The following is a 72,089-nucleotide window of genomic DNA, read 5'->3' on the forward strand; positions in this document are numbered from 1 at the left end:
CAAAATAAAATTCCAAAAAATATGTCTTGCAAAAAATAATATAAATATCTTTATTTTCCATTGTTGATAAAACAAAAATAATAAAAATGTTTTCTTTTAAGAAAAAAAATCCGAAAATATTTTGATTCCTCTTTCAAAATTGAAAAGAAAATTCAAAATTCAAAAAATATTTTTTAGAAGCATTTCTTTTATCAAAAGTAAAATTCCAAAAATATTTTTTTCTTTAGAATAAAAAAAAGAGACAAATGGAAATTCGAAAAAAAAACTTCCTTTTACTTTTGAAATTCTCAAAGTTCAAATCAAAAGAAAAGGAATTTTTACGAGTTTTTCTTTCAAAAAGAAATCAATCAAAAAAATATATATACTTCCTTTGAGCAGTTCTTTCACAGTTCCAATAAAAAAAATATTAGTTCATTTACTTATTCACAAGGCCCGAACTACGCGGGTTTGATTCTCACCGGATATGAGATACGTAGGCAACCCTCATCGGGTCCAACCCCCCTTTTTGCTAAAAAAGCCAAAAACAAATAAAAAAGAAATATGTCAAGATTTTTAATTTTGTCATAAATAAGTCGGGTGATGTCCAACTTCCTCTTTTACAAAAAAAAAAATAGCAAAAATATATATGTCAAATTTCTAAGAAGTCGGGTGACGCTGTTTTATCAAGACATAGCCGAATGTTCCCGAAGGGGACGCTGGAAGGCTAACTTTGCATAAACAGCCACTTTTGGGTCATGTTTAGGATTTTTGGTCTAGTTGACCCACACAGCCCTATAAATCTTCGTCCCCGAGGCGCTGAAGGGCCGTGTTTGCAACACCAGGTTTCTATTATAATTTTAAAAGAGAAAAAAAACAAAGAGTCGGCGGTCAGGTGAATACCGTTTGAATTTTGTCATAATAAGCCGAGCCAGCTTCGGCCGCGTCTTAAACCGTTCTTGCCGAAATAGCCTTAGAGTATCTTTCAGTTGTCGAAAGGTTATTTTCGTAAAAGAATGGACAAGTTGGTGAAGTGTCATAAAATAATCCTCCCCAGCCTCAAAATTCATGTGAGAATTGGAAGGGGTCACATTTGCAAAAATAGTCATTTGGTTGCATTTGATAAACGGGGAAAGGAAGCTGGCCGTTTGTTTTTGAGTTTGTAAATCTTTTGATTAGAATATGCGGGTTGTTTGATTTTCAAGTTTGTAGGTCATCTTTAAACCTTTGAAACCCAGTTTGTTTTAATATAAAAATTAAAAAAAAATGTTGAGTATTGTTTATCTTTATTGGTCCGAACTACGCAAGGTCTGATTCATGCGGGGTCATGATACGTAGGCAATCTCCATAAGATTCGACCACCACTGAAAAAGAAAAAAAAAGGGAAGAAAGAAAAATAAAGGAAAGCGCAAGTGCATCGCATCTCTGATAGAATGGTTTAACTGCTTAGGTGCAATGCATCTCTAATATATGATTATCTGTCAAATGCCCTGACACTAACGTGATGGCTTCCCTTTGCTGTGTTCATATATAGAAAAGTGGTTGGTTGTGGTAACTCCTCCCTGCAAAGCAAATGACACAGAACCTCAGAACAGGGTGGGTCGGTACTGATGACCGACAACAATTGGTCGAACAGAACAACGGATTGGTAGAAGAAGTGAAAATGCTGAGACAACATGTGGCAGACATGTATCAAGCATGGATAACTGGGAAAGCACCACCCCCACCACCGCCAAGCTTTTCAAACTCTGGCATTACCCATCCCCCATACTCTCCATCCCAACCCACTTATGACAGTTTTCCTAGCTACCCGAGTAGCTCCATCACTCGCCCACGCTACTCCCCTCCCCGATGCTACTTCTCTCCACGAGGTTCCCAAAGATGGGCTTCACTTTCCAAATACCCAACTCCACAGAAGGCCTATCCACCCTCACAAGCCTATCGGAAGCCCCCTGGATCAGGTTTCCGGCCCAATCAAGCATTTAGGAACGAAAGGTTGTTGAAACGAGGAAAGGCTCTCACCCCTATCGGAGTATCTTATGCAAGTCCGTTTGAAAGGCTAAAGCATGCTGGCTTGATTGAGTCGCTCCCCGCATATACTCCAGATCCACATGCAAGAAACTTTGATCCGGCAGCGCAATGCGCGACCACTCCAATGTCATAGGGCACAACATTGAGAGTTGTCGTAATTTGAAAAGGGAAGTAGAGAAAATGATCCAAGAAGGGCGGATTGTGATCGATAACAGTAACATGGAGCACTCGAACCCTATCGAGAACTTGTTGACGGAGGTTGATGATATGGAAGCTGATAATGGTCTTGGCAATACTAATGCAAAGCTTAGTGGCTAAGATGCCAATTTTGATAAAATGGGTGGACGCTCCGTTCCTTGGTTAGCAAGAGAGAAGCTGTTGGTGGTTTATTTTGTTGTCATTTATGTTATCCGGATTATTCTTAGGGTTGTAATCCGAATATTGTCTTGTGTCAAACCTTCTTATCTTTCCATTTTTGTCGTATCAGTTTGTTTAAGTCTCGTTAATGTTGTGTTAAGATTTTATTCGGGTTGTTTTGTTTGTTTTTTTAACCATTTCGCCGGAAGTTTAATACAAAAGCTGGTCTTTTATTATTTCCAGTCATCTTTTTATTTAGTCCTTTGTCATTTTCGTTCAATGCCGATTTTAGGGACATGACATGCGCACACAGTTTGGGCCTAGTCTATAAAGTTAATCATAAAACCCTGGGAAGGTGATCAAAGCATTTAAAGGAAATAAGAACGGTTTGAGATTATTTGAAGCCCGAGTCATGTGGAACTGGGGCAAGTAAAACATAAAGAAAACCGTTAAATGCAAGATTCGCCAAATTGGCATGAGGGTCGTGCATGAGAGTGAGAGTGTCGCCCAGCAGTGCTTTAGAAAGGACAAATGAAAAGTAAGTGTTTAACATAATTGTCAAGGCCAGCACCGTCGGAAGAGACTATAAATCTATGTTCAATTGTGTTGTTTGCACTTGGCATGTTTTGAAGACTGGAATGACGAAGGCATTTTGTTCTGCTACCTAAACATTTTATCCTTCGTTACCCCTTTTGAGCCTTATTTTATTTTCTTTCATACCCCTCGTTCGGAATCAATAGCAACGACTAGGAAATACGAGCCTGGAAGGTAAAGAAAAAATCAACAAAAAAAAATAATAATAAAAAAAAACGAAAAATAAGAGAAAAATGATAAAAGAAAGTCAGAAGAAAACAGAGGAATTAGGAACTACGTTTGACCTGATTCCTCAAAGAGGATACGTAGGCGCTTCACGGCTCGGTCATAGGGTGCATAGTGTGCATAATGTGCATGGTATGCATGGTGTAAATAAATAAATAAAAAAAATAAAAAAAATTAATAAATAATCCCCAAGCAAGAAACTGGGGCAAGGGTTGCGCTTGTTATAAACAAATATGATTTCGAAGGTTGTAATTTTGAACCCCAAATTGATTTGTTTTTTAGCCTTTAATACCCTTTCTTTCTAGGCCTATCCAAGAAACCCACATTACGGTCCAAAGAAAGACCTTCTGACCAGTCTGCAAAAGATGCCAAATCAGACAAATGAGAGTCTTACCGGTGAACATAACACTCTGTTCCACAACAGAAAGGACTCTAATCTCCAGCAGAGAGAGTCATACCAGCAACACTCCAAATCCCCAGCGGGAAAGTGATATAAATGAGAGAGTCTTATCGGTGAAAATCTTCACAGGACACCATAAGGCGATGAAAGCTGAGAGAAAAACCAAAATGAGAGAGGCTTGATAGTGAAAACCCTTCGGGCACTACAAGCCGAATAAGATTGGGAATCAGATGGGAAATTGCCAATTGAAGGTCTTGAAAGATGATTGACGGCAGAGGATAGGCCACAGGTGCATGTCATGACCATTAGAGTCGGTATATGCGTTTGGTAGGTTTTTCTTTATTGTTTCTTTTGTTAAAGAGTCATCTTTTTCCGTTGTCTTTTATTCTGTTTCCTTTTATCTTTTCCTTTCATAAAAATTTCCCCAGTAGAGTCTGTTTGGTCAGAACCAGTGGGAAATGACTTCAAAATAGGCCATCAGCTTTCCAAGATAAGATCTGACTAGTACATACAAATGGTATAGTCAGCAAGGAACAAGCGCGAGGCCAGTATCAAGAAAGATATCTCCAGTAAAAGGAGATTGACAAAAGGATCAACGAGTGTCAAGAGGGATATCCTTGCCAAAATCAGAGGTTATTAAAACCTCAAGGCCAAGGCCCGTGGACAAAACAAGGAGAGCAATAAGCATGACTTGGAAAATTCATGCGAGACTAAAAGGTCGGGAAAATGCAAGTCTCCGAGCCATGCCACGAAAGAAGAGGGATATCCCCAGCAGAAAAGGATTATCCCCAGAAAATAATATCATCCCTTGTGGAATGCAGAGCAAGGAAGGAAAAAGGGAAAAGTCGTCCCAGTGGAGTATCACAACCAACTACCACGCTTTAAGCTAACAAATTTTGTTTTGAAACAGGTAAAAGAAATGGCATTGATGACAGAAATGCATGCCATAAGGGGGACTGTAAAACTGGGGCAGAAAATTTTCCTTTCATTTGAAAAATTTTCTGGAAGTCAGGTACCCATTTGAGGAAGAATAAAAAATAACACCAGTCTCAATAGAAGTGGTCTTTGAACCAGTGTTGCCCCATTATAATAAGTTTCCAATGGAGGAAATTGATACCCAGCAGACAGAACAAAGGGATGACATTTGTGCTCAGAAAAACAAAAGCCATTATCATCCCCAGGAGCTTCCAGAAGAATGAAGCATCGATTTGATGGGATAAAATTCCCCAGCAACGTTATCCTCAACGACGTTATCCCAAGAAGATAACACTTTTATCCCCAGCAGTGTTGAGAGAAAATAAATTCTGAAAAAAAAAGCCAAATTTGAAGGAGGGGAAGAAAGGAGACTCCCACAGTGGTATTATCCCCAGCAAGCAAGAACAAAGCAGCGCAAAGGAAGGAAAAAAAAAGAAGGAATTACGAAGGTAAGTTTCTCAAATCATTGATCTTTACATTTTTCTCCTAGGATAAAAAGTCCTAGTCTAATGAATTTACCTCCCGTCACAATCTTGGTCTGATGAAATTGTTCTCCCAAGATAAAATCTTAGTCGGATGAATCTTTCTCCTAAGATCACAACAAATGGACCTAGTTTGACGATTTATCTCCTAGAGTCAAAATCTTGGTCTGATGAAATTGTTCTCCCAAGATAAAATCTTAGTCGGATGAATCTTTCTCCTAAGATCACAACAAATGGACCTAGTCTGACGATTTATCTCCTAGAGTCAAAATCTTGGTCTGATGAAATTGTTCTCCCAAGATAAAATCTTAGTCGGATGAATCTTTCTCCTAAGATCACAACAAAATGGACCTAGTCTGACGATTTATCTCCTAGAGTCAAAATCTTGGTCTGATGAAATTGTTCTCCCAAGATAAAATCTTAGTCGGATGAATCTTTCTCCTAAGATCACAACAAAATGGACCTAGTCTGACGATTTATCTCCTAGAGTCAAAATCTTGGTCTGATGAAATTATTCTCCCAAGATAAAATCTTAGTCGGATGAATCTTTCTCCTAAGATCACAACAAATGGACCTAGTCTGACGATTTATCTCCTAGAGTCAAAATCTTGGTCTGATGAAATTTTTCTCCCAAGATAAAATCTTAGTCAGATGAATCTTTCTCCTAAGATAAGATATCAAATCCTAGTCTGATGAATTTTCTCCTAGGATAATAATAAAAAAAATGAAAAATTGAAGAAGAAATCAGGCGTCCACCTGGAGAATGAGGATGAAGAATTAAAGAAGAAATCAGGCGTCCACCTGGAGAACGAGGATGAAGAATTTAAGAAGAAGTCAGGCATCCACCTGGAGAACGAGGATGAAAAAATTGAAGAAGAAGTCAGGCATCCACCTGGAGAACGAGGATGAAAAAATTGAAGAAGAAGTCAGGCGTCCACCTGAAGAGAGGAATGGCGATTATTTTCAAAGTTGTTGTTGAAGTCAGGAGCCCGCCTGAAGAGAGGAAAGGCGTTTTAAAGAGTTGTTGAAATCTTGCCAACCTAAAGAAAGGAATGGCGATGTATGGTTTGAAGTCAGGAGCCCGCCTGAAGAGAGGAATGGCGATTATTTTCAAAGTTGTTGTCAGGAGCCCGCCTGAAGAGAGGAAAGGCATTTTAAAAAGTTGTTGAAATCTTGCCAACCTAAAGAAAGGAATGGCGATGTATGGTTTGAAGTCAGGAGCCCACCTGAAGAGAGGAATGGCGATTATTTTCAAAGTTGTTGTCAGGAGCCCGCCTGAAGAGAGGAAAGGCGTTTTTAAAAGTTGTTGAAATCTTGACAACCTAAAGAAAGGAATGGCGATGTATGGTTTGAAGTCAGGAGCCCGCCTGCAGAGAGGAATGGCGATTATTTTCAAAGTTGTTGTCAGGAGCCCGCCTGAAGAGAGGAAAGGCATTTTTAAAAAAGTTGTTGAAATCTTGCCAACCTAAAGAAAGGAATGGCGATGTATGGTTTGAAGTCAGGAGCCCGCCTGAAGAGAGGAATGGCGAATTATTTTCAAAGTTGTTGTTGAAGTCAGGAGCCCGCCTGAAGAGAGGAATGGCATTCATTTTTGTTGTTAAAGTTGGGAGCCCGCCCATAGAACAGAGGCATACATTTAAGTCTTTAATTTTCAAGCATTGAACTTGGGAGCCCGCCCAGATAACAGAGGCATACATTTCAAGTCTTTAATTTTCAAGTATTGAAGTTGGGAGCCCGCCCAGATAACAGAGGCATACATTTCAAGATCAAGTCAGAGAACAATATAACAGAGGGTTACAATAGGAATCCCCAGCAGGAAACAATAAAGTTCCCCGGCACCGGGAAGCAGAAGGTTGCAACAAGAGGTCACAACACAAACTCAAGTGCATGTGTCAAAAGAAGAAAAGCACCGGAAAAAATGCAAGCAGACAAGAAAGCAAGGCAACAAGAAAAATTGCAGTATAGATTAGCTTCTTGTTTTCTTTTAAGCACGGTGTAACAAGGAGATCAGTAAGCAGTAGTAATAGCATGCAACAACAGTAACATTGCAGTCCAACGGTAGTCCCAGCTACCAAAATTTCCCGAACTACATTGACCTGATTCCTGTTTAGCCCCGGATATGTAGGAAACCTTTGAAGCAAAGGTTCGGTCAAATCTTTTTCAAAAAAAAAAAAATGCTTCACACGGAGTACTCGGATGGGCAAAAATCGCTCGCTTTATCTTTGCACGAAAACCCTTCGTGTCTTCGGGCAAAGAGGGGCAACTGTAAGCACGTGATTTTTGCCCAATATGAGAATTACTCCCAAAAAATCCAAAAATAAAATGATTTTTCTTTGGTGTGCAATTTTGTGATATTTTGTGATATTTTGAATAATTATTTGTATTTGTCTGTGCGTGTTTATTTGATAAATTAATAAAAAATACAAAAATATGTCGCATTTTGCATGTAGGATTTAATTCTATAATTGTTAGTAATTAAATTTGTTTTACAAAAATTAAAAATTACAAAAATAGGCATCTTTTGCATTTTTAGCATTTAATGTCCAAATATACAATTTTATGCTTAATTATTACTTAATTGTGCGTTAATTGTTATTGGGAGTTAATTTGCGCTTTTATAACTTAATTTAGTTCTTAATAATAGTTTAAGTATTTTTATAATTTAGTTTTAGAAAAAATAAAAGAAGAAAAGAGAGCGAAAATATAAAGAAAGTCGGAATTAGGCCTCTTCTTCAATTTCAAGCCACAGGCCCAAAAATGGCCCAATCTTCCCTACGACCCAGTCCATTTCGAACTGGGTCGACCCAGTCCATAACCCAAAAGACCCAATACCCCTATCTTGCATTTCAAAGACACAAAACAAAACAAAAAAAAATAGAAAAAAACCAAAAACCCTAAAAAAGGGAAAAGTGGTCCGCCCCCTCCCCTCTCCAACTTTTGGTTTTCTTCTTCTCAAAACTTCCCAAACACCCCAACATCCATGGTTGCCATTCACTAGCCCCGTCAACCACCAGCTCCCCCCCTTCGTCGAACACCACCCAAACACCGTCCAAACACCATCTACGGCCATAACCAGTCGACGACCAAACGACCCAAACCATCACCCTCGTCCCCAGCTGCTCGTCGCAGCTGCTGCTGCGTCGTCACTATCCCGTCGCGCTTCATCTTCCTCACCATCGTCAAGCAGCAGCTGCTGCGTTATCCGAATGCAGTCACGTCCAAACAACCCTCCGACGCCGCTGTTTCTCCTCCTTCCTCCGAGCTGCGGCTTCATCGTCCAGTTCGAGCCTAGTTGCTGCGTCTTCGCGTTGAACAGCAGCAGCAAAGAAACCCAGTTGCTTCATCTTCACGTTCATCCGCACGTCCAAACGACCAGACGCTCCTGTTTCTGCTCGCTGCGCACATGGATGTTGTTGCTGCTGCTTCAACATCGACCAGCTATTGTTGCTCCTGTTTCTGCGTCTTCGACCACGACCAGCTGTTTCTGCTTCACGTGTTGCTTCTACTGGTTCATCTTCTTCGTCAAAGTTCAAGGGTCTTTGGTTGAGTCGAGGCCCGGTACGTCGAGTTTTGGTTAGGGTCGTCAAAACAGTCCCTACATAGGTTGAGGCTCGTCGAAATAGTCCGTACATATTTCGTTTCGATCCGGTTAGTAGTTTTTGAATTTTATTTTGTCCGTATTTTGTTTTGATATTTTTCGAATCTAAAATCGGCGAATGTTTGTTTTATTCATGTCTATGGTTAGATATTTGATTTTTTGGTTTTGTTCATGTTCATGTTGATTGTTAAATTAATTTTCAGATTTCAAAATAGAAGTTTAATTAGTTGTTTTCGTGTTTATTTCATGTTTGTATTATTGTTTAAGTAAGTATTTGTTAGTTTGATGTTTGTTAGATTCAAATTGAAGTTTAATCAACTATTTCTTCAATTTGTTTCATGTGTTTATGTATTGTTAGAAATTGTTAATATTGTTAAGTTCAAGTTTAAGTTCATAATTGTTTCTTCGTCGATCTTGTTATTTGTTTAAAGAATTTAGTTGTATTAAAGGAATATATTGTTTTAATCGTTTAATCCGTCATGTTTGTTGTCTTAAAATAGATTCATTCATGTTCATACTTTGTTTGGATGATCTTGAATCCGAATTTTGTATAGTTTGATTTCTTGTTTACCATTTATGATTATTGCTTGAATTGTTCTCATAATCTTGTTTAAAGTTTAATATAAGAATTGTTTGTTGTAATGTTGTTAGAGTTGATTTTAAGTTCAATATGATTGAATTTAGAAATCTTCATACTTTGTTTGTTGTTGTTGTTGAATCCGAAAATAGGATTGTTTGTTGCTAAAATATTGTTCAATCAAATTTTAGTTGTTCTTTGTTGTTCAATTCGTGTTCATGTGATTTGTTGTTGAAATGTTGTTAAAATCGTGTTCATGTGATATTGTTGTTATGATGTTCATCCATGTTCATATTGTTGTTTGAACATTGTTAGAAATTGATCATATTGTCTATATTTTGGTTAAGTTTGATTAATTGATGTGTTATAGCTGATGGGTAGTTTGGTAAATTTGTAATACGTTCAGGGGTAGTTTGGTAATTTCAGTAAGGTCGGAAGGGGTAGTTTAGGAATTGTACATTTTGAAATTGTTTATTTGAAGCATGGGGGACAAAATGAAATGGGGTGGGTTGTGATATGATTATTTAATATAAAGGGGGGACAAGATTTAAATTAAAGGGGAATCTTGCATTATTTTAAATAAAGCATGGGGGACAAAATATAATGGGGTGGTGTGATATGTTTATTTAATGTAATGGGGATGAGTGGAAAGATAATGGGTTGGGTAGAGAAAAAGTATTGATTTAATTGATTAAAAGATTTATGGGATGAGATTATATATATATGTGAAGTCTTGAACACAAGACATAACAAGAAATACAGAGAGAGAAATAGGGAGAGAGATACGAAAAAAATACACACACAGATAGAGAGAAAAATTCCGAAAAATATTTAAGCTTTCAAAATAAAAAATAAAACTAAAAAAATCTACTGCTTTCTTTCTTTGTTTGAAATTAGTATTAATGGTTGTTGTTTTATTTAAAGCTTAAAGCTTTTGTTTTTGGGATTACTACTCCACCGGTCTGTTACTGGGTTGTTACTGTTGCTGGGCAGTTGTTGCTATTGTACTGTTATTATTGCTGCTGATTCTCATCATCATTTTCTTTTGCTTCCAATATCAGGTACATATCTGAAAATTCATGTCATGAAAAGGTTCAACATGGCAAGTAAATGAAGTTTGATTATAAGGATGTTTTCTACTCATTTAAATTTTATTAGTTTAAGTTTCAGTTTTGTTTTAGTTGGTTAATATAGTATTAAATCAATTGGTAGATTAGTTCTCTTTCTTAATAATAAATGGCTTAGTTATTTTAGGAACGCGATCAACTCATTTCTTTTAATATATGAAATAATGTCAATGATTTTTTACAAAATATAGAGTTAGTGTTTGCAAATATTCGCATAGGCAGAATATAAGAATTGGTTTATTTATCTCAAACCCAATCTTCGTAATCAAAATTAACCAAACAATTATAACCTCGGACTAAAAACAAGTGGTGTAAAAGAAGGATGAGATTTATAGATTGTAACTTTTTAAGTCAAAAAATGTGTAAATAGCGTTTGCTCCAAATATAACAATGAAAATTCTTCAAAAAATATTACTTCATTTATTAAATCAATTGTTTTCCTAAGTTTTATACGCAATTCGCTTTTTGGGTAGATAAATATTGTATTTACCATAAAAATGGTAGTATTAATCACACGTTGTTTATTTTTATTTTATTTTTATTTTACTCTTTAAACTCATGGTTTTTGAGGAATATAATTCACACGTAAAAAATATAATTTGCGGTCAACACTTAATGAATTGTGAATTTTTTCAAGGAATTTAGAGGCATCTCAAATAGTGATTTCTCATGACTCTTACATTTAAAATAGATGGATGCAATAAACATTTGTAGAGAATTTATATTACTGTCAAGAATATTTGCATAATTAAGGATGCGTTCGCGTGACTTGATTATACTTCTAAAGGCGATTCGGATTATGCGTTCGCGCAACTTCGAGCAAATTTTTAATAAAAAGGGGTTCTTCGGAGATCATCAATATTAATTTCATATAACCCGAGATGTGCAGTTCACTATTTAATCATACAAGAGCGACAGACGTTCTTAATTTTATTTTTAGCACAATTTCGAACTTAAGTCTTTTTTTTATATATAATAAAAAATTTCGAAAAAGAATAATAATTATTATATTATCATTGTGTATACGTACGCGTGACACGATTTTCACGTTAAAAAATATTAATATATAAAACGAATACACGTACGCGTGATTCGATTCGAAGAAGGGTCTTTAATTATAAACAATCTAAATAGAAGCGGTAATAATAAAATCATGCAATAAAAATGTATTTAACAAATAAAAATAATCAAGCCAAATATAACAGTTGAGCGACCGTGCTAGAACCACGAAACTCGGGAATGCCTAACACCTTCTCCCGGGTTAACAGAATTCCTTATCCGGATTTCTGGTTCGCAGAATAATAAACAGAGTCATATTCTCCTCGATTCAGGGATTAAAATTGGTGACTTGGGACGCCTTAAAATTCCCAGGTGGCGACTCTGAAACAAACAAACAAATCTCGTTTCGACTGTCCTTTAATTGGAGAAAACTCCCTACGCACCCTCGCGGGGGCGGAAAAGGGAGGTGTGACAATAATATATAAATGTAATCGTGAGACATATATACATTTGACGTGCCAAGAAATTGAAGAATAAATATATCTGCTATATAATAAAAATATTAAGTGAAGTCAGGTTTCCAATACTTTTATATTATATTTGTGAAAAATAAAAATATTTTTTATTGCTCTATTCATACGATGTTCGTTAGTTAACTTACAACTCAACTCTTTCTGATTTTTCTCAAATAGTAATTAAAGCAAGAAACATTCGTTGAATAGATAAACCAATCTTTGTGGATCCGACATCTTTCTATACTATTATTTGACAGGTGCGAGTTAAATTTTACATACGTCAGACACTCATCAAATGTTGGGCTAAAGAATGAAGAGATTCTTTCATATTATGTACAACCTAGACCAAACTGGGTTGTAAGCAAAAATACGAGCCAAATTTGATTGGAATATTGGGCCAACAGACAAAGAGTGTAATTTTTTCGAGGATAATTTTAAGGGATTTTTACCTTCCTATACACTACTTGAAACTTTATTACCCTCCTTACTCAAGTTTCAATTTAATTACATAGACATATACAATTTACCAATTATATATACTTTAGGAATTATATGAGTATCCCTTTATATTAGATATCAATTATTTCTCATCCTTATTCTCTCTCCCCCTGTGCTCTCTTTCTCTCTCTGTCTCTCTCTCTCTCTCATGCGCTCTCTCTTTCTCTTCGTCTCTATCTATCTCTCAAACCCTAATTCCAGTAATGTAGAGCAAAAGAAAAGAGAGCAGCAATCTCATGCTTATTGAAATTCTAATAATGTAGAGCTGAAGGTGTTGAACAACTGGTGTTCAAATTTCAGTAATGTTGCACAATTGGTATTCAAGTTGAAATTGTCAATGAATAAATTTTGAAGGTGTTTGACTCTCCACCATTGACATCCATTAAAAAGCTTTGAAGTTTTGAATTCAAATTTGAGTTTTAAAAAATCATTAGTTGTTTGAATTGGGTGTTGTTGCAAACAATTGAGAATATTGTTTGGAGTTTATATCTCAATTTGAGGGTGTTTGGTGAAGATTAGACTTGCTTTTGGCTGAATTTCAGATTGGAAGAAGAAGAAGAAGAAGAAGAAGAAGAAGAAGAAGAAGAAGAAGACATGACATACATTATACTTATGAAATTGTAGTAAAGTTGTCGTATAATTATATATAAATTGTATTATGTTGTAGTTATATTTTTTTTATTTGAATGTTGTATGAAAGTTGAACAATAGTTGTATAATGTATGAATCGTTATATAAAATTTGTATTTAAGTTATTAATACAATATGTTTACATAAAGTTATTGATACGTATCAAAATTATATTAAGAGAGTAAGTTTTGATTGGAATTTTAGAGAGTAAAAAGCACACACCAAAGACAAAATATATACAAGTCAGATACAAAAAATATATAAATTCATATTGTATAAAATTTGTATAAAAATTATATTTTAGTTGTATGATATTGTAGTTATATATAATTGGATAGAAATAATATATGAAAGTTGTAGATAAATTGTAAATAAGTTGTATAATATATAATTAGTTGTATGAAATTTATTTTTATTATATATAAATCAAATACGAAATATACAGAAAATATATTATATAAAATTTGTATTTAAATGATATGATATTATAGTTGTATGTAACTGGATAGAAATAATGTATGAAAGTTTTAGATAAGTTAGAAACACAAGCAGTATAACTTAGTTGCCTTAAATTCAACACATTACAACAATTCATTTTTAATGAACGAATGAACCTAACAAATATTCATCAAAGACACCTGCTTGTAGTTAAGCTCACAAAATTTAATAAAATCCAATTATGATAGCCAAACGTTTCAATTGAATTTGATCGAGTGCTCGTATTTCTATCACAATAGAAAATTACTTGCACAATTACATAATGAAACATCATCATATATAACATATAAACGCGCATACACACACTCACCCCAGCGCCATTGCATAGTTGCATGGGCTGAAGTATGAATTTTTTAGATTGATTGAGAATTTTCCGAATATTCTGAGAACTCGAATTCAGAAATCGAATACTACAATTCAGATCATCCATTTCGGTGTTTGGGAATTGCCGTTTGTGAATTGCCGTTTGTGAAAAGAATGGAAGATCCGGAGAGAAATGGGGAAAGAGGAGAGAAAAAAAGGAAAAATGTATAACTAAATCTCTTGATTGAAGGCACTAATAGTGGATTGTGAGCTTTTTAAGGTGCAATGTATATATTTTGTAGTTAAAACGTATTTAGGTCGGGTAAATATAAAAATTTGGACATTTTTCGTAACAAGGTTTTAAATAGTGTATAGGAATGAAAAAAATCCCTAATTTTAAACTATTTTATATATGATGGATAGTTTAGTCCCTTCTGAAAAATTATTTTGACTTATATATCTATCGAAAAAATATTACTTTGATTTAAAGACAAGTAATGTAAATCCAATCTTATGGAGTTTTGATTTCCATCTCCTTTTACTTCCTGTTACATCTCGAAACTTCTTTCCGCTACAAGACAGAAAAGATTAAAGAGCAAAAAACTCTTTTATGCTTATTTATTTAAAAAACTCTATTGTTTAACTACTAGCCCGTTTGGCCAAACTTCTAAAATCTGCTTATTTTGAAAAGCATTTTTGGTAAAAATCGATTTGTGTTTGGCTAATTAATTTAAAAAGTATTTTTGAACATTAATTAGTGTCTAGCCAGACTTTTGAAAATTGTTTCTAAGTGTATTTTTCTAAAAAAATGCTTATTAGAAAAGTGCTTTTGGAGAAAAACTACATTTTTCTGCTTCTCAAACACTGCCTCTGCTTCTCCTCAAAAATACTTTTTTCCCCTCAAAAAGCTTGGCCAAACACCTCAATTTTTGGGGAGAAATTCAAAAATAGCCAGATTTACAACTGGTCGTTCAAAAATAGCCTAGTTTCAAAAGTAATCGAAATTTAGCCACTTTTCATGTAAAGATAAATTTGAGCGAAAACACTGTTCAAAACCCGGAAAATACGCAAGTATATTATACTGGAGTTTCAGCATAAGTATGCTTGAACTCCAGCATATTATACTGGAGTTCCAGGATAAGTATGTTGGAACTCCAGCATAATATGATGGAGTTCTCAACATAAGTACACTAGAACTCCAGCATAATATACTGGAGTTCCAGCAAGTATAATTGTCCAGTATAATATACTGGAGTTTGGAGCACCGATGCTCTAGTTTTCAGTATATTATACTGGAGTCAGCAAAGTATACCGGTCCAGCATAATATGTTGGAGTTCATACACATGTGCACCGAACTCCAGTATATTATGCTGGACCGGTCTCTGTTGCAGCAAAATAGTGACTATTTTTCATTGACTTCGTAAACGCTGACTATTTTTGAATGACCAATCCGAAAACTGGCTATATCGTGTTATTTTTACCAATTTTTGGCCAAAAAAACACTTTTGGCCAAAAAAAACCTTGGCCAAACAGGCTATACATCTCAAAAGTTGGCTAAGTATTGAACCGCATTTTTGTTATTTAATTACCGAAATTAGGATACTAATCTCAACTTAGAATTTAAAGTTATATTTTTCCATATTTGATTATTGATATTAGCTAATATTGGTATATATTTTATATTAGCTACTACTATTAGTTATCCCACATCAGATGTAGAATTATAATCTTGTCCAAAACCAAACGGCCCCTAAATAACTGTTCAAAAACTGGCTTTTTTACCCATCTAGTCCCTAGTAAAGCCAAATTAAAGGGCCAAACTGTCATTTGACTCACTAATTCCAAATTACACCATTAATTACGTACTTGCTCAATATAAAACACAAAAAGATCAGTGTACATTTTTGCTGACAAATACACCCCGATAACTTGTGCTCTAAATCTAAGCAATTCTCCTCTGTACTTTGGTCCTAAAGAGAGAAATTGACAGATAAAGTTTGAGTTTTTCTCCTTCTTTTACTATCAAGGTGTGTTTTTACTTTTTGCTGGCATTAAAGTTCATATATATATTATTTTTTTTGGGATTTTCTTGGTTTTTTCTGTTCTGGGTGTATGTGATTAGATTCAAAGCCTTAACCTTTTTTCTTTTCTGGGTTCTTACTGATTGCTATACTTAGGGTTATGAAATGAAATTTTTTAGCACATTGTTTGAAAAATTTCTCGGTGCTACGTTGTAATTGGCATGGCAATAGCTGAATCTTTTTTGTTTGTTTTGATTTTCTTCTATTGAGATATAGAGAACCCCAAATTTGCTTGAAAAGACAAATTATTAAGTATTAGAATGGATGTAATAATTAAATCTTCTTTGCTTCTTTTATTTTTAACCCTTTTTATTTTATTAATGGTGTGTTTATTGAGCTAAAGCTGATTTGTCGAGGAAATATTTGCTCGAATTGAGTGGCAATGCTGGTCTCCAGTTATTTTCTCTCTATTTTATATCAGATTTTGAAGTTCTGTAAGCCTGCTGCTAACGAAAAGATGATATCTTGCCTTTAATCGAATTCAAAAGATAAAAAAGAGATCTTAATGCCTAGCCTCCTAACTGATATCTCCCCTCTGTATGATGCATGGTTGTGTAGGTATCAGGTCCTAGAATTATTATTAGGTATGAAGTCAGCTTTGAGAGTCTGCTGCTTGCAGATCTTTCACTAGTTAGTGAATGTTATTAATAAAATGGCTTTGTGTTGTTAAGCTGTTCATGAATTTGGTGAAAAGTTTATTACTTTTGTTTCTTACAGGTGGTTTTCCTTGTTATTTTGCTCAGCACATCATCGATTTAGGTTGATGATATTTCTTGGGTTTTAATATTTTGCAGGTTGTGGTTCTTGAGGTTTCTTTATCTTATATGCTGGAATATGAGCACTACTCCTAATAAAAGACCACATGAGGATGGTGGAAATGTTAGTGGTAGTAACCGCAGTCACTCTTCTTCTCCAACGTACTACCAGGATGACTCTGGTAGAATGATCAAGCTGACGAGTGATGGAAAACTGGAATTTATTCGCTCCGTTGATGTAGGCCCAGATGGTCGAATGCCGAAGATTCGACGGTTCGTATCACGGGATTCGGATAGAAGATCTCCTGAGCTACCAATGTACCGTGTTTCATCATGTCCAAATGTTCCAAATGTTCCAAATGTTTCACATCCTGATCATTCTGTTGCTTTAGATAACAGATTACAGCCCAAGGAAAATAACAAGGTTGAGAATTGTGATGCAAAAAGTGAATTAAGGGACAAGGACGATAGATTTGAGAAGAGAGCTGATGATGGTAAGGACATTAAACATGATGGGGATACTTTACCCGAATATAAGGGAGATGTGAAGGCTGATAAGGACAGGTTTAGTGGGGTGAGTTGGAAGGATTCTAAAGAAGAAAACACAGGCAAAAGATATCTTGATGTCCCTGCTGGGAACGTGGATCCATGGAATGCGTCAAGAACCCATGGTGCTGCTGAGGTAGGAAAGGAATTCTCAAACGATAACAGGGATTTTGCTCAAGTGCGTGAAGCTATTGGTGAAAACAAGGTGGATTTGACAGACAAAGATAAAGATAGAAAAAGGAAAGAAGGGAAGCACCGGGAAGGGGGAGATAGGGATAAAGAAAGAAATGATCGTCGGAATAATTTACAACTAGGGAATAGCAGTTCTGATAACAAGGAGTTGCTTAAAGAGGAAAGGGAATCTGAGCGGCGGGAGAAGGAAAGAAGAGATATTTCAAAGGATAAGGAGAGACCAAAGGACTGGGAAAAGGACAATGTGAACAGGGAAGTGTGGAATGGAGCGGAGAGAGAGGTTTCACAGAGTGAAAAAAAAGTGGTTGATGTTCCTGGAAAAACAAATGAGCTGGGAAATTCAACAGTGGAGCTGAAGAAACAGAAAGATCATGATAGCTGGAAAAATACTGACAGAGATGGAAGTGAGAGGAGAAAGGAAAGAGATACTGATTTAGAAGGAGAGAAGCCTGAGAAACCTGGCACGCATCATGATAAAGAATCAGAGGGGGAAGCAATGGACACTGAAGGAGGTGGAGAAAGAGAAGCTCTTAATTGTGGAGTTCAGCAGCGCAAAAGGAGGCCAAGAGGGAGTCCTATGGCCAACCGCGATCCTCCTTTTAGGTCACACACTCATGAAAATGAAGGGTATGCCTTTTCCTTTGCTGATTGACTTGACGTTTTCTGATTCTTTACCTATAAATGGTGAGCCATAGGCAATCTACAGTCGGCCGGCAGAGTAATGGACCATTGCAACTATAGATAGATGTCATGGCCCCTGTCTGCTACAATCCTCGAGTTCGAGGTCTTTAGATCAGTTGAATGTTAGAGAATATATGTCTAGATTCAATCAAACAAGGAAAATATTATAGAACTTAATAAAGAAAAAAGTTAAGGAACTATTATAGAATATTCTGTGGATACCTTGTGATATTTTGTATTTAATTATAAAATATTTACTTATCTTATTAGCGTAGAGCATGGTGACCTGCCATATCATGCGTAGCGTAAGCTTCGTAGAGGTCCTCTTTTACATTGTTGATCAACTAAGTCACTAAAATGTTTTATTTTTCTTTTCTTGGACTTTCATATAGTTCCACTTATTGGTGGACGGTCTGACGCCACCTGGCGGTGTATGTCTTTCTTCTTTTCCTTTTGTTGTGGAGTGACCCATACCCTCTTCTCATCCACAGTCAACGTCGACTCCTCTAACCTCTTCGGCATGTTATCACTATGGAGACTGGCGCCAGATACCTTCCTCTAGACTTGACATTTTTGGTCATTGTTTTTGCTAATTGAAGTTTCTGAGGATGCCTTAGAGATTTGCAATAGTATACCTTTTTCGCAATTATAGAGAATAGATTCTTTTTTGGCCCTTGGGCTTTGGTTCAACAGCAGAGGTTGTTTAACACTAGATGTATGGTGGCGCACGTCACGTGTTCAAATCCTGTTGGGAGCTAGGCATGGATTTAATGGAGAAGGATAAAGGGACCCATTATCTACCGAGTTTTGAAGCGTAGTCTGTGCATTTTTCGGTTATAAAAGAAAAGATAGGTTCTTTTTATATTTAGTACAAGAAGCACATTTTTACGCTGTGTAATCATCAGTGACTTTTTGGAGGAAAGAATTCCAACATTGCTTTTTCTTTTTTGAAGAGAAAAGCTATATAAACCGCTTTTCTTTCTTTTTTTTCTTTTGATAATGGTGGCATCCTAGTCAGCTCGGCAATTCCAGTGGGTACCTACTACTTTCCACCAACACAAATACCGGGTATCTGCTACTTTCCAACACTACTCTTTTTTTGTGATTCTACACTATTCCACCCACATTGAGTTTAGGGTGTGTGTTCAATGTTAAAAAAGTAAGTAGCGTTATACTTCTTCAGGAAAAAAGTAAGTAGTGTTACATGTCTCTATATTTAGAAATGGCTGAATCCATTGAACTTGAATTAAAAAGTATTATGTAGGATACATTAGGATATTATTATGTATTCAATTATAGAATATTTATTTACCTTTATTAGCATAGATAATGTTACCTACCATATCATCTGTAGCCTTAAACTTCTATATAAGGAGCTCCTCTTGTATATTGTTAATTGACTAAGTCAATAAAAAGTTTCTTCTCTTTTTGCAAGAACAAAAAGGAGATGTCACATGTCATTTCCGGGAAATCTGAGATATTTATAGTCAAATAAGTGTAGTAATAATCCTGTCTGTCTTTTGAGTAATCTCAGTCGAGAAAAACATTACAGAATGGGCATGAATATGATGGCTGTATCTTTTGTCAATTTTGTCATTAAGAAATGTTGCCATATTTTAACTGTATCTTTCCCTGTTAAGATAAGCTAAACCCTTTGATATCCAAGCTCTTCAAGTAATCCTGATTTTCACCTTTTTTTGGTCATTTGATCATCTTTTTATAAAAAGAAGTCAGCAGGTCAAGAAGGTATCCGGAACCCAACATCAAGTTTCCAAGATCCCTAGAAACATCTATAAGGCGTAATTAAGAATTGTGAATTCAAAATTTTCAGATCCTTTATAATGTTCAGCTGTGCCATTTCTTAATCGCAGAGAGGGGCGGCGATAAAATGCTGTTATAAGAGCAATGTTGTCTTTAAGGGGAAAGTTTTTCAATTTTCTACACTAATAAAGTTATTACTTTATCAGCAAAATTACATTGTTGTTGCTATTGTTTCTCTATTGCTCTATTTTTACGTTCTTGAGCCGAGGGTCTTTCGGAAACAGCCTCTCTACCTTCATAGATAGGGGTAAGGTTTGCGTATACACTACCCTCCCCAGACCCCACTTGTGGGATTCCACTAAGTTGTTGTTATTGTACTTTATCAACCAAAAAAAAAGTTTTTAAAACCACCTTTATGCAGCTTCATCTATATTCTTCCATTTAATCCCTAAAAGCTTGATCAACAACAACAACAACGACCCAGTATAATCCCACAAGTGGGGTATGGGGAGGGTAATATGTACGCAGACCTTACCCCTACCCCGAAGGGTAGAGAGGTTGTTTCCAGGAGACCCTCGGCTAAAAAAAGCAACAGGAGCCGATATATTAGTACCATAAGAAATGCATAATAAAATAACATCAATATAAGAGATATGAAATACAGAATACGAAATAGATGGCTGGTATAGTAAAACTAGCAGGTAAAGCCCTGCATCAATAGACGACCAATGACATTCTTAGTCTAACTCCTAACTGGCTAGTCTCACTCTATTGTGCTGTAGAAATATTCACACTTTCCCCTAACCTACAACCTTAATGCTCGACCTCCATAATTCCCTGTCAAGGGCCATGTCCTCAGTAATCCTAATCGCGCCATGTCCTGTTTGATCACCTCTCCCCAATACTTCTTAGGTCGCCCTCTACCTCTCCGCGTGCCCACTACAACCAGTCGCTCACACCTCCTCACCGGTGCATCAGTGCTCCTCCTCTGAATGTGCCCGAACCATCTGAGTCTTACTTCCCGCATCTTGTCCTCCATGGGGGCCACGCCCACCTTCTCTCGAATATCTTCATTCCTAATCTTATCCATCCTTGTATGCCCGCACATCCATCTCAACATCCTCATCTCTGCTACTTTCATCTTCTGGATGTGTGAGTTCTTTACCAGCCAACATTCAGTTCCATATAACATGGCAGGCCTAACCACTGCTCTATAAAACTTACCTTTTAGTAACGGTGGCACTTTCTTGTCACACAAGACTCCCGACGCTAACCTCCACTTCATCCACCCCACCCCTATACGGTGTGTGACATCCTCGTCAATCTCCCCGATCCCCTGAATAACCGATCCAAGGTACTTGAAACTACCTCTCTTGGGAATGACTTGAGAGTCAAGCCTCACTTCAACTCCCGCTTCCGTCGGCTACCTCCCTAAAAGCTTGATCAAAAAGTTTATTATGGCTTTAGTCAGACTTGCCAGTTTGGGTAATTGGGTGTTAATCACATCTATCATACTTCAAATTCAGTGACTAATTTGGTTTTCAGGACTCAGTTTGGTTGACGATTATCTTTTTCTCAGGTCTTGTATGGTTATTTACTAAAAAATTAAATGTAAAGACTGAACTAGATTTGATAATTAAAGGGTGATATATGTGGTCTAAGTCGTGTTTAATTCATTTTCTCGTTTAGCAACTAATAAATTCACTAATTTGAGTTTAAACTTCCTATAATTTATTTATCCTGATAAGTTTGATGATATTTTCTCCACTTAGTGCACATAAATCTCTTTTTGTTGATGTGTAGTGTAACTCTTCTTCTGTTTTCTTTCTGTGCAGATCTCAAGGTAAGCTGTTAAAAATACTTGAAGTGGTCTCAAGTTTGTATGCAGAGGAGGGAGTTGTTCTTGGCATTCTTATTTGCAGACTTATTTGACTCTGAAAGTTGCTAAGTTAACAAATAAACGACCTTGATCCCATCTTTTATTGGTTGTGATAGTTTCCTTGTTAGGAATTGATGCTCTTTTGGCCGTCATTCTTCCAGATTTGCCAGCTGTTTCTGCCTTAGGTTGCTAGATATGCCTATATGCAAAATCATATGCTCACATGTTCCTGCTTCTTCATCCTCTTTAATATCTTAACTGCTTTCAGCTTCTGTCTGCATTACATGAATCTCCTTCGACAAATGTGTTATACTCGAACTGTCTTGAATGACTTGTTGGTCATCGCTTTTCCAGTATGCAGAGAAAGGAACTCTATAGATGTCATTCTTTTGTTTCTGCATATCAATTCTCATGTGGGCATGTAGTTTTCTTCTTTTTGGCTTTATACTATTGATTGCTGGTGTATACTTTGGATTGTGAACTGCAAACTTCTTGCCATTTGTTTGAATCCATATAACCTTTGTCACTGCTGATGGACCAATCTCTCTTTTTAATGGACAAAACAATCAGTAGTTTGTGACCAAATTAGCATGATGATACAACTGGAAACCAGGCCCCTCCAGGATTAGAAGACAATCTTGCTTTAAATGCTTTGAGTCATTTAAGATTAAATAAATTTCTCTCCTTGAATTGAAGTCTTTCTTATACAAAAAATTTCGTGCCACATGTTACATATTAAGTTCTCTTTTAATAACCATCTAAAAGGTCGTTCATTTTATGCGCTTTAAACCCACTGGCTGGATTGAATAAAGCCAATCAACATCGCCAAGCTTATGCTCTTTCCTTTTTTAGATAACCCACATTTTTTTTAAAACTTGTCTCTTGTATCCCTCTTCCATGTTCATCATATTGAGCTCTAGATTAGAGAGGAAGAATTAGTTTGACACAAATATCATTCTGATGTAGTCGGTATTATATCAGAGCTTTTCCAATTATCTATATTGGCAATCTACAATTAGTCCTGAAAGATTTGTTAGAGAAAAATCAAAAAACAATTATACACGAAATTTTGCCAAGTAGTTAGCTAAAGAATTCATCAAAACAATGATAAGGCGAAATTATTTTTGAGGCACTGAAAGCCAGGGGTGGGTACTAGGGGAAGCAGATAAGAGACAAAAAGATATAACTTTCCTTTAGAACCAAGTGATGAGTGATGACATTGTCTTTGAGATTAGTGCTTCTCTTCTATCCGTTCTTCTCTTACGTTAGGGTCTTTAGCTTCTCACTTTCTTGCATGCAAATTTTAACCTGACCACCTCACTCCCCTATTTTCAATTTAGTATAGCTAATTATGTCATTGGAGTCTGAAAATCTTTAAAGTAATGCGAACAAGGACTTCTAGTAATTGATGATATGATTATCTATTTATGTGAGAATATGACTTCTTCTTGTGTTTTTTCCTTTTACATAAAAGGGTGAGTTGCATTGATCTTTTTTCTGGTTTGACATAATTACAGAGTTCTATGACTGTACTCTTACTGCTATTTCATGACAAATTTCCTTCTGCTCAATCCCGTGGCCAAATGAATCTTAATTGAGGAATGAATGTTGGCCAAAAGTACTCCAAAAAGGGTCCATGAAAATAAATAAAATTGAAAAGGTTAAATCAGCCAGAAAGAGTAGATAATCGAGAGAAAACATTGATCTGTAATCAAGAGAAAAGTTCTGTGCGAATATTAGCTTAACCTGAGAAAGTTAAAAGAGGTCTGAGTAGTTACTTTAGCCCAATTTGTAATCTAATGTTATGTACAATTTTTATAATGTCCCACATTGGTTGAGAGAATGTGTTGTTCTCCTTTGCATGAAAAAAGTGTTGTTCTCCTCATATAGCCTTGGGTCACCTCATGAGTTAGCTTTTGGAGTTGAGTTAGGCCCTAGGTCCATTTTCCCTGCTATCAGAGCTAGACCTATCCCTATCCTTGGTTTACCAAATTTTGGGCCCCATTTGTTACTTTGTCCACGTTCCAGATGTTCAACCCTCGGCTTGCAGGAGGAGGGGAGTATTAGAGTGTCCCACATTGGTTGAGGGAATGAAATGTTGTCTCCTTATATGATTTTGTGTAATCCTCATTTTATGATTTAGGTTTTGGGGCTGAATTAGGCCCAAGGTCTATTCTAAAAAATATGTCCCGAATATTGAAAACATGAAAGATTTCTACTTTGAATTGGAAAAGAGACAGCCACGCATTACAGTGGCTTTTCTTTTGTATTCTTCAAGATTATAATTATAATTATTTTTTAGTTTATCAAAAAAGTATAATAATCATTTCTTTACACATCAACATTTGGAAACTATATGGGTAAACCCAGGATTCTGATAATCAGCCACTTCGTGCAAAAGCCAACTTATAACTTACAGCTGTAACACATGGCACATTTTGTGTATCTTGTAACGCATGGTATATTAGCTCTCAGAAAATATCACAGATTCACATGTAATCTGTTATTTGTGGATAATTGCTACGTGTAAATTCCCATTAATGCACTGACTGCAACGTTTTAACTCTAGTAGTGTCTGCTACATGTTTGTTGTGACCTGTAGTACATTGTATGCGGAAGTTGTGCATTCAATATTTGTAACATATGCAAATGATTCTCATCTATTAGAGTCATACTGGTATATCTGCAGATCATATTACTTGTTTTGTGGAATGGTTTTAATAGTTCTATAAAATTCCTCTTTTGAATAGTCAAATAAAAATTCTGAGTGAATTGAACTGTTTTCTGTCCCTCCTTTGCTGCAGAGCTGATATGTCTGACGCGTTCTATGATGATAATTTCTGTATTCTCTTTTTTCTTTATGAAAAATCTTGTACTAAATAAATTTTATTAAAAAATATTTGTTGCATTTCACCTGCCATTAAAATGTTAGTCATTGTTAGGTTAGGATGCTTTTCTATTGTTTTTCATCCCTACTTGCTTGTTGCTACTTCTGTACAAAAAATCAACTGATGATGGTACAAAGCAGAAGTTGCTCATAGATTAGCCGACTAAATGGGCCCATTATCCACCGAGTTTTGAACCATCCGCCACTAGCCCTTGGGGATTTCTCACTTATAAAAAAAAATGTTGTGACTTAGTATTCCTGCTCCATATCTGAAAAATTGGTTTCCTTTGTCTTTCCAGGTAAGCATGATGTATCCACCGTCAATTATAGAGTTGGTGAGTGCATGCAAGAACTGATTAAATTGTGGAAGGAATATGAATCATCTCAAGCTGATAGAGCATCTGAGAGCTCTCCAAGTGGTCCTACTTTAGAAATTAGGATTCCAGCTGAACACGTATCAGCTACAAATCGCCAGGTAAGATTAGAATAGCAGCTGATGATTCATATACACCCTTTTAAATTTTATTCCTCATCTTCTGTTTGTGTCCTTTCGAAGATAACTACTCTAATTAATTTTAAATAATAGCTCTTTCAATACTCTGGTTTAAGGGTTTTCCTTTCTAATCATTGAGCAAGAAAGAGGTTAGATGATTATGCGGGTGTCTCTAAATACTTTTACTCCAACTTTGAAATATTTGAACATCACTTTGCTAGCTCCCAATTACTTTGATAGCTTCTTACATGCTAGCCATCAATCAGTGCGATGACTTTATGCTTCAAAAGTTCGCAAAGCAGGACGTCGTCAAGCTTGATACAGAATCTATATTAGTTATTGGAGTACTCTTGGTTGTTATAATGAAGTCTGAGTCCAGTTTCTTTTAAGTAAGTAGCCTTTGGTGGGTTGATAAGTTAAGTGTATCTTTATGTTGTGCTATGATGTTGTATATCTTAGATGTACTTGCGGTGCTTAGCATTGGACCAAGATATTTTAATACTTAAATGATTGTTGTTAACGAAGACTTATTTTCTGGACCATTGGCTTGCATTGTAAATGACGATCAAACTTGGACATAAGTGGGAGTTGCAATGTACAAGAGGTGTGAGTAGTCCCATGTCGTTTGTGGACTCCTCACTTCATGAGCTAACTTTTGAGGTTAAGTTAGGCCTAAGTTCCATTTCTTCTCATGGTATCTGAGCCAAGGTCCATCCCAATTCTTGGTTTATCCGATGTTGGGCCCTATATTGTGTTGTGCACAGTACAGTTTGGGCATGCGGAGTGTGTTAATAATCCTACATCATATGTGGGGTGGAGAATTGGACGCTTTATGTGGTCTTGGGAGAAATCCTCATCGTATGAGCTAGTTTTTAGGGTTGAGTTAGGCTCAAGGTTCATTACTTCTCAAGAGGGATTCCTTATATATGAGTCTCAGACTACGTACAATGTGGTAGTAATCATTTTCTGTTTCTAGTAAAGTAAGTATTCGTCTATCATTATATACCTAATATGCTAAGGTATCCTATAGAGTAATCTATAATATTATTTTTAGTTAATTCAATGAATCTAGACATGTGTGAATTTAGAAACATATAACTTTACTTATTCTTTCTAACATTCAACATACCTTCTCAAACTCTAAGTGGGGAAAAGCAATATGTGTTTGCTTATTCTGAAAACATGGAAAGAAGTTGTTAAAATCTTGCCGAGATAGTGCAAGATCACCGAAAAGAAAACAGTGTTGGAATTCTTTCTTTCAGAAAGTTGCAGTTGCTGGTAACTGCACAAGAAAGAAAGTGCTTCTTGCACTAAACGAGGGAAGGAATCTATTCTCAGTCTCTGGAAAAAGGTATGGTGTTGCGAACTTCCAGGACATCATCGCTGTAGCTTAAATTGGAAAAACAATGACTAGAAGTTCAATATTTTAGAGGACGTGTGGGTTTCTTTATAGAGGAGCTGCACGAGTCACCACAGAGTGGACAGTGCCGGTCGCTAGAGAGAGGACAATGCATCGTCATAGAGGTCGACGGAAAGGGGAGGGGGTCAGGAAGAGGAAAAGAATGAAGAGAAAACAGTGGCGAGGAAGGAGGCGTAAAGCCACTCGCCGGTAGGTGAAAGCTACTCAAGTCTCTACCAAGATTTAGAGGCTCTGATACCATTGACACAAATAAAGATTACTTGCTGAATTTGATTGATTAACAAAGTACTAGAGGGGCTTCTTATATATGAGTTTCCGACTATCTACATTATAGTAGGTAATCTTCTCTGTACCTAATAAGGTACGTAATTAGTCTATAATTACATATAGATATCCCAAGGTATTCTACATGGTATTATATAATACTGTTCTTAATTAGGTTTAATAAATCTAGACATGTGTGAAGGTAGTCGCATATAATTTAATTTATCCTCTTAACATTCAAAAAAATCTGAGTGCAGCATTATACTGTTGAATTGATGGATCAACTTTAACTCAAAATGCAAAACAAAAGCTTTTGAATTCTAATATAAGTGCACCTAGTGGCATCTTTCTCTCTCTCACACATGCATTTATGCCGGGGCCATAGAACCTGATCAACATGCACCTTTCATCCTTTGTATGCATATTCCTGCCACTAATTCTAACATGCATCTCATCCCCACACCTACAATTCTTGCTAAGGTTACATCTGACTCCCAGTCTTATCTCTTGTGGTTGTAGTTTGGTTCTGTCTTATCATGTTAGCGTAGTCATTTGAGTTCTCTATGTCATTTGCAGGTGAGAGGTGGCCAGCTATGGGGAACGGATATATACACCAATGACTCAGATCTTGTTGCAGGTTTGTCACTTATGTTCAATATTTTTGTATCACAATTAAGGCATCATGTTACAGTCCCCTGTTATGGATCTTGTTATGGGACGCTGCAAGACAAAATCAGAGTTAATATGGAGAATATTAGGAGTTTGGAAAGATGGTTTCTTTTTGCAACCTATGGTGCTGGTTCGCTAAGAGAGAACCTGCAATCTCTAGAGTTAAAGTACTCAAAGACTGGAATAATTTTCTGCATACCTTTCACTGAGTTCAAATAACTTTAATTCAAACACTGGTTGATTAACCTCCTACCTAAAACTAGGAAATAACTTCCTAACACTACTGGAATGAGAAAGTGGCCTACTACTAATAACTGCTACAGGAAATATATGAAACATAACTAACAGATGCTGAAGTCATGTACTTCCTGATATTTTTAAACTTTCCATGTGTAAACCGTTGGTAGACTAAAGGGGTGCTAACATTACTCCTCTCCTTCAAATCGCACTTGTCCTCAAGCGGGAAGTGTGGAAACCGTTGCCTGCATAGAAGAAATAAATTTTGAGTATACCGTCATGTGGTGGATTTTTTCATTTAGGTCTAGCTTCCATTCTTCCCAATCTTTTCATAACTATGATCTAGTCAAGCAAACCTATTTTTCACATAAAACAAGATAATAGATAATTATTCTAAAGAGATTATGTTTTTGCTGAACTTTCCTTATTGTTGATTCATGATTGTGCTACTGGTCTTCCCCTTTGTCTCCTGTTAAAAGAGGCAAATATATCTGCTCATATAATATCAATAACCATCAACTTATCTGCTTGTCCATTTGGTTTAGGGAACTGTTTAGCCTTTACCTCAGAATTGCTTGAGAACTTACCAAAGTACTTTATGTGCACGCATAATATAGGACATTGCGACATCTATTTACTACTGTTTTTTCTTGTTTCTCCAGTTCTTATGCACACAGGTTACTGTCGTACTACTGCTTCTCCTCTTCTGCCAACCATTAAGGAGTTACACGCTACTATCAGGGTGCTACCTCCCCAAGATTGTAAGTCTTTTGAAAACTAAATGTTGCTTCAGCATTGCTATTGTTAGAAAAACAAAGCCTGTTCTACATATGGTATAATGCTTAAAACTTTTCTTTTAATGAGCTGAACTTATTTGTAGCCCCAAATTTTACAATCACCTTTTATGGTCCCAAGTTTTGGTCGGGCTCTCTATCACACTTGTTTGTTAATAATTTTAGTGTGTGTTTTGGCGCTTGGAAGATCAAACATGGGGCTATGGCGCTTTGGAGTTCGCTGAAACAATAAGAGTTTCTTTTATTCACATTGATGTCTGGGGTTTCAGTTAAATGAATTTGATTACTCACGGCGAAGATAATTGTTATTAAACACTTGAGACTTGTTTAAGCACCTTGCTTCCCCCACCCTCAACCAAGGCAAAAAGAATTTAAAAAGGGACACTTACATAGTTGACTGTTGTACTTCATATAAATTCTATGCCAACTGCCATATGTTTTGAAATGTATTGAATCAACGCATTATCTGATGAGAAATGATTGGTGGCCTACTTTTAGTTATTAAATAGCTGTAAGGTGTACCTGTCTAGGAAAATATAAGAACGATAAAACACCCTAGTGGTGGTCCATGTAGTGGGTGCAAACCTTGGAGACCAAGGTTCAAATCCCAGTGGAAACAAAATACACTAGGTGATTTCTTCTTATTTGCCTAAGCCTTGGTAGACAGAGTTATCGGTACTTGTGTTGGTGGGAGATAGTAGGTATCTGGTGCAATAGTTGAAGTACGTGCAAGTTGGCTTAGACACCACCGTTATATAAAAAAAAGATCAATAATAAAGGAGAAAATATGTGTTCCACCTGCATAGTATCTTTTTGAAGTTATGTCACTTTACATATCTTCATCTTGGGAAACTTATAAAGAAAATGAATCATTTAGGATAGCTACTTGTAGGCATACCCTTCTGAATGGAGCAGGATCAAGTTTTCCTTTTCATTCTCTCTTTCCTTTTGGTACTTACCTAAATCGTTGATCGGGAATCTCTCGGAAGATCTAAAATGTGGTGAAGGCCTGGAAGTATACATATTCTTTTCCGTAATATTAACTAATTTGTCCCTTCTGGAGATTCTCTCACAGAGAGCTTTACACAGTATTGCTCAATTTTTGTTTTTTCAATTTGCTTGATCCCATTTCATTATTTAAACTGATAAAATCCAAGCTTTTGCAAGTTGACTAATTGCTGATCCCCTTCAAATGTGCATCTTATTTTCAACAGTACTAATTGATTAGTAAACAAGGAAAAAGAAGGTGCAAGTTGGCGAATGGCTTATCTCCTTCTAATATGCATATTGTTTTCGACAATACTAATTGATTATGCTAAAAATGGGAAAAAAATGTGGAGCTGCAGCATGTTCACAATGCTTTTAGTGCATCTGAAATGCTAGGATTATTGAAGGCCATTTTCTCTGTGTTGATTATGTTTGGGACATCACAATACTTTGTCCATATAGCAATAGGCTTATTCAAAGACACCTTCAATATGACTTCTGTGAGTAAAATCATAAGTCTGTTCAGATAAGGTGTTGCATCCCGATCCGTTGCATTTCTGATGTCACACTGCATTTGCTGTAGGCTATATATCAACTCTGAGAAACAATGTGCGTTCACGTGCCTGGGGTGCTGCAGTTGGCTGCAGCTACTGTATCGAGCGGTGCTCTGTTGTGAAGGTGTGGATTGCATTTTCTTTCCTTCCCTTCTGTTCTTTTTGTTTAATTTTTTTTTTGGCTCAAATTTTTTTTACATCGTCTACTTTATTTGCCAAACCCTTAGTTTTCTGATGATTTTTTAGCTTTCTGGGATGGACTTACACTACTAGCAATTCTGGCCTAGAGTACATATCTACGTTGCTTGCTGTTTTTGATTAATATATGCAAGTAAATTCCTTTTACAAGTAATGAATGTGCAGTTATATCTATGTTGAACTTTGTACTGACTCCTATACGACCTTTCTGATTATTTGTCATGCCCTTTAGAAAGGAGGTGGAACCATAGATCTTGAACCTTGTCTGACGCACTCCTCAACCTTGGAGCCTACGCTTGCTCCCGTGACAGCAGAGCGCACTATGACCACTAGAGCTGCAGCTTCGGTATTATTCCACTCAAGTTGAAGTTTACTTTGCTTTGCACGTTTTTAAATATTATAAGACAAACAATATATCTTTTGCTTACTTTCCCTCTCTGGGAGCCTGAAGCTGTTTACATTGGTGATGCTTAGCATTCGACTGATCCCTCCTCTTTTCTTATAAATAGCATAATCAGATGAGAACCATCTAGGTGGAGACTATTGCTAAATTGTGTCTCTTCTCCATTTCTGTAGACTAATGCTAAACCCTTTTCAACACTATAGTTGCCAAACTAACATCTAACTATCTTGTCAACCCTTTTTTACTTTAAAAACGTGGATGCCTTGTCCATACAAACAGCTTAAAAGGAAAAAAAGAAGCTAAGAGGAGTTTTGGTATGTTCATGTGAACGTGTTTTTTGCATTAACAAATGATGCAACTGTATCTTTAAAAAATATCAAAACTTGAAATGCTGAAACTTGAAAATTTCAACAATCTTTCCCGTTCTTGAGTTACCGGTTACTTCTATGATTGGTCGCGTAAACAGCCTAAGTACATCATAGTTGAATTCGAAAAAAAATTCTACCTTTATACATCATGTTATCATCTTATTTGCATTGCAACGAGATGCATTATGCTGAGATTACTCAGGAATAAGAGAATGAGCTCTATCGAGTTCTCAAACATTTGGCTTCTCATTAATTTGCATGAGTCATGGGAATGTTCATGGAAAACTCAATATGTCACATTTTCTCCTAATTGCGCGTAAAACTATGCAAAAACTGATTTTAAAATGTTGAAAAATGACTTGCTCTTGGTTTTGAGCTTCTGCTTGACCCAATGGTAATAAAGAGCTGCAAAACAACCAAAACCAACTCAAGTAGATCTTATAGTCTATTTTAGGTTATTCATTGCAATCTGATGGTCATATCTTTTTATTATTTATCTTTTCTTGAGGTACTGAAAGGAGAAGGAGATGTAACGCTATGCATTCTATTTTGATTAATAATCTTGGTTGTAGTGTGTTGTGGTATTTAAATTTTCCAATTAACTTAGCCTCAACTTGATTGTTGGTTCTCTCTCTCATTGTAGAATGCACTACGACAACAGAGATTTGTACGTGAAGTGACCATTCAGTTCAACTTATGCAATGAGCCTTGGTATTTTTCTGATTTTCTGGATCAGCTTGCTCTTCAAATGAATGATTCTTTTTTTCCTTTTCTAATCCAAATGATTTGTCACTTATGCAAGGACCCTTGGTATGGTACGATTTTCTGCATCAGCTCGTCCTTCAATTTTTTCCTGTTGTGATTTTCCTATTGGGTTCTGTTCATACAAAAGGAGCTTTTTTTTCTTTTCCAAAAGGAGTAATTTTTAATGCTTTTGGTATATATTTTATGAGTAACTTTTTTTTCTTCGTATTTTCTAGTGGTTTAGCTGAAAATATTTTTCAATTATTGGGAAAAAGAACAAGGTAAATTTTTCTATGAAATTTATCTTCCTTTTTTTCCATTACAGTCTGGCACTCAATAGTTACAATATGTTATTCTCTAATAAACCCTCCTCAAGACTTCCCTTCAATTTGCTTGAATGAAATTTCAATGGATCCATGAAGGCTATCTTTCTATTGATCATTTTTTCCCAATTCCTGTAGTGTTCAGAGTATTGAGCATATGACTACAAGTGTGACTTTGAAGCAGTAAGATTGATGTGTCGGAGGACCATTTAGTTTTCGTTTTAACTGTATCTTAGGATGCATGGATCTGTGATTGGGACCTAAGGGTAGATAACGTCTTTGTATTCTTGTGTCACTTTCCATATGTTAGTAGGGGGTTGTGAACTGTGAAGTATGGGTTGGAATATCAAGGATGAGCAATGCTACAGTATACTTGTCTTGTTCTATCCTCTGACCTTTAGTTTTGAGTCGGTAACAAAGTCGGTGGTTTGATCCATATCCTTGACAATTTAAAAAGTCCTATTTACCAGGTTGATATACCTTGAGAGGTTTTGTTCTTTTGATATTTTAGCTTGCTGTTGCCGGTGGTTTCTATTTACTTACTGTTGCTCGCTTCTTTCCCCAGGCTCAAATACAGTATCAGTGTTGTTGCTGACAAGGGTTTGAAAAAGCCCCTTTTTACATCTTCACGCATGAAAAAGGGCGAAGTTCTTTATTTGGAAACCCATACTCAAAGGTAACTCACTGGCTTCCCTATTTTCTTACACCCTCCAATGGGATGGAACTGCCAAATAGGAGTGAAGAAAAAAATAGGAAGGAAAAAGAAAATCGATGAGAAAGTGACCGAAATGTGATTTTGATAATTTTGCATCTGATTTGTGCCTTTTTACTGTGGTCTTCAGTCTCCTTCACTCCTTGACTTGTTAATTAATCTGAAGGTATGAGCTCTGCTTTAATGGAGAAAAGATGGTAAAGGCTACAACGTCTCAGATGCATGAAATGGATGTTGACAAACCTCAAACTTACAACATACACGTGGCAAACGGAGAAAAATATGGAGCGGACGGTGAAAATATGATGGTAGATTTGTTTCGATGGTCCCGGTGTAAGAAGGCCTTGCCTCAGAAACTAATGCAATCAGTTGGAATTCCTTTGCCCCTTGAACACGTTGAGGTATTCAACCTTGTTTCTGCCCCTATTACGTGTTAGCAATATCTGTATAATAGCAACACCATGAAGAGTAGGTTATTTGTGCTGTGAATACCAAAAAGCTTACATCCCTATTTAAGAAAATAGCTGTCTATTTTTTCTCTGGTTTTTCTTTACCTGATTGTTTTCAAATGTTATTTTTCGGAAGGTTTTGGAGGAGAATGTGGAGTGGGAAGACATTCAATGGTCGCAAACTGGCGTTTGGATTGCTGGAAAAGAATATCCTCTTACTAGAGCACATTTTCTTTCCCCAAATTAGGCAATCCTTTGTATTGGAGAACTACAGGTTTTGGATATAATTTGTCTAGAGATAAATGTACTGGACTTATACTGATTTAGAATGCTAAATTATGGAAGTTATGAACAAAACTATTTAAACAATGTGCATATGCTTCCTCCAGCTTATATGTTTCTCTTTTCTGTTTTTCCTTTTTGATGGTTTTCAAAATTTTCTTTTCAAGTGAACTGCAGTAGATACTAAATCCCATATAAACAACAACATACCAAATAAAATCCCACTAGTGGGGTCTGGGGAGAGTAGAGTGTACGTAGACCTTACCCCTACCCCGAAAAGGACAGAGAGGCTGTTTGCAAGAGACTCTCAGCTCAATAGGAGAGGCAATAATATCAGAAAATAAATAAGAGAGAAGACATGTCATAACAAAAGATACCAAGAAAGAAAATAACCACAACAAATAAGTGAAAGGACAATAACATAAAACTATGCAAAATAACTATGTGAATACAATAAAGACCGCTAACAAACCTAAACGAAACTCTATTAGACTACCCGGTACAAAGAGGGAAGAACTCTCGACTACCCCCTAGCCTACCATCCTAATGCTCGACCTCCACATGTTCCTATCAAGAGCCATGTCATCGGATGCAATACAAAATGCAGAATCAGCGTGAAATGATCGGGAAAAAAACAATATTAATTTTAGTTAGAACTTTCTTCCGTTGCACAAAGAGACATTTTCTCGTCCCATTTCCTGATGTTCAAAAACAGGTCAGTGGTTTTACCCAATATGAAGTCATTCTTTGAGAAGCCACTAAAACATGTATGCTTTCAAAATAGCTAAAATTAAGGAAAGTTTGCACATAAAAAGGCGAAAAAAACAAGGAGGCCATGATCAAAACAAAAGCACCAGTAGACAGAAATTTCTTTACTTGCAAATTAAGTAAAGTTTTCACCATTATCAACAACAATAACAACAATCTAGTAAATCCCACAAATGGAGTTTGGGGAGGGTGAAGTGTATGCAGACCTTACCCCTACCCGGAGGAGTAGAGAGGTTTCTGGGAGACCATTGGCTCAAAAAGACGAACAAAGATAATAGATCCGCACCGGCAGCAACAACCAGAAAGATAATATCAATATCATAAGAGACGGAAAATAGGTGGAACGGCAATAATAAAAACTGGTACTAATTACACAGTGCAAAAGTTTTCACCATTATCCAGGTTGATAAATGCTGAAAGATACTACTCCCTATTAACAACAGATAACTGATGGCAGAAGCAAATAACACCTCCGAATTCGGGCACAAAAAAAGAAGGAAAAGAGGATCATTATCACAATTGAAGGATGAATCATGTATTGCTAGTGTGGCTACTAACTGTGGCAAAACAAAAATATTAATGCTTTTCACCATGGCATGCACCAAATCTATCTTTTTCCATGAACACATGAAGCTATTCACAGGATAACCAAGGTGTCAACTTCAGACTAAGTTGAAAACCAAGCAATATGAATCACCACGCGTCCCATTTATTGATAAAGTCATTCCACATTGCTGCTGTAATGGAATCTCTCAAAGCAGAGGCACTTTGTTCTTGTATTTGAAAAGCCAATTGTGGATCAGGCTGGTCATCTAAATCAGGCAACTCTTCTACTGATGTTCCTTCAATGTCTTTAAACAACCAGTCATTCCTTTCCTCACGCCGAATGTGATTGTGAATAACACATGCAGCTATAACAATGTCCCTTTGTGTGTTAAAAGCATATTGAGGGGCAAGTTTGAGAATTGGAAATCTCGTTTTCAGCACCTCAAAAGATTTCTGAATGGCATTTCTGAGTGATGCATGCCGGTGGTTATATAACTCCTTTGCACTTCTAGGTAATAGATTAGCACCCCGATATTCATGAAGATGACATCGAATTCCTGGAAATGGAGCAATAAATCCATCCATATTAACATAACCTGTATCAACAAGATAATATTTCCCTGCAGTAGACAATTCGTCCACAAAATATCAACCACTTGTTTAAGTATGTGTTAAAAAAGAAAATGAATTAAAGTAAAGGCAGACTATTCTGCTTAATAATTATGAACAACCTTCAGGGATTGGAGGGAAGTTCTGATCGGGATCATCTAGGACTGCTCTCAAAACCCGTGAATCTGAAGCTGAGCCTTCCCAACCAGGGTAGACAAATATAAATTGTAGATCAAATGTGCAAGCTGCCAACACATTTTGTGTCAGAATACCCTTCTTATTACGAAAACGGGATTGATCCTTGGCTGGCACATGAGCAGGGATTCTCATGCTATCGATCACACCAATGCAATCCTGAAATAACAAAGTCAGGTCAATAAGTCCATGAAAACGGAACAAGAACGAAGGAGGATTAGAGGCTAACCTCAAAATATGGGTAGAATCTATTACTTTCAAGGATCTGGAGAGGAGTGCTGACTGGAGGAAGTTGAAGGAACTCGCGGGATAACGACTTAATTGCCCTCAAAACATTATTAAAATGCCTGCTTATTGTTTCACCAGAGTGCTGATAACGCTCTTGTATTACCCTGTTACGTTCATTGTGGCCAACAATGTTCAAGAATATTGCCAATTGCTCCTCTATCATAACGCCAGGTGTGTCACGTAGCATGCCTCTTTGTCTAAGGATGTTACATAGCTTGTGAAAAACATGTTTATCCATCCTTAACATTTCCCGACACACATCATCATTGGCACTAAGTAGTTCGCTCAAGAAGCCAGACCCTTTAGGAGTTGAACTACGAGAAGGCTGCCTAGTTATACAATTATAATAGTGATAGCCAGCAGCAGCAGCAACTAATTCCAGTTCATCCAATTCTATGTCGACATCATCCATGCTTGGTGGATATATCTCCAGAATGAATTTCAAAATGTATTAACTGAAAGTCCTATGTGAAATAATGGATCAGATCAATTTTTTAAGCTGCCGAGTGCTTTACACAACTAAATTGAAATTAAAACCATTATAAACCAAATGTGTGTGAAACAATCAACAATAATGAATTATAACTAAATATACAGTCAAAATCCAAGAAAATCTCCTATGCAGAAGCCAAGACTTATAGAAAAGCATCAAGGCCCTTAAATGTCACCAGTTAGCTGCACTTGAGGAAGTGTTAGGCTTGGCCCCAGCAACCATGCCAAACATTCTCAAGAGATGAAAGTTTCTCTAACACTTGGATTCTCAATTATATCCACCATACAAAATAGACATCTTGATCAATACCTTTCACCCCATCTAATACTTTTACACATTTGCTCATATAGCTTGACGCAACTTAATAAGTTTCAACTTGAATCACCATTAATAGGCTTTTGCCTTCATTTACATTCATAACAAATTCTGTGTGTGAAGAAAGCAAGTTCTTTGGAGGAGGATGCTCAGCGAGGTTAGATAAAAGGAAAATAATTTCGAGAAAGAAACAGAAGCGGACGAGGTTCGCTGATAACGTAGCATCCCTCCCTTACAGTATTTGACAGCAAAATAGCAGAAACATGAGGTCCTTGCTTTCCTTGCAAAACCACCTTTGAAATAACAAAGAGCTTGGTGGGTTCCTTACATTTCTTTTTTTTTTTTGATGACCGAGAAATCCGTCTGAGGCCGATCCTTTGGACCAACCGCAGCCTTCGAAATTCGGTGGATAATGGACCCTCCCCTCTACCCTTCTCCACTTAAATACCGGGCTTTGCTTTGCATGGTGTGGGGGCTTGAACCTGTGACCTAAGACACAAATCCACCACCCTTTGCCACTTGAGCTAAACATTTCTTTTTATGAACTCACATATATTATCTTTTACAACAACAACGATAATAACAAACCCAGTATAATCCATGAGCGGGGTCTGGGGAGGGTAGTGTGTACGCAGACCTTGCCCATACCTTGAGGGTAGAGTCACATATATTGTCTTTTCATTTTCAAAAAAAAGAAATATCTTTTTATGAACTCAAAAGCTATGTTGCTCGGACTCGGGTGTGGATCTAAAATTCGGATTCGTCATCACAAAATTTTTATGATTTGGGGGCATGGATTCGAGTATGGATACAGATGTTGGGATATGGCCAATGAATATAAATATTACGACATGTTAAGTAAATATTTCGATCAAATAAAGTCATTGATCTAAAACGAATAAAATTTAATTCTTTATAAACACCTAAGATTTTATTCATAACATATCTTGTGCAATAGCAAAGCGTTCTCAAAGCGTTCTCATACTTTATATACTTATATATATATAAACCCAAAGATGAAACCAAATACCCAATCAATCTATACTTCTTGGTCAAATATGCAGTCAAAGCATCCAAGGTAAGTTGACCAAATCCGGTGTGGATCCTACATCCATACCCAAATCGTGTTGGATTGACATGGGTGCGGCAGAGATTTGAAGAATCCAAGCAACATAGCTCAAAAGTACAGACGGAGAGGTTGGGTGAGGTCTAAAGAATACTGAATTCTTTTACCAGAAAGAATGCGATATACTAACCACATTAGAGCCTTCTAAAAACAAAAACACTAACCAGAATAGAGGAGTATCAAATTTATATCTTAATTTAGGTACAGGTCTCTATGATTTTACTTTTTCTTCCCTTTTCCATAACTAAATCAAGAATCAACTAAGGGTAAGATAGACCCAAGAAGCTCTGGAAAAAAAATAAAAGGCTTTCACCAACTAAAAAGTCACACTAAAACAACATTAGACATAGTGTCATGCATCCGATGGTAACATTTTACACAAACGGCATTCAAAGAAAAATAAATACACCGAATATTAATTGACAAACAATGTTCATAGTTTTTTTGCAGAAACAGAACACCAAAAAAAGAAGAGAGGCATCCTCCCTTATTTTTCAAATACAACAACTACACCTTAGCCTCAAACTATGTTGCTCGGACTCTACGAAAATGTCTCCAGGCACGTGTCGGATCCTCCAAAAGTAATATATTCTTGGAGGATCCGACATGGGTGCGGCAGCAATTTGGAGAGTCCGTGCAACATAGGCCTCAAACAAGTCGGGGTTGGCTATATGAATCCTCACTATGTTACTCCATATAAAAATTATATATAACCTCCCTGCTCCCTCATTATCAAATATGATATCTTTTTTTTTTTCTGGTTTTCAAATTTGTTGATTTATCTCCCAAGAAACCAATTCCTGTTCCACATTTCATTGCCCTAAAAAGTGATAACTGCATCTAGCATAAACAGCATAACAGATGGGAACCAAACATACAACAAAAAGTAAATTAAAACAACATGATCTATTTCAATAGGTATCCCCAAAACACAGAAAGAAATATAAAGCTAAAAAAAACAAGAATTGGGGCGAATGTAGCTTCGAATTAGACGTAATACATAAAATTAGAGTGTAACAAGTGGCATATGTATTCTAAGCAAATTGAAGAACGAATCAGGAAAATAGTAAAACGAAAGGAGAAATAAACAGAAAAGGCTCTTCAATTACCTGAGAAGAAGACGGTAATGGTCGAATGGAGAATTGAAATGTGTAAAGTAGAAGTAAAGAAGCAAACTTTATATGAGAGAAAAGCGAAGTGTCTGGGGTTTTAGACGGACAAGAAGAGGGAATTCAAGGGTTTAAGGTGAGGACCATAGGACACAAGTACAATTTTAAGAAAGTGTTTGGGGAAAAAGCCACTTGTTATCTTTTGGGGTTTATTTTAGAGTAATTTTCATAGTGCACACTATCTTTTAGTAGTAATTAGCTATTTATAGATACCATTTGCTATATTACGAATTTTGGATACCTTTTATGTGGTTATAAGATGTATTTGATGTATTTAAGCTATTGTATTCATGAATATAGTAGCAAAAATAGGCGTGAATCAGGGAAGTCCAGCTAATCAGTTGTTGTATTCGAGTGTATTTGACTGTATTCATGGAGTGAAACATGAGATTCAGTTATAAAAAAGATTCTCAATCGAAAAATACCCCAAAAACATAGCAATCTTCAGAGAAATTATATAATACATCTGAATACATAAATTATATTAATTAAAAAAACTTATGAATACATTCATGACATATAGCGAGACAGTGAATACAATGAAATACATAGAATATACCGGGATACATTGAAATACAATGAGAAAAAAAGACAGTGAGAAATACATGAAATACAACGAGATACATTGAATTACAATGAAAAAAAAGACAATGAATACAATGAAATACATGAAAATACATTGAAATATATTGATAGAAAATCAAGTTGCTCAGCCCAAAACTCCATCATCTGTGTTCAAGAACAAACCCTAATTTCCGGCGAATTAGAGTTCAACAAACCATAAAAATAGCCAATGGTTGTTCATCAATTAGAGTTCCGGTAATCTTCACAATCTTCGTCTTCAATGTCACAACGTTACCGTCATTTTGCACGACGAAATCGTACTTCTTAGATCCGTCAGTAGCTAACGTGTTCAAACCAGGCACCAGCCATCTCAAACGGCATATTGCCTTGGGTATTTTCCCGGTGAATCAAAGCAACCAGGAGAATACATTCATGACATATGAAGCAATATTGCAGAACCCCAAAATATGCCATTATTGGATTTCAAGCTATCCATAGATTGATAAACTGGAACTCCGTGATACTCAAGCAAAGATTGTTTCCCTTCCACCATCAGAAATTTTAATGGGATGAGGGAATAGAATGGGATGTATCAAAGTAGAAAGAGAAAGAAAAAAGTGTAACTGATTAGCGTATTTAGTGTCTTAGGGCTAGGAGATAACCAAAATTAAATATTTTGCTATAAATCTTAAAAGGTAACTATAGAATATAATTTTTTTAAATGGTATTTATTTAAAATAAATAAGGTGTTAACCTTTGCTATAGGAGGTAAAAATTCCTTTATTTTAAATGGGAAAAATGTACTACCATTTGTGTATTATGCACGAACCAAAACACTGATATAAGGTTCTATTACTTAACTATATTAGTTAATTATATATTATTTTACTAATTTATCATTTAATTAATTAATATAATTTAATATATGCACTAGATCTATTAAAGTTTTTCCTTGAGGTTATTTGCGAAGCTTATTTAAAAAGAACACATGGAAAAAAGTACGATCTCTTATATGTGACATGGAGAGTGAAGTTTTACCTTATTTACATGTTGATACATTATTTACCAGTTATATATAAATAAGTTTTAAATGAGTATTTTTAATTGTAGCCTTTTAATGTGAAATAAGTTGCATGGATTAGCCAGTTATATATAAATAAGTTGCATGGATTAGCTTCCTAGAGTTGCCACCAAATTGTTTTGCTAAGGAATTTATTTTTTCACTTGCAAGGGCAGTAGGTAATCCACTTTATGTTGATTTGGCTAACCAGAATGGCACAAGACCTAGTTGTGATAAAGTTAAGGTGGAAGTGAATTTACTTGTAAAACTCCCTCAAAAAATTAAGATTGTGGAAGAAGAAGATGAGAATGGGCCGGAGGAGTCTAAATGGATCAAGATTAAATATGATTACTTGCCAAAATATTGTAAGACATGTAGAAAGCAAGGGCATAATGAAGTTGAATGCTGGATAATTCATCCAGAATTACATCAAAGGTATAATGACAAAAAGGAGGAGCAAACAACAGGAAAAAATAAAGTAGGTACGACATCTAACTTAGCTAAAGTTTTGTCAAGTGGTAAAGTGGTAGGTTGTCACGACCCAAAATCCCAACCCGGTTGTGATGGCGCCTCTCGTGAGGACAAGGCCAGCCAATCAACAAAACAATACATCTCTTTATAATTACTTAGCAGGAATAAGTCTAAATCATGGGCAATATAATCTTAAATGCGAAATAAACGTGATAGAACAAGGAAAACCCTCCCAACTCAGCCCGAAATTGGGGTGTCACAAGTCATGAGCTACTACAGAGTTTACTAATATTTTACAAAGTCTGAAATTAACATAAATAACAAAGATAAGGGAGAAAACGGGGCTGCGGACGGCAACAACTACCTCGTTACTCCTAGTCACCGCCTGGTCTGGAAAGAATCAGCGCTCAGGAGTGAACTCAATTCTGCCTGTATCTGCACACATGGTGCAGGGAGTAATGTGAGTACTCCGACCCAGTGAGTAATAAAAATAAATAACGACTGAAAACATGAAATCTCATAACGGCACAATATAGCGCTATCCCAAGCATAAAATCAGTTATATAGTAAAATAGTGAGTATCAGATAATTCTTCTTTTAAAACAGTAAAGACAAATAATTTCCACAGTAAGGATAAATCAAAAGCTTGCCCCTCGGGCTCAATATGTAAATCTTAGTATAGTATCAGCCCCTCGGGCTCACTCCCAACTCACCAGCACACAACATCAGCCCCTCGGGCTCACTCCCAACTCACCACACACAAGCAACAGCCTCTCGGGCCCACTCCCAACTCACCTGGGTACCCTGCGCTCACTGGGGGTGTGTACAGACTCCGGAGGGGCTCCTACAGCCCAAGCGCAATATCAATAGGCCTGAAAACCTTCACACATCACACACGAGGCCTGAAAGCCTCCTCATATAACACTCGAGGCCTGAAAGCCTCCTCACATCACTCAACATATCCTCACGTATGGCCCTCGGCCTCAATCAGTCCAGAAAATAATCATAAGCCTCTTGGGCATCAGTAAAACAATAGTGCTCAGCTCAACAACATTATAAATATCATTAAATCTCGAGTTGAGTATAAATGTAGCTGAGTTCACAAAATAATATAATTCAATTGGACTGAGTTCAAATAATATTTCAATTCGTGAGGAAAATAGTGATGTAAATTCACAAAAGATTTCAGATAATTGGCACGAAGCCCAAATATGGCAATAAGCCCAATCATAGTGAAAAACAATAAATCTTTATCAATTACGCGGTAAAAATATCAACTGGGATGGACCAAGTCACAATCCCCAATAGTAAATGACCCCGCGCTCGTCATACAACGCGTGTCTCATCTCAACATAGCAGTATGTTGTGCAATCCGGGGTTTCAAACCCTCAGTGCATCATTTAAAATCATTACTCACCTCAAGACGGTCCAATGTCTACTCCGCTAAGCCCTTGCCTCTCGAATTTACCTCTTCGCGCGTCGAATCTAGTAAAAACCACAACGAATACATTACAATAGGCCGAGGGAATATAACCCAATCGAAAAGACTCGAAAAATATCGAAGTTCACGAAATTCGCAAAACCCAAGCCCCGCTCCCACTTCTCGAAAAATTATGAAAGTCATATCACCGGATTCCTCGTCTCGCCACGAGTCCGTACATATAAAATTTACCAAAATCGGAGTTCAAATGACCCCTCAAATCTTCAAATCTTATTTTCAAATCTCTAGGCCTAAATCTTCAATTTACTCCTCAAAAACATGTAATCTAGTCGGATTATTCGATGATAATTCAATATTATGGAGTAGAAATAATCACAAGTGACTTACCTCAAGATTTTCCAAGATTTCTTGCTAAAAATCGCCCAAAATTCGAGTTTGGAAGTCAAAAAAAAATGACCAAACTCGGACTGCTGGACATTAAATCTGTCCAGAAATTTTCGGTACTATTCATGCGGGGCACTGTTCATGCTCGTGAGGTCACTGTTCACTGTTCACGCGCGGTTACTGTTCACGCGCGGGTACTGTTCACTGCTGTATAAAATACAGCAGCTTTTAAAAAATTTGCAGCACAGCCATTTTTTACTAAAATGGCTCTATCTCCATCATACGAACTCGGAATTAGACGATTCTTGTTCCTATGAGTCACAAATAATAATACGAACACAACCCTTCAATCGAAACTAAATTCAGAGCATGTTTGCCCAGTTCAATACCCATTTCGCTCGTTAAACAATTAACTCACATTTCACGTCAAAAACCCAATCGCGATTTGATGAAATTAAACCAAAATTTCCAGATCGGTCCTATAATTCATGATTTAAATTCTGAAAGTCTCGAAATAAAATTTGGATCTCTAGAACTAAAAATGAACCTTTAGATCATTACATTTATGCTTAAAACGGCAAAAATCTTCCAAAAATGACCCGTTGGGCATCCAAAACACACCCGAGGCCCCCGGGACCCCGACCAATAATACCAACTAGTCCCAAAATACATTACAGACTTGCTCGAGGCCTCAAATCATATCAACCAACGCTAAAATCATGAATCAACCTCCAATCCAAGTTTTATGAACTTTAGAATTTCCAACTTCTATTTCCGATGCCGAAACCTATCAAATCACGTCCGATTGACTTCAAATTTTGCACACAAGTCCAAAATAACATAACGAAGCTATATAAATTCTCGGAATTCCATTCCGACCGTCGGATCAAAATTTCACCTATCAACCGGAAATCGCCAAAATATTAACTTCGCCAAAATGAGCTAATTTCTTCACCGGACCTCCAAAATTAATTCCTGCGCTCCTAGGCCTTAAATCATCCCCCGAAACTAACCGAATCATCGAAATTCAATTCCGAGCCCTCTAACTCACAAGTCAACGCCCGGTTGACTTTTCCAAACTAATTCTTCCTTAAAGAGACTAATTGTCCCATTTCATACAAAACGATCCGAATTGACTCAAATTCACCAAGTACACATATTGAAACATGAATAAGCATTTAACGGGGAATATGGGATGAAAATACAGGAAACGACGGTTCGGGTCGTTACATTCTCCCCAACTAAAACAAACGCTCGTCCTCGAGCGAGTTAAGAAACATACCTGGAGTTTCAAATAGGTGCGGGTACCTGCTCCGCATCTCCTGCTCGGTCTCCCAAGTAGCCTCCTCCACGGGCCGACCTCTCCACTGTACTTTCAATGATGCTATATCTTTTGATCTCAATTTTTGAACCTGTCGACTCAAAAATAGCCACTGACTCCACATTATAAGTCAAATTTTCATCTAACTGTACTGTACTGAAATCTAAAATATGAGACGGGTCCCCAATGTACTTCCGGAGCAGGGACACATGGAATACCGGATGAACACCCAACAATCTAGGCAGCAAAGCAAGCTCGTAAGCCACCTCTCCAATCCTCCTAAGCACCTCAAATGGTCCAATAAACCGCGGACTCAACTTCCCTTTCTTTCCGAACCTCATAACACCCTTCATCGGCGAAACCTTCAGCAAAACCTTCTCGCCCTCCATAAATGACACATCTCGGACCTTCCGGTCCGCATAACTCTTCTGACGCGACTGAGCTGTGCGAAGTCTTTCCTGAATCACCTTCACCTTTTCTAAGGCATCCTGGACCAAATCTGTCCCCAACAACCTAGCCTCACCGGGCTCAAACCAACCCACTGGAGTTCTACACCGCTTCCCATATAAGGCCTCATACGGTACCATCTGAATACTGGACTGATAGCTGTTGTTGTAGGCAAACTCTGCAAGTGGTAAAAATTCAACCCAAAAACCTCCAAAATCAATCACGCAGGCACGCAACATATCCTCCAATATCTGAATAGTACGCTCGGACTGTCCGTCTGTCTGAGGATGAAATGCTGAACTCAACTCCACCTGAGTGCCCAACTCGTGCTGAAAAGTCCTCCAAAATTGAGAAGTGAAATAAGTACCTCTATCCGAAATAATAGTAATTGGAACACCATGCAACCGCACAATCTCCTGAATAAAGATCCTAGCCAGCCGCTCCGCAGAATATGTGGTACACACCAGAATGAAATGTGCTAACTTGGTCAGCCTATCCACAACGACCCAAATCGAATCAAAATTCTTCAAAGTTCGAGGAAGGCCACTCACGAAATCCATAGTAACTCTCTCCCATTTCCACTCAGGAATAATCATCTGCTGAAGCAAACCGCCCGGTCTCTGATGCTCATATTTCACCTGCTGACAGTTGAGACACCGAGCCACATATCCCACAATGTCTTTCCTCATTCTCCTCCACCAGTAATGCTGTCTCAAGTCCTGATACATCTTTGCAGCACCCGGATGGATGGAATACCGCGAACTGTGGGCCTCCTCAAGAATCAAATCTCTAAGCCCATCAACATCGGGCACACAAATACGGCCCTGCATCCTCAATACGCCATCATCACCTATAGTCACATCTTTGGCATTATCATGCTGAACTCTGTCCTTAAGGACAAGCAAATGTGGATCATCATACTGGTGCTCTCTGATGCGATCATATAAGGAAGATCGAGAAACCACACTAGCCAATACCCAGCTAGGCTCAGAAATATCTAACCGCACCAAGTGATTGGCCAAGGTCTGAAGATCAACTGCAAGAGGCCTCTCCCCAACTGGGATGTAAGCCAAACTCCCCATACTGACTGCCTTTCGGCTCAACGCATCTGCCACTACATTGGCCTTTCCCGGATGATATAGAATGGTAATATCATAGTCTTTAAGTAACTTAAGCCATCTCCGCTGCCTCAAATTAAGATTTTTTTGTTTAAATAAATGCTGAAGACTGCGATGATCAGTGAATACCTCACAAGATACGCCATATAAATAGTGCCTCCAAAATTTTAAGGCATGAACTATAGCAGCCAACTCCAAATCATGAACAGGGTAGTTCTTCTCATGGGGCTTCAACTGACGAGAAGCATAAGCAATAATTCTACCCTCCTGCATTCGCACACAACCAATCCCAACTCTGGAAGCATCACAATATACCGTGTATGAACCTGTAGCTGATGGTAACACCAACACTGGAGCTGTGGTCAGAAGTGCCTTGAGCTTTTGAAAGCTCTCCTCACACTCGCCGGACCATACAAATGGGGCACCTTTCTGAGTCAACTTGGTCAAAGGCGATGCAATAGAAGAAAACCGCTGAACAAATTGGCGATAATAGCCTGCTAGCCCAAGAAAACTCCGAATCTCTGTAACTGAGGACGGTCTAGACCAACTCTGCACTGCTTCTATCTTCTTTGGATAAACCTGTATACCCTCACTGGACACTATGTGTCCCAAAAATGCCACAGAACTTAGCCAAAATTCACATTTGGAGAATTTTGCATAAAGCTTCTCCTCTTTCAATCTCTACAACACTACACGCAAATGCTGGGCATGCTCCTCCTGGCTACGCGAGTACACCAGGATATCATCAATAAATACAATAACAAATGCATCCAGATAAGGTTGAAATACACTGTTCATCAAATGCATGAACGCTGCTGGGGCATTGGTCAGCCCGAAAGACATAACAAAAAATTCATAGTGACCATATCTAGTCCTGAAGGCAGTCTTGGGAATATCCGACTCCCTGATTTTCAACTGGTGATAGCCCGAACGAAGATCAATCTTAGAAAATACCCTCGCTCCCTGAAGCTGATCAAATAAGTCATCAATGTGAGGCAAATGATACTTGTTCTTCACTGTTACCTTATTCAACTGCCTATAATCAATGCACCTTCTCATTGTGCCATCTTTCTTCTTCACAAATAAAATAGGTGCACCCCACGGGGACACGCTAGGCCGAATGAACCCCTTATCTAGGAGTTCCTGAAGTTGCTCCTTCAATTCTTTCAGCTCTGCTGGTGCCATACGATATGGCGGAATAGAAATGGGCTGAGTGCTCGGCACTAAGTTAATGCCAAAATCAATATCCCTGTCCGGCGGCATGCCTGACAGGTCTGCAGGAAATACATTAGGAAAGTCCCTCTCCAACATCCCGCACAAAAGCCAGATATGATAGATAACCCTTCCCAACCATACGCTGGGCTTTCAAGAAAGAAATTACTTTGCTAGAGACATAATCAGTCATGCCACGCCACTCGATCCTCGGAACACCCGGAATAACCAAAGTAACTGTCTTAGCATGACAGTCTAGAATAGCATGATATGGAGATAACCAATCCATGCCCAGAATAATATCAAAATCTACCATGCTCAACAGTAGTAGATCAACTCGGGTCTCTAGACCCCCAATAATCACAGCACATGACCGATACATACGGTCCACAACAATAGTATCGCCCACCGGAGTATACACATGAACAGGTAAAGTAAGAGACTCCCGGGGCATACTCAAATGACGGGCAAAATATGAAGATACATAAGAATAGGTGGATCCTGGATCAAATAAGACAGAGGCATCTGTGTGGCAGACTGAGATAATACCTGTGATAACAGCATCTGACACAAGAGCATCTGCCCGGTCTGGAATAGCATAAAATCGAGCCGGACCACCGCCCGCTCGATCTCCCCCTCTGGGGCGGCCTCTAGCTGCCTGACCCTCACCCCTAGCTGACTGGGTGGGTGCTGAAGTAGCTGGTGCAGAAGATGAGGACTGACCCCTCTGCTGTGATGAACTGGTAGTACGACAAGGACACTGCTTCCACACATGTCCTAACTCTCCGCACTCATAACAACCCCTAGATGATGGAGGATGGGACTGAAAAGAACCCCTCGCACTGGAGTGACTAGCTGGTGCACTCGGTGCAGAAGGACCCTGAACTGACGGGGCACGTGAAGAACTCTGAGCTGGAAGGGCACTGAGTGATGACTGGCCCTGCTGAAATCCCTAATGACCACGGCCTGAAGATGGCCCGCGGTACTCTGGACGAGCTGACTGATGAGGCCTGTAAGAACGACCTCTACTCTGCTGAAACTGGCCCCTAGACGGAGCACCACTATGACTAGTTGATCTATGAGGCCTCTTAGCCTCCCGCTCCTCTATCTCTAGACGATGATCTGTCTCAATGTCGCGAGCAACATCTACTGCATCCTCAAATGTATGGCTCAGAATCCTTTCTCAAGCCATCAGAATACGAATGGGATAATTAAGCCCATCCACGAACCTCCTAATCCTTTCCCGATCAGTCGGGACCATCCATGGAGCATAACGAGCCAGCTCCGAGAACCTCACCTCATACTGAGATACAGTCATATCTCCCTGGCAAAGATAATCAAACTGTCTGCGCATCTCCTCTCTCTGAGATCGCGGTACCCACTTCTCCAGAAAGAGAGTGGAGAACTCCTGCCAGGACAAGGGCGCTGAACCTACCAGCCTACATCGCTCATATGCCTCCCACCAAGTGAAAACTGCACCTGACAACTGAAAAGTAGTAAAGGATACACCGCTAGCCTCCAAGATCCCTGTTGTCCTCAGCATACGTCTACACTTGTCAAGAAAACCTTGGGCATCCTCGCCCTGAGCACCACTGAAAGTAGGAGGTGCAAGTCTACTGAATCTCTCAAGATGACGCTGCTCATAGTCTGGCATAACTGGGACCATATTATCCTGAACCGGTGCAACCGGCTGAACTGGGGCAACCTGCTGTACTGGTGGTGCCTCTGGTGTCTGTAATCCCTGCACTACTGGCTCAGGTGTGCGAGCAGCGGGGGTATGATTGCCTCCCCCTGCCTGTGAAGTAGCTGCTGCAGTGGTGGCTGAAACTGCCTGAGCCAGGCCAGTGCAAACTGTCAGAATCTGAGCCAGGGCCTCCTAAAGACCCGGAATAACAATAGGCACAGCTGGTGCCTGAGAAGGTGCTACTGGAGTCTCTGCAGCTGGAGCCTGATCCTGAGCCGAGGCAACTGGTGGGTCTACAGATGCTGCCCCTACGGCTCTACCTCGACCACGACCTCGACCACGACCATGTCCACGACCTCTGGTGGCCTCAGTAGGTGGCAATGGTGGTCGTCCGTCCTGTCCATTAGCGCGTGTTCTCGCCATCTGCGAAAGAATAGAACAACAGAATTTAGTTTTCGGACCAACAAATTCGCACGACAAGAATTTCCAAGAATATGAAATTTTCCTAAAGGTTCTGCAGCCTCTCGAGGATAAATACATACGTCTCCGTACTGATCCGCGAGACTCTACTAAACCAGCTCATGACTCGCGAGACCTAGTAACCTAGGCTCTGATACCAACTTGTCACGACCCAAAATCCCAACCCGGTCGTGATGGCGCCTCTCGTGAGGACAAGGCCAGCCAATCAACAAAACAATACATCTCTTTATAATTACTTAGCAGGAATAAGTCTAAATCATGGGCAATATAATCTTAAATGCGAAATAAACATGATAGAACAAGGAAAACCCTCCCAACTCAGCCCGAAATCGGGGTGTCACAAGTCATGAGCTACTACAGAGTTTACTAATATTTTACAAAGTCTGGAATTATCATAAATAACAAAGATAAGGGAGAAAACGGGGCTGCGGACATCAACAGCTACCTCGTTACTCCTAGTCACCGCCTGGTCTGGAAAGAATCAGCGCTCAGGAGCGAACTCAGCTCTGCCTGTATCTGCACACATGGTGTAGGGAGTAATGTGAGTACTCCGACCCAGTGAGTAATAAAAATAAATAACGACTGAAAACATGAAATCTCATAACGGCACAATATAGCGCTATCCCAAGCAATAAAATCAGTTATACAGTAAAATAGTGAGTATCAGATAATTCTTCTTTTAAAACAGTAAAGACAAATAATTTCCACAGTAAGGATAAATCAAAAGCTTGCCCCTCGGGCTCAATATGTAAATCTCAGTATAGTACCAGCCCCTCAGGCTCACTCCCAACTCACCAACACACAACATCAGCCCCTCGGGCTCACTCCCAACTCACCACACACAAGCAACGGCCTCTCGGGCCCACTCCCAACTCACTTGGGTACCCTGCGCTCACTGGGGGTGTGTACAGACTCCGGAGGGGCTCCTACAGCCCAAGCGCAATATCAATAGGCCTGAAAACCTTCACACATCACACACGAGGACTGAAAGCCTCCTCATATAACACTCGAGGCCTGAAAGCCTCCTCACATCACTCAACATATCCTCACGTATGGACCTCGGCCTCAATCAGTCCAAAAAATAATCATAAACCTCTTGGGCATCAGTAAAACAATAGTGCTCAGCTCAACAACATTATAAATATCATTAAATCTCGAGTTGAGTATAAATGTAGCTGAGTTCACAAAATAATATAATTCAATTGGACTGAGTTCAAATAATATTTCAATTCGTGAGGAAAATAGTGATGTAAATTCACAAAAGATTTCAGATAATTGGCACGAAGCCCAAATATGTCAATAAGCCCAATCATAGTGAAAAACAATAAATCTTTATCAATTACGCGGTAAAAATATCAACTGGGATTGACCAAGTCACAATCCCCAATAGTAAATGACCCCGCGCTCGTCATACAACGCGTGTCTCATCTCAACATAGCAGTATGTTGTGCAATCCGGGGTTTCAAACCCTCAGTGCATCATTTAAAATCATTACTCAGAAAATACAGCAGCTTTTAAGAAATTTGCAGCACATGCAGTTTTCACTAAAATGGCTCTAACTCCATCATACAAACTCGGAATTAGACGATTCTTATTTATATGAGTCACAAATAATAATACGAACACAACCCTTCAATCGAAACTCAATTCGGAGCTCGTTTTCCCAGTTCAATACCCATTTCGCTCGTTAAACAATTAACTCACATTTCACGTCAAAAACCCAATCGCGATTTGATGAAATTAAACCAAAATTTCCAGATCGGTCCTATAATTCATGATTTAAATTCTGAAAGTCTCGAAATAAAATTTGGATCTCTAGAACTAAAAATGAACCTTTAGATCATTACATTTATGCTTAAAACGGCAAAAATCTTCCAAAAATGACCCGTTGGGCATCCGAAACACACCCGAGGCCCCCGGGACCCCGACCAATAATACCAACTAGTCCCAAAATACATTACAGACTTGCTCGAGGCCTCAAATCATATCAACCAACGCTAAAATCATGAATTAACCTCCAATCCAAGTTTTATGAACTTTAGAATTTCCAACTTCTATTTCCGATGCCGAAACCTATCAAATCACGTCCGATTGACTTCAAATTTTGCACACAAGTCCAAAATAACATAACGAAGCTATAGAAATTCTCGGAATTCCATTCCGACCGTCGGATCAAAATTTAACCTATCAACCGGAAATCGCCAAAATATTAACTTCGCCAAAATGAGCTAATTTCTTCACCAGACCTCCAAAATTAATTCCGATTGCGCTCCTAGGCCTTAAATCATCCCCCGAAACTAACCGAATCATCGGAATTCAATTCCGAGCCCTCTAACTCACAAGTAAATGCCCGGTTGACTTTTCCAAACTAATTCTTCCTTAAAGAGACTAATTGTCTCATTTCATACCAAACTCGATCCGAATTGACTCAAATTCACCAAGTACACATATTGAAATATGAATAAGCATTTAACGGGGAATACGGGATGAAAATACAGAAAACGACGGTTCGGGTCGTTACATAGGTAAACCAATCACTAATAAGGCAAAGCAGGAATTGATGCAAGCAAGAAAGAATAAATATCATCGAGATAATAGGGGTCATATAATTGACAATGGGAAGGGAAAGACCAAAGTTGATGCAGTAGCAACAAAGAACAAATTTGATGCATTAGAAGTGGAAGAATATGATCAAACTATATTGAGGATTACTGAGGGCAAAGGAGAAGACAAGGGCAATGACAAAAAGAAGGAACGAGGGGATAATCAAGCAAAGAAGGTGCATGAGAGGGAGAAGGTGCAAAATTATGGAAAATCCAGCCCTAATCCTAATGACATGGGATTACAACCGGGAAAGAAGGAATTCCTAATCCTATTGGAGGAGGGATTCAAAAGCTTGAAGAACTAAGGTGTGTGAAAAAAAGAAGCAGTGGAAAAGGTACTGGCCAATGAGAAAATGGAAATTCTACTCCTACTGGGATTGTCAAACATGTAGTTATGGGACTATATCAGTGGAAAAAGAAGGAATTACTATTCCTTCAGGAGAAATGAATAAGGCAGCTGGTTCCGCTCCTATAGAAAAAGGGAGTAGGGATGATTTAAGAAAAGAAAGAACAATATATTGGATGGCTAGAAAATTTGGTGTAGCTCGTGAAGATATAAAGGTCACTCGATGATAACTCAAAGGTAACTGAAATAGCTGACACCAACACTGATGCAAGGAAAACATGGGGAGAAGAAGTAGAGGAGTTGGAGATCACCAATGCAGCTGATACGATTATCAATGACCATAACATAGATGACACTCCACAAGAACAAATGGAATGTGCTATTGAAGTCCTAGCTACAGGAAATATTGACAGTCCTAAAACTATGATTGATGATAGTCTAAGTTCTAAGTTGAAGCAATCAGTTCCACCAGCTAGGGTGATAGAGGATCATCAAAAGAAGCTGGAAATCAAGATGGATCAGCTACTGCAACATTAGCCAAGAAACTGGTTAATGGAATAATAAAATCTAGGAATTCTAGTGAGATTTTGGCAAATGTTGATGGGGTTCCGAAATATCTTTCAAGGAAGGAGCAGGTTGAGAATGTCTATTTGGAGGTATTGAAGTATACAATGGGATCAGATCACCAAACAGTAGATGGGTAGAATAGTGATTCCAATGGAACATTAGTTCCTGGGAATTCTGCTACAGTGAACCTTAGTTTTGGTTCTATTTATGATTTGCAACTTAAGATGATGTAGGAGAAGCTGAGGAGTAGGGAGAACAAGTCTGAGTTATTGAAGGAGGCAACAATAATGACACATGATCAGATTGAACAAGCCATAGTACCCAAGGAATCAGGGACAATTGAGACAATGCCTAGGGCATGTTCAGGCACTGATCAGATTATGCAGCTGTACCTCAATGTACCAAAGTCACAATTGCAGAACTTACATGACATTGTCATACACAATGTAGCACCTGTAGATAAATCTTTCTTGGATAAACAACAAATGATAGAAGAGGGAGATGATGAATCAACTGTTGGCAATTTTAAATAAATGGCTAGAGAGGCAGATTTATCACCTAAAACCAGTGCAAAGGGAAGCAAGAAATCAAATAAGCAGAATTAGAAAAAGGAATTGCTACAACCACCAAGAATCATGCCCAGGAGGGTAACCTCACAAACTAAGTAATGATGATCAAGACACTGATCTAGAACATAAGGTCTGTGAATACACAACAGACTTTTCCTAGAGTGATCAATATGCAAAGGGAGCACAATTTCTTTGTCATAGCATTGACAGAGCCATTTCAAAAGAAACAAGTCATACAAAGATATAAGAGAAGGTTAAATAATTTTTACTTATCTATACTACGTTTGAATCTTTTTTACCCTTAATAGTGAAGTTTTACCTTATTTACATGTTGATACATTATTTACCAGTTATATACAAATAAGTTTTACATGAGTATTTTTAATTGTAGCCTTTTAATGTGGAATCAAATAATAAATGGACAACCTCTTAATCTCTCTCTCTCTCTCTCTCTCTCTATATATATATATATATATATATATATATATGTATTCAAATTCTGACATATTTTTTCTTCTTTGGGTATCTATGCTTCTCTTCTCTTTTCTAGTCTTCTTTTTCTTTACTTCTTCAGAGAATTCAATAATAGGTTTGAACACTTAGAAGCAGTTTTTGAAAGTTTGGCCAAATTTTTTAAAATCTAGGAGCCCTAGCAGCTCAGGCGAGTTGCGATTCTGCGAAGACTACGTAAAGCTTCGCGAACTCTTTCATGGCTTTGCCGGCCACTGGCCAACCACCAGATGGGGTTGGTCAGTCGCCCACTCCTCCCTCACAACCTTCTACATCCATTACACCCACAAATCCAATCCAAAAATACGCTGATCTCTTACAACCAAAATCATTAAATACTCCCATGCAAACCCTAGCCGTCGTTCCTATAAAATCAGTGGAGTATTTACATGGAGAGCCTGTCATATGCTGGAAAAAGGAAGAAGTGAAATAATCCATCGTTAAACAAGGGTTGCGACTAGCAGTGTTGGGTAAATTCTCTCATGGAAAGCCAGTGATCAACGAATTGCGCAAAGTTATACCTCTACAATGTGAGTTGAAAGGTGCATGTTTAGGACTTATTGAAGACAATCATGTGCTAATCAGGTTGTCATTATTGGAGGACTATGTTCATCTACTTTCAAAGCCAGCCTTTATTTGAAGGCACAAGGTGATATGTGGCAGATGCGATGCACTAAGTGGAATCCATGGTGTAAACCTAATGAAGAAATTCTCATTGTAGTTGCATGGATTAGCTTCCCAGAGTTGCCACAAAATTTTTTTGCTAAGGAATTTGTTTTTTCACTTGCAAGGGCAGTAGGTAATCCATTTTATATTGATTTGGCTACCCAGAATGGCACAAGACCTAGTTGTGATAAAGTTAAGGTGAAAGTAAATTTACTTGCAAAACTCCCTCAAAGGATTAAGATTGTGGAAGAAGAAGATGAGAATGGGCCGGAGGAGTCTACATGGATCAAGATTAAATATGATTACTTGCCAAAATATTGTAAGACATGTAGAAAGCAAGGACATAATGAAGTTGAATGCTAGATAATTCATCCAGAATTACATCAAAGGTATGATGACAAAAGGAGGAGCAAACAACAGGAAAAGATGAAGTAGGTACGACAGCTAACTCAACTAAAGTTTTGTCAAGTGGTAAAGTAGTAGGTAAACCAATCACTAATAAGGCAAAGAAGTAATTGATGCAAACAAGAAAGAATAAATATCATCGAGATAATAGGGGTCATATAATTGACAATGTAAAGGAGAAATAAGCTGACAATGGGAAGGGAAAGACCAAAGTTGATGCAGTAGCAACGTAGAACAAATTTGATGCATTAGAAGTGGAAGAATATGATCAAACTATATTGAGGATTACTGAGGGTAAATGAGAAGACAAGGGCAATGACAAAAAGAAGGAACAAGGGGATAATCAAGCAAAGAAAGTGCATGAGAGGGAGAAGGTGCAAAATTCTGAAAAATCTAGCCCTAATCCTAATGACATTGGGATTACAACCGGGAAAGAAGGAATTCCTAATCCTATTGGATGAGGGATTCAAAAGCTTGAAGAACTAAGGTGTGTGAAAAAAGAAGCAGTGGAAAAGGTACTGGCCAATGAGAAAATGGAAATTCTACTCCTACTGGGATTGCCAAACATGTAGATTATGGGACTATATCAGTGGAAAAAGAAGGAATTACTATTCCTTCAGGAGAAATGAATAAGGCAGCTAGCTGGTTCCGCTCCTATATAAAAGGGAGTAGGGATGATTTAAGAAAAGAAAGAACAATATATTGGATGGCTAGAAAATTTGGTGTAGCTCGTGAAGATATAAAGGTCACTCGATGATAACTCAAAGGTAACTGAAATAGCTGACACCAACACTGATGCAAGGAAAACATGGGGAGAAGAAGTTGAGGAGTTGGAGATCACCAATGCAGCTGATACGATTATCAATGACCATAACATAGATGACACTCCACAAGAACAAATGGAATGTGCTATTGAAGTCCTAGCTACAGGAAATATTGGCAGTCCTAAAACTATGATTGATGCTAGTCTAAGTTCTAAGTTGAAGCAATCAGTTCCACCAGCTAGGGGTGATAGAGGATCATCAAAAGAAGCTGGAATCAAGATGGATCAGCTACTGCAACATTAGCCAAGAAACTGGTTAATGGAATAGTAAAATCTAGGAATTCTAGTGAGATTTTGGCAAATTTTGATGAGGTTCTGAAATATCTTTCAAGGAAGGAACAGGTTGAGAATGTCTATTTGGAGGTATTGAAGTATACAATGGGATCAGATCACCAAACAGTAGATGGGTAGAATAGTGATTCCAATTGAACATTAGTTCCTGGGAATTCTGCTACAGTGAACCTTAGTTTTGGTTCTATTTATGATTTGCAACTTAAGATGATGTAGGAGAAGCTGGGGAGTATGGAGAACAAGTCTGAGTTATTTAAGGAGGCAACAATGATGGCACATGATCAGATTGAGCAAGCCATTGTACCCAGGGAATCAGGGACAATTGAGACAATGCCTAGGGCATGTTCAGGCACTGATCAGATTATGCAGCTGTACCTCAATGTACCAAAGTCACAATTGCAGAACTTACACGACATTGTCATACACAATGTAACACCTGTAGATAAATTTTTCTTGGATAAACAACAAATAATAGAAGAGGGAGATGATGAATCAATTGTTGGCAATATTAAATAAATGGCTTGAGAGGCAGATTTATCACCTAAAACCAGTGCAAAGGGAAGCAAGAAATCAAATAAGCAGAATTAGAATAAGGAATTGCTACAACCACCAAGAATCATGCCCATGAGGGCAACCTCACAAACTAAGTAATGATGATCAAGACACTGATCTAGAACATAAGGTCTGTGAATACACAACTGACCTTTCCTAGAGTGATCAACATGCAAAGGGAGCACAATTTCTTTGTCATAGCAGTGACGGAGCCATTTCAAAAGAAACAAGTCACACAAAGATATAGGAAAAGGTTGAATATGGAGACAACTTTTTCAAACACTAATGGGAAGATTTGGTTGTTTTTTTTATGCTGTGGTGGAATGGAAATTGGTTATTGATATTGAGAAACAGGTACCTGTCAAAATATTTCATCATGACTTTGGGCAACACATTATGATGGCCTTCGTTTATGCAAAATGTTCTGCATTAGAGAAACTGGAATTGTGAGATACTTTATATTACATTGCAAATGATATGGAGCTGCCTTGACTAGTAGGAGAGAATTTTAATGTGATATTACATGAAGATGAGAATATAGGGAGATTGCCAGTACACCATCCTGAATATGTTGATTTTGCCTTCTATGTAAACTCATGTGGATTGTTTGATCAAGGGAACAAAGGCAGTCCATTTACATGGTGGAATGAAGACCCAATGTTGAGTGTATATTAAGAGATTGGACAAGATTTTTGTGAACTTTCCATTTCAGAATATGATGCCAACAATTGAAGTGGAACATTTGATAAGAACTGGATCAGATCATGCCCTATTACTCATGACATGTGGGGAGTAGACCACAAATTTTGTCAAACCATTCAGATTCTTGAATTTCTGGACAAAACATGCTACATTTATGGAGGTGGTGAGACGGAATTGGACTGCTGATTTTATTAGAGATCCATTCCTAATGTTTAAGAAAAAATCAAGAGGGTGAAGGCAGTATTGTCTAAATGGAGTAGGATACATTTGGTGACATCTTAAAAAAGTTGGCTATATTGGAAGATATTGTTAGGATAAAGGAGATGTTGTTTGAGGAGGAACCTACTATAGAGAATAGAATATTTCTTCAGAAAGCTCAATCAGAATTGAAGAAGTACTTGAGTATAGAAGAGCAATACTGGAAGCAAAAAGGTGGAATGACATGGTTTGTTGAGGGTGATAGGAACACTAGTTTCTTTCACAACCATGTTAATGGCAAGAGGAAGAAGCTACAATTGAAAAGGATTCATAATGGAGATGGAGCATGACTTAAAGATTAAGAGCAGATGGATAATGCAACAATTGAATTCTATCAAAGACAGTTCTCAAAGGAGGCAGATCCTACTGATTTTTCTATGCTTGACAATGTCCCAGCTATGGTGACCATGGAGAAGAATTTGGAGCTATGTAGATTCCCAACATTTGAAGAGGTCAAGGCTGCAGTTTTAGAATCAAGTGGAGATAGTGCCAGTGGTCCAGATGGATTCACTAGACCTTTGTTTTTATCAAACATGCTGGGAGGTGATATGCTATGATATTCACAATATGGTGCTTTATTTCTATGGAGATGCATCATTGCCAAAGTACATTACTCACACTAATTTGGTGTTGCTGCCAAAGAAGCCAAGTTCCAGACATTCTCGGACTTAAGACCAATAAGTCTGAGTAATTTCATCAACAAAGTGGTTTCAAGAGTTATTCATGACAAATTGGAGAAATTCCTGCCTAACTATATATCTCCTAACCAGTCTAGTTTTGTGAAAGGAAGGAGTATCTTTGAAAACATCCTCCTCACACAGGAAAAAGGAATTCAAGGGTTTAAGGTGAGGACCATAGGACACAAGTACAATTTTAAGAAAGTGTTTGGAGAAAAATCCCAAAAAGGATCTTTTATCTTTTGGGGTTTATTTTAAATAGGAAAAATGTACTACCATTTGTGTATTATGCACAAACCAAAACACAGATATAAGGTTCTATTACTTAACTATGTTAGTTAATTATATATTATTTTATTAATTTTTCATTTAATTAATTAATATAATTTAATGCATGCACTAGATCTATTAAAGTTTTTCCTTGAGGTTATTTGCGAAGCTTATTTAAAAAGAAAACATGAAAAAAAGTACGATCTCTTATATATGGCATGGACCACAAATAGTCATTCAAGTTTACAAAAATAATTTTTACTTATCTATACTACTTTTGAAACTTATTTACCCTTAATAGTGAAGTTTTACCTTATTTATATGTTGATACATTATTTACCTGTTATATACAAACAAGTTTTAAATGAGTATTTTTAATTGTAGCCTTTTAATGTGGAATCAAATAATAAATGGACGACCTCTTCATCTCTCTCTCTCAATATATATATATTCTTTTTCTGACATATTGTTTCTTCTTTGGGTCTCTATGTTTCTCTTCTCTTTTCTAGTCTTCTTTTTCTTTTCTTCTTAAGAGAACTCAATAATAGATTTGAATACTTAGAAGCAGTTTTTTGAAGTTTGGCAAAAGATTTTGAAATCTAGGAGCCCTAGCAGCTCAACCGAGTTGCGATTCTGCGAAGACTACGTAAAGCTTCGCGAACTCTTTCATGGCTTTGCCGGCCGCTGGCCAGCCACCGGATGGGGTTGGTCAGTCGCCCACTCCTCCCTCACAGCCTTCTAAATCCATTTCACCCACAAATCCAATCCAAAAATACGCTGATCTCTTACAACCAAAATCATTAAATACTCCCATGCAAACCCTAGCCGTCGTTCCTATAAAATCAGTGGAGTATTTACATGGAGAGCCTGTCATATGCTGGAAAAAGGAAGAAGTGAAATAATCCATCGTTAAACAAGGGTTGCGACTAGCAGTGTTGGGTAAATTCTCTCATGGAAAGCCAGTGATCAACGAATTGCGCAAAGTTATACCTCTACAATGTGAGTTGAAAGGTGCATGTTTAGGACTTATTGAAGACAATCATGTGCTAATCAGGTTGTCATTATTGGAGGACTATGTTCATCTACTTTCAAAGCCAGTCTTTATTTGAAGGCACAAGGTGATATATGGTAGATGCGATGCACTAAGTGGAATCCATGATGGAAACCTAATGAAGAAATTCCCATTGTAGTTGCATGGATTAGCTTCCCAGAGTTTCCACTAATTGTTTTTGCTAAGGAATTTATTTTTTCACTTGCAAGGGAAGTAGGTAATCCACTTTATGTTGATTTGGCTACCCAGAATGGCACAAGACCTAGTTGTCATAAAGTTAAGGTGGAAGTAAATTTACTTGTAAAACTCCCTCAAAGGATTAAGATTGTGGAAGAATAAGATGAGAATGGGCCGGAGGAGTCTAAATGGATCAAGATTAAATATGATTACTTGCCAAAATATTGTAAGTCATGTAGAAAGCAAGGGCATAATGAAGTTGAATGCTGGATAATTCATCCAGAATTACATCAAAGGTATGATGACAAAAAGGAGGAGCAAACAACAGGAAAAGATGAAGTAAGTACGATAGCTAACTCAACTAAAGTTTTGTCAAGTGGTAAAGTGGTAGGTAAACCAATCAGTAATAAGTCAAAGAAGGAATTGATGCAAGCAAAAAGAATAAATATCATCGAGATAATAAGGGTTATATAATTGACAATGTAAAGAAGAAAGAAGCTGACAATGGGAAGGGAAAGACCAAAGTTGATGCAGTAGCAACGAAGAACAAATTTGATGCATTAAAAGTGGAAGAATATGATCAAACTATATTGAGGATTACTGAGGGCAAAGGAGAAGACATAGGCAATGAAAAAAAGAAGGAACAAGGGGATAATCAAGCAAAGAAGGTGCATGAGAGGGAGAAGGTGCAAAATTCTGGAAAATCCAGCCCTAATCCTAATGACACTAGGATTACAATCGGGAAAGAAGGAATTTCTAATCCTATTGGAGGATGAATTCAAAAGCTTGAAGAACTAAGGTGTGTGAAAAAAAGAAGCAGTGGAAAAGGTACTGGCCAATGAGAAAAATAAAAATCTACTCCTACTGGGATTGTCAAACATGTAGGTTATGGGACTAGATTAGTGGCAAAAGAAGGAATTACTAATCCTTCAGGAGAAATTAATAAGGTAGCTGGTTCCGCTCCTATAGAAAAAGGGAGTAGGGATGATTTAAGAAAAGAAAGAACAGTATATTGGATGGCTAGAAGATTTGGTGCAGCTCGTGTAGATATAAAGGTCACTACTAATTCTTCATGTCAAGAAATTTCCTCACAAACACTTGATGATAACTCAAAGGGAATTGAAATAGCTGACACTAACACTGATGCAAGGAAAACATGGGGAGAAGAAGTTGAGGAGTTGGAGATCACCAATGCAGCTAATATAATTATCAATGACCATGACATAGATGACACTCCACAAGAACAAATGGAATGAGCTATAGAAGTCCTAGCTATAGGAAATATTGGCAGTCCAAAAACTATGATTGATGATAGTCTAAGTTCTAAGTTGAAGCAATCAGTTCCACCAGCTAGAGGTGATAAAGGATCATCAAAAGAAGCTGGAAATTAAGATGCATCAGCTACTGCAACATTAGCTAAGAAACAGGTTAATGGAACACTAAACTCTAGGAATTCTGGTGAGATTTTGGCAAATGTTGATGGGGTTCCGAAATATCTTTCAAGGAAGGAGCAGGTTGAGAATGTCTATTTGGAGGTATTGAAGTATACAATGGGATCAGATCACCAAACAGTAGATGGGTAGAATAGTGATTCCAATGGAACATTAGTTCCTGGGAATTCTGCTACAGTGAACCTTAGTTTTGGTTCTATTTATGATTTGCAACTTAAGATGATGTAGGAGAAGCTGGGGAGTATGGAGAACAAGTCTGAGTTATTTAAGGAGGCAACAATGATGGCACATGATCAGATTGAGCAAGCCATTGTACCCAGGGAATCAGGGACAATTGAGACAATGCCTAGGGCATGTTCAGGCACTGATCAGATTATGCAGTTGTACCTCAATGTACCAAAGTCACCATTGCAGAACTTACATGATATTGTCATACACAATGTAGCACCTGTGGATAAATCTTTCTTGGATAAACAACAAATGGAAGAAGAGGGAGATGATGAATCAACTGTTGGCAATTTTAAACAAATGGCTAGAGACCCAGATTTATCACCTAAAACCAGTGCAAAGGGAGGCAAGAAATCAAAGAAGCAAAATTAGAATAAGGAATTGCTACAACCACCAAGAATCATGCCCCGGAGGGCAGCCTCACAAACAAAGTAATGATGATAAAGACACTGATCTAGAACATAAGGTCTGTGAATACACAACAGGCCTTTCCTAGAGTGATCAACATGCAAAGGGAGCACAATTTCTTTGTCATAGCACTGACAGAGTCATTTCAAAAGAAACAAGTCATACAAAGATATAAGAGAAGGTTGAATATGGAGACAACCTTTTCAAACACTAATGGGAAGATTTGGTTGTTTTTTTATGCTGTGGTGGAATGGATATTGGTTATTGATACTGAGCAACATGTAACTGTCATAATATTTCACCATGACATTGGGCAACAACTTATGATGACCTTTGTTTATGCAAAATATTCTGCATTAGAGAGACTGGAATTGTGGGATACTTTATATTACATTGCAAATGATATGGAGCTGCCTTGGCTAGTAGGAGGGAATTTTAATGTGATATTACATGATGATGAGAATATAGCGGGATTGCAAGTACACCATCCTGAATATGATGATTTTGCTTTCTTTGTAAACTAATGTGGATTGTTTGATCAAGGGCACAAAGGCAGTCCATTTACATGGTGGAGTGAAGACCCAATGTTGAGTGTATCTTAAGAGATTGGACAGGATTTTTGTGAACTTTCCATTTTAGAATATGATGCCAACAATTGAAGTGGAACATTTGATAAGAACTGGATCAGATCATGCCCTATTACTCATGACATGTGGGGAGTAGACCACAAATTTTGTCAAACCATTCAGATTCTTGAATTTCTGGACAAAACATGCTACATTTATGGAGGTGGTGAGACGGAATTGGACTGCTGATTTTATTAGAGATCCATTCCTAATGTTTAAGCAAAAATCAAGAGGGTGAAGGCAGTATTGTCTAAATGGAGTAGGGATACATTTAGTGACATTTTAAAAAAGTTGGCTATTTTGGAAGATATTGTTAGGATAAAGGAGATGTTGTTTGAGGAGGAACCTACTATAGAGAATAGAATAGTTCTTCAGAAAGCTCAATCAAAATTGAAGAAGTACTTGAGTATAGAAGAGCAATACTGGAAGCAAAAAGGTGGAATGACATGATTTGCTGAGGGTGATAGGAACACTAGTTTCTTTCATAACCATGTTAATGGCAATAAGAAAAAGCTACAATTGAAAAGGATTCATAATGGAGATGGAGCATGATTTAAAGATTAAGAGCAGATGGCTAATGCAATAATTGAATTCTATCAAAGACAGTTCTCAAAGGAGGGAGATCCCACTGATTTTTCTATGTTGGACAATGTCCCAGCTATGGTGACCATGGAGCAGAATTTGGAGCTATGTAGATTCCCAACATTAGAAGAGGTTTTAGAATCAAGTTGAGATAGTGCCAGTTGTCCAGATGGATTCACTGGATTTTTTTATCAAACATGCTAGGAAGTGATATGCTATGATATTCACAATATAGTGCTTCATTTATTTGGAGGTGCATCATTGCCAAAGTCCATTACTCACACTAATTTGGTGCTGCTGCCAAAGAAGCCAAGGGTCCAGATATTCTCGGTCTTAAGACCAATAAGGCTGAGTAATTTCATCAACAAAGTAATTTCAAGAGTTATTTATGACAGATTGGAGAAATTCCTGCCTAACTATATATCTCCTAACCAGTCTGGTTTTGTGAAAGGAAGGAGTATCTTTGAAAACATCCTCCTCACACAGGAAATTGTCACTGACATCAGGATGAGAGACAAGCCTGCTAATATGGTGATAAAGCTTGATATGACAAAGGCATATGATAGAGTGTTATGGAAATATTTGATGTGTGTGACAAGAAGAATAGGGTTTGCTGAACACTTTATCACTATGGTTTGGAACCCACTCTCTAATAATTGGTATTCAGTGTTGGTGAATGGACAAGCATCAGGTTTCTTCAAGTCTACAAGAGGGTGAAGCAAGGAGATCCATTGTCCCCTACCTTTTTCATATTATCTGCTGAAGTACTATCGAGGTCTTTGAACAAACTGTTTGAAGATAATTTTTTTATTGGATTTGGCATGCCAAAATGGTCTGATCCTTTAAATCATTTGGCATATGCTGATGATACAATTATATTTGCCTTAGCTCATCCTCCCTCTTTGAGTAAAATTATGGCAGTATTAGGAGGCTATGAGTAGATTTCAGGACAAGTGATTAACAAATCGAAGAGCTCTTATTGCATGCATAATAATGTTGCACATGCCTTAGTCCAAGTAGTTGGTGATACTACAGGCTTTACTAGAGGGCAGTTTCCATTCACATACCTAGGGTGCCCTATTTTCTACACTAGAAGAAGGAAGGAGTACTATAATGATCTTATCAAAAAAAGTGAAGGCAAACTTACATGTTTGGAAAGGAAAATTGCTATCATTTTGAGGAAAGACAACTCTTATCACTAGTGTTCTTCAAAGCATGCTAGTACACCTACTGTCGGTTTTGAATCCTCCTAAAAATATACTGGAGCATTTGCACAAAATCTTTGCAAGATTTTTTTGGAGCACCAAGGAGGAAGGTAGAAACAGGAATTGGTCATCCTGGCACAATCTGTGCCTACCTAATGAAGAAGGGGGCTTAGATTTTAGATTATTACAAGATGTTTCAAGAGCTCTATTTGCTAAACTTTGGTGGAGATTTAGGACCACTAAATCATTGTGGTCCAACTTCATGTGTAACAAGTATTGTAAGAAGGAGTTGCCTACTGTTGTGCAATTTAGAGGAGGGTCTTATGTATGGAAGCAAATGTTGAATGCTAGGGAAGAAGTTGAGCATGAGATCATGTGGGAGATGAAGAGTGGAACAACCAACATATGGAATGAAAACTGGACTGGACTAGGAGCTCTCTATCATGTGCTACCTCCAAATTTTCAAATAAATGAGGAGTTACAAGAGGTGGCAGAATTGAGGCAAGGAGAATCATGTAATGACTAATTAATTGATCAAAGCTTCCCTAAAGAGATTGCTGATCATATCAGACACAATGTTTATTATGATGGTAGTAAGGATTACTGGGACATACCATACTAGATGCCAACATCATCAGGTAAGTTCACTTTTAGTAGTTCTTGGCAAATTTTGAGGCATAGAGCTGATCCTAATCAGGATTTCAAACAAATGTGGACAAAAGGGTTACCATTCAAGATATCTTTCTTTTTATAGAGGTTATGGAGGCAAAAATTAGCTACTGATGATATATGGAGAAGACAAGGATAAATGGTTATGTCTAGATGTTGGTGTTGTCAGCATCCTCAGGAGGAAACATTAGAACATATATTTTTAACTAGCCCTACTGCATCAAAGGTGTGGAAGTTGTTCATGGGAGCTGCAGGGATTGTTGTGCCATTAATACAAGTAAAACAAGTGATAAGGCATTGGTGGAATGCACAATGTTGTCCAAAGTTGAAGCCATTATTTCAGGCAGCTCCAGCCATCATAACTTGGGAGTCATGGAAGAAGAGAAATGCAGGCAAACATGAAGGATCAGTGTCTAGTAATAGGGTTATCCATGAAGTCAACAAGACATTGCATCATTTAGCAAAGGTTAGGTATTCATGGTTGTCTCCTGTACCATTGTTATGGCCAGACATGATCCAGTTCTTTGAAGCTTATAAACCAATCTTGATCACTAGGAGAGTTACTTGGCAGCTCTCTCATCATGGGTGTTATAAGTGTAACACTGATAGGGCATCTAGAGGAAACCCTAGGCCTAACTCTATCGGCTTCTGTGTGAGAAATAATGCAGGTGATTTGGTGTATACTAGGGTAGTGGAATTAAGAGTGACCACAAATATTGTAGCTGGAGCAAAAGCTATACTACAAGGCTTGGAGTACTGTGTGGAACATGATCTTCACCCTCTCATATTAGAAACTGATTCTCTGGTGCTTAAGAAGGTGATTTAAGGAGAATGGGATCCACCTTGGGCTATTATTCCTGATGTGCAGAAGATTAAGGAGATGAGCGATAACTTCAATGTGATCTTTTAGCATGTGTTCAGAGAAGGCAACACAGTAGTAGATTTTATAGCTAACATTGTTTTTTCTTTTGCAGGTACCACTAAATTTCACTAATTTTCTGAACTGCCTTGTGCAGGGAGGAGGTTGATCAACCTTGATAAGTCACAAACTCCTAATCTTAGGGTTAGGATTTCCAAAAGCAGAGCCCCAGATTGATGATGCTAATAGGTTTTGTTAGAGATAGCTATGTAATTGTCACACATTGGAATAGGAGTAGTATCACCTTTGTATAGAGTAGCTATAAATAGCACCTCTTGTATTGCATCACACACAATATCAATATATATTATATTTTCTCCCGTGCCTTCTCACATGGTATTAGAGCTATCGTGAGAGATTTATCGCTGTGCATAAATTCCAGTGATTCCTGGAAGTGAAATCAGTCACCGGAATCCTTTTTCCAGTGACTTTTAAAGTTGTTTTGAGCCTGCTTTGTCTCGGTCAGTGTTGTGCAAAAAATCCAACACTACCAAAAGAGTAATTACTGTCCAGCGACCAAACCCTAGTGAAAATCTCCGGCGGTACTGTAGCTGTCCAAAGAAAATTTTCCGGCGAAGTTCCGACGTCGCGTGGGCCACCTTTCGGCCATTTTTTGGCGACGACTCTTCAGGACAGATTGTTCCTCTTGCAATTCCGAGCCTACCCATCCAGGTTACACCAAATTCCGACCACTTTTATATTTTTCCGGCGTGAATAGTGATTTCAAAAATGGACTTCCGGCCATTTTTTGAAAAATTCCTTCAGAACAGTTGGGTCTTCTATTAATTCTGATCCTACCCCTATTGTTTTTATTTCATTTCGACCACTTTGAATATTTTCCGGCAGCTACAGTAGCTTTCCGGCTTCTATAGTAACTTTCCAACTGCTACAGTAGTTTCCTATTCTAGTTCAGTGTTCCTTACTCTATTTTCAGTGGATTACAGTTGATTATTTCTCTTATTTGGTAATAATTTACAAGTTGTCTTTGGGAATTGTTGTTTTTGGGTCTAAAAGCATGAGTTCTGGAAACTCTAATGTTATGATTACCTCAGAACCTTTAATGGGAGGTTCAAACTACTTAGCTTAGGCGATATCTGTCGTGTTGTGGTGTAAAGGTCAAGGTGTGCAAGATCATCTAATTAAACAGTCTAGCGAAGGAGATGAAAAGGCGATAGCGCTTTGGGCAAAAATTGATGCTCAATTATGTAGCATCTTGTGGCATTCTATTGATTCTAAGTTGATGCCTTTGTTTCGGCCATTCTAGACATGTTATTTGGTTTGGGCAAAGGCTCGTACCTTATATACTAATGATATATCTCGCTTTTATGATGTGATATCACGGATGACAAACTTAAAGAAGCAAGAATTAGATATGTCTACTTACTTGGGTCAAGTACAGACAGTCATGGAGGAATTTGAGACATTGATGCTAGTTTCTGCTAGTGTGTCAAAACAACAAGAGCAACGACAGAAAATGTTTCTAGTTCTTACACTTGCTGGACTTCCTCATGATCTTGCTTTAGTACGAGACCAGATTTTGGCAATTCCGAATGTCCCTACAATTGATGAATTATTCTCTCAATTACTTCGCCTTGCTGCAGCACCAAGTCACCCAGTGATTTCATCACAAATACTTGATTCCTCTGTTCTTGCATCCCAGACAGTGGATGTTCGGGCATCTCAAGCTATGGAGAATAGACGATGAGGAGGTCGTTTTGGGATATCTAGACCCAAGTGTTCTTATTGTCACAAACTTGGACACACTCGTGAAATGTGTTATTCCCTACATGGTCGTCCACCCAAAAATGCCTACGTTGCTCAGAGCGAGACTACAAGTAACCAGGGTTTTTCTGTATCTAAAGAAGAATATAATGAGCTCCTTCAGTATCGACCAAGTAAGTAGACATCTCCACAAGTAGCCTTAGTTGCCCAGACTGAGACTCCTATTGCTGGTAATTCTTTTGCTTGTGTTTCCCAGTCTAGTACTCTTAGACCATGGGTCATGGACTCAGGCGCTTCTGATCACATATCTGGTAATAAATCACTTTTGTCGAATATTGTATATTCACAGTCTCTTCCTACTGTTACTTTAGCCAATGGATGTCAAACTAAGGCACAAGGAGTTGGAAAGCCAACCCATTGTCTTCTATCACCCTAGATTCCGTTCTTTATGTTCTTGGTTGTCCTTTTAGTCTTGCATCTGTTAGTCATTTGACTCGTGCCCTCAATTGTGGTATATATTTTATTAATGGTTCTTTTATTATGCAGGACCGCAGTACGGGACGGACAATTGGCACAGGTCGTGAATCAGAAAGTCTTTACTACATTAACTCGCTCAGTCCTTCCACAACATGTCTAGTTACAGATCCTCCAGATCTAATCCACAGATATTTAGGACATCCAAGTTTATCCAAACTTCAAAAGATGGTGCCTAGTTTATCCAGTTTGTCTAGATTAGATTGTGAGTCGTGTCAGCTTGGGTAACATAACCGAGCTTCCTTTACGCGTAGTGTTGAGAGTCATGCAGAGTCTGTTTTCTCCTTGGTTCATTCTGATATATGGAGTCCTAGTAGAGTCAGTTCAACCTTGGGATTTCGTTATTTTGTTAGCTTTATTGATGATTACTCAAGATGTACTTGGCTTTTATTAATGAAAGATCGTTCTGAGTATTCTCTATATTCCAGAGTTTTTGTGCTGAAATCAAAAACCAATTTGGTGTCTCTATCCGCATTTTTTACAATGATAATGCCTTAGAATATGTATCTTCTCAGATTCAATAGTTTATGTCTTCTCATGGAATTATTCATCAGACATCTTGTCCTTATACCCCTCAGCAAAATGGGGTTGTAGAAAGAAAGAATAGGCACTTTATTGAGACTGCTTGCACACTTCTAATTGAGTCTCGTGTTCCGCTGCGTTTTTGGGGCAGTGCAGTTCTCACAGCTTGTTATTTGATTAATAGTATGCCTTCATCTCCCATCAAGGATCAGATTCCACAATTAAAAATTGTTTTCCCAGTCAACCTTATACCCTCTTCCACCTCGGGTTTTTGGGAGCACATGTTTTATTCATAACTTAGCCCCGGGGAAAGATAAGATAGCTCCTCGTGCTCTCAAGTGTGTCTTCCTTGGTTATTCTCGTGTTCAGAAGGGATATCATTGTTATTCACCTGATCTTCGTAGGTACCTTATGTCAGCTGACGTCACATTTTTTGATTCTAAACCTTTCTTCACAACTGATGTCACTTCTGCTGACCACCATGACATATCTGAGGTCTTACCTATACTGACTTTTAAGGAGTTTAGTAATCCTCCTCCACCTTCGACCATAGAGGTTTCACCCATACCAACTTTTGAGGAGTCTAGTGTTATCCTCCTAGTTCCCTAGCCACAGGAACACCACTCTTGACTTATCATCGTCCTTCGCGCCCTACATCAGGCCCATCTGGTTCTCGTCCTGCACCTGACATGGCTCCTACTGCGGATCCTGCTCCTAGTACACCGATTGCACTTCGAAAAGGTATACAGACCACACTAAACCCTAATCCTCATTATGTTGGTTTGAGTTATCATCGTCTGTCATCTCCCCATTATGTTTTATATCTTCATTGTCCTCGGTTTCCATCCCTAAGTCTACAGGTGAAGCATTGTCTCATCCAGGATGGCGACAGGTTATGAGTGACGAGATGTCTGCTTTACATACAAGTGGTACATGGGAGCTTGTTCCTCTTCCTTCAAGCAAATCTACCGTTGGTTGTCGTTGGGTTTATGCAGTCAAAGTTGGTCCCGATGGCCAGATTGATCGACTTAAGGCAGGTCTTGTTGCCAAAGGATACACTCAAATATTTGGGCTAGATTACAGTGATACCTTCTCTCCAGTGGCTAAAGTGGCATCAGTTCGCCTTTTTCTATCCATGGCTGCAGTTCGTCATTGGCCCCTCTATCAGTTGGACATTAAAAATGCCTTTCTTCACGGTGATCTTGAGGATGAGGTTTATATGGATCAACCACCTGGTTTTGTTGCTTAGGGGGAGTCTCGTGGCCTTGTATGTCGCTTGCGTTGGTCACTTTATGGTCTAAAGCAGTCTCCTCGAGCCTGGTTTGGTAAGTTTAGCACGGTTATCCAGGAGTTTGGCATGACTCGTAGTGAAGCTGATCACTCTGTGTTTTATTGGCACTCTGCTTCAAGTCTATGTATTTACCTGGTAGTCTATGTTGATGATATTGTTATTACGGGCAATGATCAGGATGGTATTACTAATCTGAAGCAGCATCTCTTCCAGCACTTTCAAACTAAGGATCTAGGCAGATTGAAGTACTTTCTAGGTATTGAGGTTGCTCAATGTAGCTCAGGTATTGTTATTTCTCAAAGGAAATATGTTTTAGACATTCTTGAGGAAACAGGGATGACAGGTTGTAGACTTGTTGACTCGCCAATGGATCCGAATTCTAAACTTCTGCCTGGACAGGGGGATCCGCTTAGCGATCCTGCATGCTATAGGTGGCTGGTTGGTAAATTAAATTATCTCACAGTGACTAGGCCCGATATTTCTTATCCTATGAGTGTTATAAGTCAGTTTGTGAATTCTCCCTGTGATAGTCATTGCGATGCAGTTGTCCGCATTATCCGGTATATAAAATCGGCTCCAGACAAAGGATTACTGTTTGAGGATCGAGGTCATGAGCAGATCGTTGGGTACTCGGATGCTGATTGGGCAGGATCACCTTCTGATAGACGTTCTACGTCTGGATATTGTGTTTTAGTAGGAGGAAATTTGGTGTCCTGGAAAAGTAAGAAACAGAATGTAGTTACTCGGTCTAGTGCAGAAGCAGGGCATCGAGCAATGGCTATGGCAACATATGAACTAGTCTGGACCAAACAATTGCTCAAGGAGTTGAAATTTGATGAAATCAGTCGGATGGAACTTGTGTGCGATAATCAAGCTGCACTTCATATTGCATCAAATTCGGTGTTTCATGAGAGAACTAAACACATTGAGATTGATTGTCATTTCGTCAGAGAAAAGATACTTTCAGGAGATATTACTACGAAGTTTGTGAGATCTAATGATCAACTTGCAGATACTTTCACCAAGTCCCTCACTGGTCCTCACATTGATTATATATTTAACAAGCTCGGTACATATGATTTATATGCTCCAGCTTGAGGGGGAGTGTTAGAGATAGCTATGTAATTGTCCCACATTGGAATAGGAGTAGTATCCCCTTTGTATAGAGTAGCTATAAATGGCACCTCTTGTATTGCATCACATACAGTATCAATATATCATATTTTCTCCCGTGCCTTCTCACAATTTATAATCAAAGCCACATCATTCTTTCTTCTATGGAAGCATTCTGTGACGGTGACACCGTGATATTTGAGACCTTTAGCCTTCACTTTACTTTTAGTCGCATCTCATACTTCCTCATCCAAGAACTTCCTCTCTGAACCGATTCCTCATCCCCCAGTTAAGATGATCTTCTCCTTCAAATCTTGACCTCCACTCCACATCTTATTGCGGTTATACATAAAATTCCTCATGTGTCTCCCTCACCTCATCTTTTGACTCAATACTTACCTACCTCCTCCCCCCAACTATGAATCTCTTTTGCATCCATAGCAATGCACATAGCTTACTCATTCTCCAAATTTGGCCTAAATGTATAGGATTCTGCTGGCTAGCTCTGCTGCATAACATAGATACCAGTAGGAGCTTCATGCATATTGATCATAAAACTTCAGCTATACAAGATGGTCTAATGGTTCATAACTACTTCTTATGGTTTCTCGAGGGTGTAGTGTTTCAGAATAGCATGCCTTGTAAGGCTGTGACACTATTCAGTGGTACTGACATGTTTATATGTCCAATCTGGAGGTGTAACAGCAGTGCAGGCATATGGTATAAGTTTCTTGTTACTACTTCATTCAATGTCTACTGCTGGATATTGTCATTCTGCACAGGTGTATATTGGATTGTGTTATAGTCATTTAATACAAGGAAAGCAGGATTGATGCATACACTGCTCATCTACATGGTTGTTTGGTCAATTCTAATTGGTGATGGTGGTTGGAGATTCACATTTGCCTTGTCCTTTGGAACGCAAACTTGGCGCCGGGCGAGAGTGTTGGAGGTGCTACATTGAGGTTTTGCACTTGGCTAGTGGATACACACATCTCCATTTGTGGGGAGTTGGCTTTGACAGAATATGTAATAGTTAGCTTTGTATGTTTTATTAACATTAGCGTTAGCTTAGCATTTTTGAGGTTTGTTTGGCCAAATTGTAAACATTGGATCCTTGTTTTTGTTTATTTATATATTAGCCACTAGGCATCCTACCTAGTGGTATAGTTGCTTAAAAAAAATAATAGATTTGA

The 72,089-nt window shown here is 37.9% G+C and overlaps 2 protein-coding genes across 4 annotated transcripts; one reads left to right on the plus strand and one right to left on the minus strand.

Moving 5' to 3' along the window:
• The first annotated feature begins 15,487 nt into the window (after nucleotides 1–15,487).
• Nucleotides 15,488–33,571, plus strand: LOC107801072 (uncharacterized). 2 transcript variants are annotated; one of them, XM_075225507.1, is made up of 11 exons: nucleotides 15,488–15,813; nucleotides 16,662–17,987; nucleotides 24,868–25,043; nucleotides 27,322–27,382; nucleotides 28,314–28,412; nucleotides 30,016–30,110; nucleotides 30,417–30,530; nucleotides 31,599–31,666; nucleotides 32,588–32,698; nucleotides 32,901–33,135; nucleotides 33,320–33,571. In XM_075225507.1, exons 2-11 carry the CDS (start codon nucleotides 17,831–17,833, stop codon nucleotides 33,428–33,430), a joined length of 1,227 nt encoding a protein of 408 aa, XP_075081608.1. In that variant the 5' UTR covers nucleotides 15,488–15,813; nucleotides 16,662–17,830; the 3' UTR covers nucleotides 33,431–33,571. The 2 variants fall into 2 exon arrangements, 1 of the variants encoding a protein (XP_075081608.1); XR_012696784.1 differs by having other exon boundaries at nucleotides 15,677–15,813; nucleotides 21,638–25,043.
• A 1,002-nt stretch (nucleotides 33,572–34,573) lies between these two features.
• On the minus strand, nucleotides 34,574–39,080 carry LOC107801074 (uncharacterized). 2 transcript variants are annotated; one of them, XM_016624341.2, is made up of 4 exons: nucleotides 38,915–39,080; nucleotides 35,813–36,326; nucleotides 35,511–35,742; nucleotides 34,574–35,399 (listed from the first exon to the last, which is right to left on the minus strand). In XM_016624341.2, the coding sequence occupies exons 2-4, from the start codon at nucleotides 36,281–36,283 to the stop codon at nucleotides 34,927–34,929; spliced, it is 1,176 nt and encodes a 391-aa protein (XP_016479827.1). In that variant the 5' UTR covers nucleotides 36,284–36,326; nucleotides 38,915–39,080; the 3' UTR covers nucleotides 34,574–34,926. The 2 variants fall into 2 exon arrangements, with proteins under 2 accessions (XP_016479827.1, XP_016479826.1); XM_016624340.2 differs by having other exon boundaries at nucleotides 35,813–36,335; nucleotides 38,915–39,079.
• Between the last annotated feature and the right edge of the window lie 33,009 nt (nucleotides 39,081–72,089).

This window comes from Nicotiana tabacum, chromosome 11, assembly GCF_000715075.1.
Source record: "Nicotiana tabacum cultivar K326 chromosome 11, ASM71507v2, whole genome shotgun sequence".
Taxonomy (NCBI): domain Eukaryota; kingdom Viridiplantae; phylum Streptophyta; class Magnoliopsida; order Solanales; family Solanaceae; genus Nicotiana; species Nicotiana tabacum.

What these genes read in the sequence shown, in the direction of transcription:
- LOC107801072 (XM_075225507.1), top strand. Translation starts at nt 17,831, where the DNA reads ATGATAAAGAATCAGAGGGGGAAGCAATGGACACTGAAGGAGGTGGAG. An exon ending in TGACTCAGATCTTGTTGCAG is followed by an intron (nt 27,383 to 28,313) that starts GTTTGTCACTTA and finishes TTGTTTCTCCAG; the next exon opens with TTCTTATGCACACAGGTTAC. An exon ending in TTGGAAACCCATACTCAAAG is followed by an intron (nt 32,699 to 32,900) that starts GTAACTCACTGG and finishes ATTAATCTGAAG; the next exon opens with GTATGAGCTCTGCTTTAATG.
- LOC107801074 (XM_016624341.2), bottom strand. Translation starts at nt 36,283, where the DNA reads ATGGATGATGTCGACATAGAATTGGATGAACTGGAATTAGTTGCTGCT. An exon ending in GATTCTACCCATATTTTGAG is followed by an intron (nt 35,743 to 35,812) that starts GTTAGCCTCTAA and finishes TTGTTATTTCAG; the next exon opens with GATTGCATTGGTGTGATCGA. An exon ending in CTTCCCTCCAATCCCTGAAG is followed by an intron (nt 35,400 to 35,510) that starts GTTGTTCATAAT and finishes TGTCTACTGCAG; the next exon opens with GGAAATATTATCTTGTTGAT.